The sequence below is a fragment of the Syngnathoides biaculeatus genome, chromosome 4, assembly GCF_019802595.1.
Source record: "Syngnathoides biaculeatus isolate LvHL_M chromosome 4, ASM1980259v1, whole genome shotgun sequence".
NCBI lineage: Eukaryota > Metazoa > Chordata > Actinopteri > Syngnathiformes > Syngnathidae > Syngnathoides > Syngnathoides biaculeatus.
Window position 1 is genome coordinate 23,853,244 of NC_084643.1, and position 72,089 is coordinate 23,925,332.

The window sequence follows — 72,089 nt, forward strand, 5'->3', positions numbered from 1 at the left end:
ATAAGAAGAAAAGAAAGACAAGTTTTGCCAGGAGAGTGTGACTTGATCAGCTTCCTTGTGAATTCTGTGACATGGTGTGCAGAGGCTGCAGTCATTCCCACCAAATCGATCCTGCACAAATACAGCGTGGTCGCCCAAAATAAAGTAATGCAGAGCCAAGATAATGTTATTGGCGGCACACTCCCGTCTTTTGGATTACTTGTTGCCAGGAATACAGACAGACTGTGCCATTTTGAAAGGTTAGTGAAGTCACCAAGGCAGTAAAGTGAGACAAGCTTTCCAAACAAACTAAGGCTCAGTATAAGGAGCACATCATGTAGGTCGACTTCAGGGGTCAGTAACATTTTTTAAACTACTACTGCTGGTACTTCTTTTGTACATGTTATTACGTTGTGTTGCCACCTTGACAGACAGTTATTCAGACGATAAATCCTACTGGCTAGTTTGTCTCGAAGAATGCTGTGATTTGGTAATGTGTTACAATACTGACCTTTGGCCATCCAGCCATCCATCCATTTTCTGAGCCACTTATCCTCACAAGGGTCACAGGAGTGCAGCAGCCTATCCCAGCTGTATTTGGTCAGGCGATGGGGTATACCCTGAACTGGTTGCTAGTCAATCCCAGGGCACATAGAGACAGACAACAGTCACACTCACAATCACACCTAAGGGAAAGTCTCCATTTAACGCATGTTTTTGGGATGTGGGAGGAAACTAGTGTACCCAGATAAACCCACAATGGTGGCTAACTTGTTAACTACCTCAGGTTCAAATCTGGCTCCACCTGTGTGGAGTTCACATGTTCACTCCATGCCTGCATGGGTTTTCTCTGAGTGCTCTGATTTCCTCACACATCCCAGAAACATTCATAGTAGGTTAAAGGAAGACTTTAAATTGTTTGTAGTACAAATGTGAGTGCGAATACTCGTTTATGTGCTCTGCAGTTGGCTGGTCACCAGTTCATGGTGTACCACACCTCTTGGCTGTAGATGGCTAAGATAGGCTCCGGCATGCCCGCGGCCCTAGTGAGGATAACCAGTACAGAAAATGGATGGATGTAATTACTGATCGAATCGGCCAATACCTGGCATTTTTTGTTGATCAGTTCGGCTCAGAGAGAGACATTTACTCTGTGTCGCTGTCAACTACAGTATACCTGAAACTAAATAATAGTTTGTTTTTATATAGCAGAATTTATATGAGTTTTTTCCATGTCTTTTGATGTAGCACTGTAAATATCTCAAAGCCAAGAATGTTTTTTAAAAAAATACCACAAGGCGGCGGAGAGACAACACATAATGCGCGTTTCAGACTACAAGCCAGATTTGCTCTTTCATGATCGTGCTATGTGAGACTACTGCTTCTTGTTTTCCGATACCACGACATCCTATTTTTTTATGATCCATGGGTTTTATCTTGTCAACTCAAAGATTACATGACTACACTTGTTACCGTGGGGATGACAACACAAATGGATCGCACAGGCTGTATTATAAAAAGAAAATGGAGAAAAAAACACGTGTTGGTATTCACCAGTGCTCAGGACAGGAGGGGACTTTGTATAAATAAGGCTTGCTTAAAGTATGCTCACATACTTTTAATGCCATACAGCTTGCAAGCCATCAAAACGGTATGTAGCCTAGCAAGCTAATGCTACCACTTGTGGTTATTTGAAAACAAGCTGCCATTCTGTTGAACCCTGATATTGACCAGAATAGTGAATTCCAACCTTTTTGGAGACAAGGCACATAGTTTACATTTGAAAAATCTCACAAAGGAAAATGTCACAAAATGTAGATACATGATTTGATGAAAACATGCATTCCTTGGAGACTCTAAATTGCCCCTAGGCGTGAATGTGAGTGCGACTGTTGTCTGTCTCCATGTGCCCTGCGATCGGCTGGCAACCAATTCAGGGCCTACCCTGCCTCCTGCCCGATGACAGGTGGGATTGGTTCCAGCACTCCTCTGAACTTCGTGAGGATAAGCGGATCAGAAAATGGGTGGATGGATGGATGGATGGATAATAATAATCCTCTCTACTTCGAGCTTCACCTATTGCGGCTTCAGTGCATCCCCGTTTTTTTTGCACCCGACCCCCCCCAAAAAAAACAGATTGGCATACACTACTTACTATATTATGGGAAGGCTCTTTGATAAAAGACAACATTATCGGTGCACAATGGACCAATGAATCAACAACGGCAACAAAGAAAAAAAGCCATATCCGTTTTTTTGGAGCTGATCGGCTGCGCATCATCAAAGCCCCACCCAACTCTTTCTCCCTTCCTCCCTCCCTCCTTGTTCATATCCGCCATTTTCTACGCTGTTTGACTGTGTGGAAAACTCTCTAGTTCACAATGCCGCCAAAGCACTGTGGTGGTGTTTAAACTGAAAGTCTTGCCCATTCATCCTTGGAAAACAACTCAAGCTCAGTGAGGTTGGATAGAGAGCATTTGTGAACAGCAGTCTTCAGCTCTGCCCACAGATTCTCGATTGGATTCAGGTCTGGACTTTGACTTGGCCATTCTAACACCTGGATGCGTTTATTTGTGAACCATTCCATTGTACATTTGGCTTTATGTTTTGTATCATTGTCCTGTTGGAAGATAAATCTCTGTCCCAGTCTAAGGTCTTTTGCAGGCTCCAACAGATTCTCTTCCAGAATGGTCCAGTATTTGGCTCCATTCATCTTCCCATCAATTTGAACCATCTTCCCTGTCCCTGCTGAAGAAAAGCAGGCCCAAACCATCAGGCTGCCACCACCATGTTTGACAGTAGGGATGATGTGTTCAGGGTGATGAGCTGTGTTACGTTTACGCCAAACATATCATTTTGCATTGTGGCCAAAAAGTTCAATTTTGGTTTCATGTGACCAGAGCACCTTCTTCCACATGTTTGATGTGTCTCCCAGGTGGCTTGTGGCAAACTTTAAACAAGACTTTTTATGGATATCTTTGAGAAATGGTTTTCTTCCTGCCGCTCTTCCATAAAGGCCTGATTTGTGCAGCGTACGACTGATTGTTGTCCTATGGACAGACTCTCCCACCTCAGCTGTACATCTCTGCAGTTCATCCAGAGTGATCATGGGCCTCTTGGCTGCATCTCTGATCAGTCTTCTCCTTGTTCGAGGTGAAAGTTGGGAGGGACAGCCGGGTCTTGGTAGATTTGCAGTGGTCTGATACTCCTTCCATTTCAATATGATTGCTTGCACGGTGCTCCTTGAGATGTTTAAAGCTTGGGAAATCTTCTTGTATCCAAATCCGGCTTTAAACTTCTCCACAAGAGTATCTCGGACCTCTCTGGTGTGTTCCTTGGTCTTCATGATGCTCTCTGCAATTTAAACAGAACCCTGAAACTATCACAGAGCAGGTGCATTTGTACGGAGACTTGATTACACACAGGTGGATTCTATTTATCATCATCATCAGTCAACATTGGATCATTCAGAGATCTTCACTGAACTTCTGGAGTGAGTTTGCTGCACTGAAAGTAAAGGGGCTGAATAATATTGCACGCCCCACTTTTCAGTTTTTTGTGTTAAAAAAGTATAAAATATCCCAAAAATTTCGTACCACTTAACGACAAAAAATGAAAATTTTATATCTTTATGTTTGAAGCCTGAAATGTGGCAAAAGGTTGAAAAGTTCAAGGGGGCTGAATACTTTCACAAGGCACTGTATATACAGAGAGAGATAGAGAGCAAACGTAATAATGTGCATTTGAGGTTTGCTACAGAGTTGATATGTTGTGACAATGTAATGAACCAGAACAAAGGAGGTAAGACAGGCAGTGTAAATATGGACAGTCGCGCGAAATAGTTTTTGATCATCATTTTCTTGCTATGTTTGTTCATTGACCTGGATTTGTTGTGCTTTAAATACATAATTTAAAGGTGAAAAACCATTTGATGCGGAAACAATTATATTTATTTATTTATTTATTTATTTATTTATTTTTGTTGTTGTCTGAATTCAGGTAAATCGTTTTCTTTGAATAAACCACCTGTGTCAGCGGATTACTTATTTTTTTGGAAGTGAAGACAAGGAAGAATGCGTCAAGCTTAGCCCATTCAGGAAACTCTATAAAGTCACACACACACACACACACACACACACACACACACACACACACACACACACACACACACACACACCACACACACACACGCACACACACACACACACACACTCACACGCACACGCACACGCACACACACGCACACGCACACACATATATAAACAGTACAAATAAACTTGTGCTGTTAAAATCAGACAGACTAATACATCCATTCACCTATTTATTGTAAGAGTAACACTATCAAGTGTCAGCAATGGGTTTTTTTTCTCCATTCCATTTTCCAAGTTGCTTATCCTCACAAAGGTTGCGTGAATGCTGGAGTCCACCCCACCTAACTTCAGGTGAATGGCAGACTACACCCTGAAGTGTTCACCAGTCAGTCACAGGGCACAAATCAACACCATCACTGAGCGGGAATCAATCACGCACTGCCTGCACCCAAGTCAGGGTTGTGTACGACAACACCATCAGTGACCCTAGTGAGTGATGTCACGCATGTTGTTTTGTTTTTACACTTACATGTGGAAATTAACCCCAAAATGACTCAATGACACATTGATGACTGCTTAAATCCTTTTTCATTTCAGTAAATAGGGTTCATTCAATATTTTTTAAACTTTTTAATTCACTTAACTAGTTATTGAACGTATGTCATTGTGAAGCAGCTGTTGTTGAGTTGAGAATTTGATGACAGTCACTTGTCTGAATGAAGACAAATTACAGCTTTCTCAACAAAAATATGCTGGAATATGAAAAGGGAGAGGGGCACAGTAATGAAGCCAAATTTATGAATGAGTATTGAAGAGGACATTATGTGTGACCATCTGTGGGTTTTGTATCTGATACCAAAGCAATTATTAGGTGTTCAGTACTGCTGCATTAACAAAACCATTGTCACTGAAGCATGGACCCTAACCTAAAGAACATATTGAAATTAGTGAGATGACACTGAGAGTTTGGATATTCTGTTTTTTCAATATAGCATCTTGAAGAGGCAAATAATCACAACAATGTGTGTTGTTTTCTGTTTATAAAACCTTGGTCCTCAGCTTCAGTGCACTGGAATTACTTTTAAAGTCTATGTGTTGATATATGGCAATAATTAAACTAAAGTAATCATGTTAATATTGTTTTGCAGAGCTAGTCAAAACAAAATAATCTTACATTTTTAGGCGAACTACTACTCTTACAAACAGACACAGTTAGTGGGACACAAACTCTCTGTCAGCTGCTGTTTTTTTTCTCCCCATTAAAAATGCTGTTCAGCGGCTTGGCCTAAAACACAGAATATGATTAACACAACATTGTTTGCCATCGCATAATGTAGCGGTAGTTGTTCTCACCCAGTGCCCAAGCCTTTATGGGGCCCTAAACAGAATTTTATTCAGGCGCTCCTCCCAACATGTTTATATGTTTAATGTCTTCAACCCCATGCAACTGGGGTATTCGCTTATGCCCATGAGATGGCTATGTTATCACCTCACATGACACATTCCATTAGTTTTCTCCTTGTAGATCAGTTGGTCTGGTACGAACAACTGTCCTTAAACTTGGATAAGGACCAATTCAACTGGTACATTATTTTACCAAATAAACTCTGGAAGGTACATCCTAGTTAGAAAATTACCTCGACCGAATCTAACTGACAATGAAACAAATCCAGTTATCAAATTGTTCATTGTTTTTGTCACATATTCTCTTCTTCTCAAAGAGAGGGTAAGGTGATGATGACTGAATCTGAAGCAGTAGCCTTATGGATTTTGCACCAACTGGACAAGATCTAAGGTGGACTTCATTCCCAAAGCGTTGTGAGACAGGATTCTGCTCTGACTTACCAAGCAAGGACCACTTTCCTGAGGCAACTGTGGTGCTTAATCTGTTCAAAGGGACTCTTATACCCATCCATCCATCAAATTTCTTCATAGCTTATCCTCACGAGGGTCACTGGGAGTGCTGGACCCTATCCCAGCTGTCAACGGGCAGGAGGTGGGGTACACCCTGAACTGGTTGCCAGCCAATTGCAGGGCACATCGAGACAAACAGCCACACTCACAATAACACCAAGGGGCAATTTAAAGTGTCCAATTAATGTTGCATGTTTTTGGAATATTGGAGTAAACCTACTCAGGCACAGTGAACACATCCAAACTCCACACAGGCGAGTGCGGGATTGAAACCAGGACCTCAGAACTGTGAGGCCAACACTTTACCAGCTGATCCACTGTGCTGCCGACTCTTATACCACTCCTCTTAAATAACATTGTAAAGCATAATACGATCAGGGACGGAACCAGGAATTTTTCATTCGAGGGGCCAAAATTTTTGTTGGGTGGCCACAAAATGTAATCGTCAATGCAAAGTTTTTGGGTCCTTCAAAACTAATTTGTATACAGTAGTATGCTATCAGTTATTTTATGAAAAAATATGCAAAAAATTTTTACTTTTTATTACTTTATTTGGAAGTGACAAACAGACCTGTCACAAATGAGAAATTCATCCAATTGTGCTGCATTTAGTAACTGAATATCCTACCGTGAATTCCATCGAATAACCAAGTAGCCAAATAAGATAGTTTTAGAGAATCAACGGTAGATATTTTAACTCTTATGTAAGGAACACTGACAAAAAGGTCATTTTGTTATGAATGCACCATTTTATTCAACTGCGGTATCAGATTTGGAATGCTAGGGTGCACCACATAAAATTATTATGTGAATAAGATGTGAAGAAATAAAAAGAAGAAAAATATGGCCTCACGTCAAATGTTTGATCTTGAGCTTTATGCTGAAATTACCGTTGTAAATAAAATGGATTGAAAAAGGAAATAAAAAGCTGATTCTTAAGATCACCGTAGTGACTAAACTAGACTGTAATGAACAGGAAGTCGAGAATCGTGTTAAACTACTTGCATGATTGCTCACAAATCTATTTTTTGCGAATGCAGGAAAGCACCACATTTTTTGTAAGAATGAATGTTGTTGAACGTGTAACTTCCGTAACTGTCACATTTATTGCTGGTTAATGTTGGATTGTATTTTTAAATGAAGTGTGTGAAAGGATGACGTCCTGGTCAATTCCACAATATAGCCCTACAGGGCTATTAAAAACTGAAGATGGCCTCACGGAAACCTGATGGTTTAGGTACATCCATCCATCCATTTTCTTAGCCGCTTATCCTCACAAGGGTTGCGGGGGTGGTGGAATCTATCCCAGCTTCAACTTCCAGGAAGCAGGGTACACCCTGAACTGGTCGCCAGTCAATTGTAGGGCACATGGAGACAAACAAAAGTTGGACTCACAATCAGACCTCGGTGCAATTTAGAGTGTCCAATTAATGTTGCATGTTTTTGGGATCTGGGAGGAAACTGGAGTGGCCTTCGAAACCCCACGCAGGCACTAACCAAATTTTTCTCAATGATACTATACTTTTATCATTTGTAATTTCCTTTAATTGTGACATTTGCATTCAGCACCCCTGTTGTTGTTCATCAGATGAATAGATATGAATGGTACAAAGTTAGAGTAATCACTGCAGGCAGAAAAGTAGACATGATGATGAGGAGATAGAAATGGCACAAAAGACACTTCAGAGCACCTACTTGAGGCAAATTTATGACAGTATTATGAGCTTTCCACTTACGTATTATACCCCCAACCTTGCTCACTAGAATATTCAAAAATGTGGGTTTGCGTCTATTACCAATGCGATCCTTATGTTTTGTAAGAATTAGTTCGTGATGGGCGGCACAGTGGAGTGTCGGGTTAGAGCGTCTGCCTCACACTTCTGAAGACTGTGGTTCAAATCCCAGCCCAGCCTGTGTGGAGTTTGCGTGCGTTCCTCGTGCCTGCGTGGGGTTTCTCTGGGAACCGGTTTCCTTCCACATCCCAAAACATCCATTAATTAGAGATTGTAAATTGCCCTTAGGTGTGATTGTGAGAGTGAATGTTTGTTTGTTTCTATCCGCCTTGCAATTGACCCCTGCATACAGGGCACTTAACCACACCTCCTGAAGTGACGTCACTCCACGTGCGCTGACCTAAGACAAACAGTAAAAATGGCAAATACAATACAATACATTCTGAACTGAGACAGACTCCATGCTTCTGATTTCATTCAAATCAACGATATATTATAGATTCTAAATACAATACATTTTTAACTAAGAGAGACGCCATGCTTCTGATTTCATTCAATCATTCACACGTAGCAATGTTATGCTAGTGAAGAACGTCTCATTCATTTATACGAGACGTGTATTAAAAATCAAATTTAGGGCATATCTTCGTGCAAACACAGTCTGGTTAAGCTTCGGCCGCGACCCAGCAAGAAAGCGACACATTTGTGCAGTCCGATCATCGCTAAATATCGCTCAACAAAGAATAAGTGTGTCAATCGTTCACACGTAGCAGTGTTATGCTAGCGGAGAACGTCTCATTCATTTATACAAGACGTGTATTAAAAATCAAATATAGGGCATACCTTCCTGCAAACATATCTGTTCTGTTGATATTAGATGGATTTAGTTGATGATGCGGTCTTCCACAAAGTTTGATCCATCGAAGGCATTTTTCGGACTGGGTCTTCGGTTTTGGAAAGGGTACGAATCGAACTCCACCAACTAGCCTTTCAGGATACCTGTCGTCACTATTACAAAGTCCGTGACTACACCTCTTAACCATATTTTTTGTTAAATAACCCAAATACGCGATAAAACGCTAACAAAACCTATACTGGACCATGCAATGTTGTCTGAGAAAATGGCGGGAGCAAAAAGGGGGTTTGGCTTATGCAGATCTCTGGCCTCTGATAGGTCAGTGACGCGGATTGCGCAATATCCACGGAGGGGTCAATTGGCTGGCAACGAGTTCAGGGTGTGACCTGCCTCCTGCCTGAAGATCGAGCTTGCGATGGTCTTGAGACAGCTCTTTGGTCTTACCCATCATGAGATGTGGATTGGCTCACTCTGCAATGAAACCTTTTTGTGGGCCATCAATTAGGATCGTACCAGCTGATATTAATTTTCAAGGTGATGGATTGCTGTTTGATTATTGATAGATTCTCGCTGTTGTATTTGCTTTCAATGCTTTGCTTTCAATTAGACTAATTCGGAAGTCAGCCGAGGCCTTTTACTTCCTTCTTATCTTTTTCCAAATTAACTGCATTATGTTTAATATATACCATATACCCTACATGTCCAACAAAGTTTATGGGCACCATACTCAGGCTGTCATTATGAGAATAAAGAGCGGCATTTGTCCACTCTTTGGCCTCTTGAAACGGCGCATTGCAGCACAAACTCCAAACTGTTTTTATACCTTGATGAATGATGTCGATGACCTTCTGCTCAACTTAGTGAGGACATGGAAGGAGTGCAGGTTTGTGTGTGTGCATATGTGCTTGCCTGACTATAGTAAAAGTAGTTGATGGCTGCAGAAAGGGGACAAAGGACGTCCAATTCATTAAACTGAAATAGTAATGAGAGTGATGCAGGATGGCATATGAGGTAGCCTAGATGACTTTGAAGAGGAGTTAAGTATGCTGGAGGATCTCAGAAGGGAGGAGGAATGAGGAGCCACCACTGGGAAATAAATGAGAAACGAAAATGAATGATGTGAAATAAAGATGATGTACTTTCCAAGCTGTCTGCGCTGGTGCAGTAATGTTCCATAAGACGTTCATTAGGCCAGTATACGGATTCTGTGGAACTATTCAATGCTTACTAGTTTTGTCATAAGAAGTTTGTCACTTTTATATGGGAATGGGGATTAAGGGATCTCATCGAGCTGTTTGAAGCAGCAAGCGGCGTCTAGAAACGGAATGCTTCCTCAGCTGCAAGATGAAGCGGCCGCTAACAAATAGAGACATGTCTCGATGAGAGGAAATGACTCTCCAAACAAATCTGCTAACAAATATAGCTCTCCAAACTTTGGAGCAGGCAAGCGGGTGTAAGATGGAACGTAGCTGGGAAGGTAGCGATTCATCTTCAGCGTGTGCTTGGAGAAACATGTCTAAAAGCTCAAAGTGAGCCTGTGAGTGGAGGAGAGGGTACAGATGGGGAATGCTGATTCCAATGAAAGATGACAGTTACAGTGACAAAGCCTTAACTGCAAATAGGGAGAATGGCTAATGAGCAGGAAGGGGAAAATGTGAAAAACTTGTTCTTCACACCTTAGTAGGCTTCCAGCATAGCCAAAGCATGTTAACCGCAGCATGATCTAGGTCCATGGTGACACCCACCCCCTCTGGTCTGCGCTGTGCATCTCTTATATTCTCATGACACCAACTTGTTTTGTTTTATTAATGTTTGACATCCACTGACACTGCAGCAGCTTTGCGTAATCCAACTGACAAGTCACACTACTACGAAATGACCTTAAGTGATTTCTGTGGGAAAGCGATGATTCAACTGGGAGTAAGAGGCTGCAAAGGAAGTGGTGTGAGGGTGGGAGATAGAGAAAAGGGGAGGGGCTTAAGATCAAAAACTGCTTGGTGCCTGAGGTCGTGGTGACTGGCAGAAAGTGGGCCACCAGGGACGGTAGGGAGAAATCAAATCAGGAGTGCAGAACTTTGCCAGTATATTAGGCTAGCTGACAGTAACCTCGCTGTGTCGTTCTAAACAGATACACTTAATCTCAAAGATCCAGTTGCCAACTCTTTTCAGACTTGTGGCAAAGACTGTTGTCGTCATGCGCCCACAGTGTCATGGCATTCAGTCATCAAGGAGGAGGCTCATTAATTTTTAAATAATTTTAATTGACATTTTGCACATTGCTTGAATTGAATTGCGTTGACTTCTGGTTCCACTGAGTCTTTTTAAAGTAAGATGGAGCTACATACTGAACCCTCTTGTTCTCCTGATAGGGTCAAAAGATCAACAAGCATTTTGCACACACATTTGCAATACTCTCATGCGATTTTGTGCAAAAAGTAATTATCTCTGCTAAAAGTGTAAGGAATAGCTGTGTGTTGGTTTGTTTTGTGTTTATTAGTTTGCAATATGAAGGGCTACATAACCAATTTCCATAAACATACAGTGTAAGAAGAGAACACGTTTTAGTTAAATTATTTTCATTCAGCTTTTTTCTCCAACACATTTCAACTGAATCATTTTCATTATTTCATTCAATTTTTAAATTATAGTACTAATAATTTCCATGTAATTTTTGTTCTGTAGTTATGCCGCACTGGTAATTCAAGCTTTACATGTTACAGTGGCTTGCAATATGAAACACACTTTTAATTTGCATTTTTTTGTGTATTTTATTGTTGTAAAACTGTGCTAAACAAATATGCTTTCATCTGAGATGACACGCTGTGGCGACCCCTAACAGGACAAGCCGAAAGGAAAAGAAGAAGAAGATTGTTGGTCACTGTGGTGGGACTTGGAGTACTGTATTGCTTTTTTTTTTTTTTTTTTTTTTTTTTTTTTAGGTGGAAGTTGCTCCTTACGGCCATGCTACCCTGAGAACGCCCGATCTTGTCAGATCTCAGAAGCTAAGCGGGTTTGGCCCTGATTAGTTGGTGGATGGGAATACCAGGTGCTGTAAGCTTCTATCCCCGGCTAGAATGCAGAGGGGTTGTGTCAGGAAGGGCATCTGGCGTAAAACTGTGCCAAACAAACATGCGTTCATCTGAGATGACACGCTGTAATGACCCCTAACGGGACAAGCCAAAGGGAAAAGAAGACGATTAGGTGGAACTTGCTGTTCAAAGTTTGACATCCACTACAATAAGAATAGGCTGATAGCGTGATAAGCCCGCTAAAATTGGCCTATCAACACCATTGGAGCTCTTCCCCTTGACAGTGAATGAAATGCAGTTTCGTCACGACATCGTCTTCTATGCTCCTGCGATGCAGCTTATTTATTTGTGTCCACTGGAGTGAAGATTGTGTTTTTCTCTACATCTTTTGACTCATTTGAGCTATCATCCTGATTTTCTCAGTAGAGGACATCCTGGCCTTTCCAATAATAGCTCTTGTATTTGGGTGGGATCAAAGGAACTTTGCTTCCCTGGTGAGAAAGGGAAACATAAAAACAGAAAAAGTAAGTCAAATATTAAGATATTGTTACTTTAGCAATGATAATCATGCACAGTATTTTCTTGTTTGTGAACATGTTGTGTGCTATAAATTGGAGTCAGAGTTAATTTGAGCTTTTTGCTAGGAAAAATAATGGCTCTTTTACAAATGTGTACTGTAATGGAGCTGAAAGCCATCTAGTTTGTTAGTTCTTTGATAACATTCACATTTCTACACCACAACAGATTTCTTCGATGGGGAATAAACATGCTGACATAAAGTAATTAATGTAATAAATGAATAGTAGTTCATAACTATTTATTTTGATGCTCTTGTAAGAGGCAGAACCTGTAGAGTGAGAACTTTTGTACAGAATACTAGAATGAGATGTGACTCTGTCATGAAAAATGCAAACGATGAGTTTGCTACTGCTGGAGAAGAAAGAATGATTAGAGGATGAGGCAGGACGCTTATCTGATGAGATCATATATGCGAAATGAGCAGGAAAAACGTCATCCTCTTTGGGCACAGACCAGCAAATATGATTCAGTAGCTCAATAGACAGACATTTAAGAGGCAATACTGTACATCATGTTCATCACCCCATTGTTTTATTCCCCATAATAGATTTCATCTTGTGCTAACAAGGTCATCTGTTTGTCAAAATGGCCCAACTGTTGATAAAAAACAAAACCTGATTTGGTACTTTCACAGTAGCTTACATTCATGACAATGTCTTACAAGACTTGGCATCATTCACAAATCAGAGAAACCTACAGATGAAGAGCTGAAGAAACAAGCTCTTCCGTGGCATACACGGTCTGCATTGGCTTTCTGAGAATCAAAGAGGTTTTGTGCCAGCACAGCCATACTAGCAAAAATAAGATGGAAAATGATGAGGAATAGGTAGGTTCTTCAAGCTGAAACTTGAGGACAGAGGAAAAAAAAGAAAAAAATGCATTTTTCTAGACTGTAAGGCTCCTTCTGGTCTAAGTACAGCAAGGCTGGCGAAACCAGGAAATGTCTGCATGAATGCACAAATGAACCCTGAATGTAGCCCTCAGGCTGAAAGATATTTGTTTTTGGTTTTCCAGAATTTGTGATATTAAATTTTGAAGACAAGAAGGTTACATTACCTGGTAAAAGGTTGGGAACTGGGCCAGCAGCAATCCTACAATTGTTAAAACTGTTTTCACAGTAACTGGAACCCCACAAAAACTCATGTCCCAAAGTCATGTTGGTTGCCTGATTACAAACAACTGAAAATAGAAGGGTTGGGAGTCTCAGTGTGGTAATCAGGTGAAGTTCTGAGTTGTCAGTCACAAAACTTATGACAACAAGCCTGTTCTGAAGGTCAGTTCCTGCACATGGGAAAAATTCTGAAGATGTCTGCACAAGATGGTCGAAGAAGGACAAAGTCCCAGTCCAGGTGAGAAGACCCATAATAATTAGGGATTACAATGACATCATCCGTAGTGTGGGCCTTTGTGCCTGCATGCTGAGCTTCTTTTGCATGGCACGGGCAAGCAGAACCATAAAACGGGCCATATGTGTTGTTACTCATTTCTTTGATGTTGCCATCACAAATTCCTGGATCATGCACAAATCTGACAGCAGAGTGTTTAACCAACCATTAAAAATACTGAACAGTTCCTGGACTTCAAACTGCATTTGGCATAGGATCTGCTTAACTACCTTGATCCTGGAAACATTGGCAAGAGAGTAGAACATGAGAAGATGAAGTGAAGTACAAACCTTGCATCAAAAAGAGAATTTCATAATCAGAACGATCGTGAAGAACATACAAAGCCAGGCACACACAACAGAGGGGAGACCACAATCATAGACAGGTCCTGAGACCAAGGTCGCAGAGGCAAAACATACATGTGCTCACTTACAAGATGGTCCTTTGACTTACAAAGAAGAAAAACTGCTTCCTAGGGTACCTTAGCTCAGAACTGAATAAATGAAGAAAAAAAAGAGGACAATTAAGTGGCGGTAACAAATTCAAAGCTCCACTGCCAAGGCATCGTGACTGTGAAAACGACTCGAAAGTGTTACATCTCAAGTCAAATTCAATTCTGTTCGTTTCCCACTCCAGTGATGACAGTCTTGAGAGATATACCAGATATCCCTTCTGTATGATATAAAAGACATTTTGTTCAGCAATTTAACAAAAACACAAGCCAATTGTTCAGTTTTATAAAATAAATAAATAAATCACAGCTTGTTATAGTTTCATTATGTTATGGTAAAATTGTTCTAATGTCCTCTCCAGTTGACATGCTGTAAAATCAAAATAAAAAATATTAAATTCTAAATTATCAGTTGTTATTTTTGGTCCGAGTAGACTGGAAATCACAACCACACCCCCCCCAAAAAATACCTTTTGTTTACTGTTTGAAAAACAAAGGATAGGTAAAGAGACAGACAAATAGTCAGATAGTTAGAAAGACGGATAGATGAGATTCAGAATTGTAGTAGGACACAGAAGCCAAGTTGAGCCAAGGGAATTTGCAATTTTACTTGCGAGTTGAATGAGCATAAACATGACCTACATGTTGCACAGCATAAAAACACATCCCGAGGATATTTCACATTTTGAAATGTCAACTTTGCTGATTCCGCAATGTAAGGCACACCTCGCCCCTTGATTATTATTCGGCAACATAACAGCATGTGCCTTTGATGTTCAGTTTGCTAAAAAACACATTGTCTCTGAAAAAAAAAAACGTACTCGTTCATGAACGCTTGATTGAACAGAACAATGTTAGGAAAAATGGGCCCATGCTGTAATGGAGCCAGCGGTATCCACAGTAGCCAAGGAGAGCGAGGCCGAAGGAGAGGATAGAAAAGGGGCGGGAGATAGTGATAGTATACATTTTTCATTAGGTTTTCCAGGCACTAAGCCACATCAAAGCCTCTCAGAGATAAAGAGGATGGGGGAAGGCAGAGAGAAGTAGACACAGGATGTTCTAATTAACTTCACAGTCACTTCCCTCCCTCCCCCCTCCCTTCTTCCAACTCTTACACACGGTTGTTCTCGGTATACTATACAATATGCATATATACTGCACCACTCAGCATTGTCTGCCCTGTAAATTAACCATGACGCTCAACTACAAAGATAAAATGCAGTTGTAGCTTGCAGAGAGGAGATCAAACGGCGCAGGAATGATGGCGGGCTGGCCTGTCGTGAAAAGAATATCGATGCTGAAGTCCTGTATTGATTGTGCCACGCCTAGATGGGAGCAGGAAGAGGGAAGGGCCAGCCCCTTCCACCCACTGATGTCTCAAGATACCTTCCAATCAAATGGGAAGAAAATGCTTCCCTACCAACTGCATGCAAGATGAGATCTCTTGTTTTTGTAAACTACGCAGTCTCATTCTCCCAATGTGACAGCACAATCTTCTTCCCACTTCCTTCACCCCCGATGACGCGGATTCCCGCTTGGTGTGAGTCAACAGGAAGTTGAAAAGACTCTTTTCATTGGGCAAATTGTGACTTTTAGTTGAGATATGTAGCAATTACGCTCCGGCAGATTCCAGTAAATGTTTGGTGAAGGAAAACACTTCTATTATACAAGTGCTTTTAACTGCTAGAATCGGGGTGCGATGGGGTGAAGAGATTAGGTGCTTCTTCATTTGAAACACAACTCCTTGATATTTCACATAAAAGAGTCATATTCCAGTCATCAAAATGTATTCTAGAATACCACAGAATCACATTTGATTTGGAACTGATAATGAGCAGGTAGAATAGCTCATTTTCCTTTTATGTATGCATGAATTGTACTTCATGAAATACTAACATGCAAAAGCTACCATTGGATGTGCCATAATTTGTCGCTGGTGTCTTTTTCTGATGAAAACCATTTAAATATAGATGGAGTCCATTTAAATTTAAAAAAAAAAAAAAACTGAGAGGTTACGTGGGCCAACAGCGGACAAGTGGTTAGCAAAACTAATGAGAGAACATTGTCAATGACACTGTGAATATTCGTAGTTTGTCTTTTCTAAAGGGAGATCATCCACAGCTCTGCAAACATTAATTGGTATTGTGACCTTGGCCACAGTGAGGAAAACATTTTACACTTGTAGCGGGTTTCCTAATTAGTTTTTTTCCCATTACCTTACAACACCACTTGGGGGATAATTAATAATTTGAGTTGTCTTGTCACACAATCTTGTTGATCCTTATTACAAAGATTCATCTCTAACCAGCATGTAAACAACGACTGCGTCCAGGGAGCAGGTAATCAGATTTACTCTTGTATTTGATAAGTGAAAATTTGTTTAGCTTTACTAAATGTTAAGAGCTCAGTGATGTCCTGCTGGTCATATCAGTTTGAATGATGACAAATGTGTCGACGACATAAGGATCACCATTTGGTCGGCTGACTGAATAAAGTGCATTCACAGCTGAGCTTCCCTTGCGGAAGGCACCCAATTCCCTGAATTGCTCTTCAGGCAGTGCTCATTTGACTCTCTAATGTGTATGTGCACGTTAGCTCAATTTAATGCTTGGGAGCAATCTCACGATGAAGTTGATTGTTTACTTTTCAACATGCTATATCCTCTCGCTGGATTCTGACTACCAAAACCAAATGTCTGTGTCTGCTTTTGTTTTCTTTGACAGATATCCCCCTAATGATGTGCAAAATTCTGATTCAGTAAGAAAAAGATGGGCTTTGTGTATACGTGTGTGTGTGTGTGTGAGTGCTTGAGATGAGTATTGTAATATTGCAGCACTCAATGTCATGTAGCGTCTGCTAAAGCACAATGCAACCTTTGACGAGTCTGTTGCACATGCAAGAAGCGTCCGGATGGCTCTCAGATGAGCCCATTAGCTCATTGCTGCTGTCAACGGCAGCCTGATAAGTACCGAACTAACGGCCTTTGGCCATCAGAGCATTGCATGATCTTGCATTTTTTTTTTTATCTGACAATTTTTTCCCCCCTGCGGTAACGAAACATGTGATGCTGATTTCAAATTGTCTTCTGTCTCCCTGAAACCATATACTGTACTGTAACTCAAAAACATCCCAACAGTGGACTGGCTGTCTGAAAAGCGTAATCATGAGAAGCAATCGGCCAATCCTGGATCAGGAAGAGCACTGATCAGACAAATGTGTCATTCTTACAGACAGATAAAAGGATTCATTTACCATAAACAATTTGCAGCACTTGCAGACAGTCATTCAGTACGCCTAAGGTATCGCATATAATTCACGAGCAAGACAATAAGATAGCAGAAGGATAGAACTTGAGAATATGGGAAGAGAAAGAATAAGTACAGACTTGAGCATCATTAACATGATCTTTTGTTGTCCAAGTTAAGGTTGTTGATTAATTTTGCATCTTAACAGAGGGTGACTTATTTTTTTTTACATTTAAGTGAGAATCCATAATTTTAAAAATCAGATGCATCTGAGACTCCTAATTTGAAACTGTCACACATTATTTGAAACTGAGCACTCTATTTTTGTGTCTGGCCCATATCCAGCACTGCGCTTCGCCTAACTCTGTGTAATTTCGTGGCTTGGCATATGCCGGCCAGTGTGTTTAAAAGCAGGATGTCTGCACTGGTGTGGCCATGTCCACAATTCCCATTAATCCTGTTCAATCAAAGTAGGTCTTTCATTGCCCTTAAAATAGTCTCGCATGGAGCAACCTCTAAATCTGCAGGAGGACACAGTGTTCCATGCATGACTGGAGTATCGAACGTTAGCAGGCACCCCTATTAAATACAGAATGAGGTGATCAAAACCATAGACTACTTGAAGGGGAAATCCAGTTCTTTGCATGAACAGTGTATCCAATAGGTCGTGTAATATGTACCCTATTTTGACAATGTGATGTTAAATCCTCTCTCATTTAACAATGTTTTGAGAACATTTTTATCGACGATTAAGAATTTTCGGAGGCGCTGCCATTTTCGCGAGTCACATCACCTACGTGTGTCAATGTGACGTGTACCGTGCCGCAACAAAGGCTCGGTTACATGGGACACCATTTATACCCATGACCACCTCCCCCCTCCCCGGAAGTTCCGGGCTGGGAGCCGCGGATGGTTCTTCGGAGAGGAATGACGCGGAGCCGAGCTTCAGCGACGGCGGAGGCCTTTAACCGAGCTGGGCTAAAGGCTCCCGCCGCCGACGAAGCTAGGCTAAAGGCTACCGACGCAGGTGAAGCTCGGCCAAAGGCCTCCACCGCCGCTGAAGCTCGGCTCGTGGCCTCGCCGGATGCCGAAGCTTGGCTAAAGGCTTCCGCCGCTGCCGAAGCTTGGCGAAAGGCCTCCGACGCAGCCGAAGCTCGGCTAAAGGCCTCCGCCGCCGAAGCTTGGCGAACGGACTCCATGGACGTCCCTGGACACAAGCCAGCTTCCAGGCGGTGGAGGCCGTTAGCCCCGGACGCCGAAGCTAGGCTAAAGGCCTCCACCGCCGGCGGACCTCACTCGTCAGATTCCGTGTCATTCCGCCTGAAGAACCATCTGAATATTCAACATTAATTACAGCCATAGGTTCAAATCTCTATGGAAGCGTTCTTCCGTCTTCCTGATCAACCGATACTGCTATTTCTTCATCAGATGTGGATAATACGAGAAATTGATGCTGGGCAAAAATGGTGTCCCATGTAATGGAGCCTTTGTTGCGGCATGGTACACGTTACATCCACGCACGTAGGTCATGTGACTCGCGAAAATGGCAGCGCCCCTGAAAATTCATAACTGTCGATAAAAATCTCAAAACACTATTAAATGAGAAAGGATTTAAATATCACATTGTCAAAATAGAGTGCATATTACATGACCTATTGGATACACTGTTCATGGAAAGCACTGGATTTCCCCTTTAAATACATTTGCAGACCACATGTACCTACATCCCCTCTATCGATCATCCACCTCCATTCTCCACTCTTACAGCTGCGTGGCGGCCAATAAGTGGGCTGATTAAAAAAATACAATCATGAGTATAATAATTAAATTCATTAATTATTGACTCAATTAATTGATTTCTACAATGATTCAGAGGGTCCACTGTCCACATATTTATGAATGAAATACAGTAGATCGACCACATGTCCCCAAAACTTGCGTAGGTGTTTGCCCATGGCTTGATCAAATTCACCAAAATACAAATCTAAATCCCTCAAATCCTGACCCACCCTGCCCAAAACTGGTTTGGCAAATGTGCCACTGCCTTCGAGTACATGTTAAGCAGTCTGAAAAAATAGAGCCCTGAGTGTTTAATTGCTTTAAAATTTTACTCATAACAGTGATTATACGTTTTACTATGCACATGAAAAAATCTTAAAATATTATTCAGACATTGCCCATAGGAGGTTTTATAATGTTGACTAACTCTGAAAATTCTTTTATTATTTCCATTATATCTAAAGGGGGCGGCATGGTAGCGCAGCTGGAAAGCATTGGCCTCACAGTTCTGACGTCGCGGAATCAATCCCGGACCTGCCTGTGTGGAGTTTGCATGTCCTCCCCGTGCCTGCGTGGGTTTTCTCCGGGTACTCCGGTTTCCTGCCACATCCCAAAAACATGCAACATTAATTGGACACTCCAAATTGCCCCTAGGTGTTATTATGGGTGCTGCTGCTTGTCTCAATATGCCCTGCGATTGGCTGGAAACCAGTTACTCCGCTTCTCGCCTGCTGACAGCTGGGATCGGCTCCACCACTCTGACAACCCTGGTGAGGATAACCGGCTAAGAAGATGGATGGATGGTTGACATCTGAAAAGAACATTTGTTTAATAACTCCAAGAACTCAGAGCGCAACCATTGTTTATCAGAGGTTACAATTTGCGTCTCAGACTAATACATTATTCAGGCCTTGTAAGGGAATAAAAAGGAGAGTACTTTTCCCTTAAAGGATGCCTAAGTGTTTTTTATTGACTTTACTGCCTGTATTAGATATGTGATGTGGTAATGGCACAATTAGCATCCTTGCCAAGCCTGGATAATAACAGCTCAGGTCGGAGAGTAACATCACCAGGATAGCACACTAAGTATCATGACTGTGAGGATAGTGCTATAATCTATCCCTTTTTAGTTTCTTTCAATACTAGAATATGTACTGTTTGGTAGACTGACGTGCTATTAAAACCCCAGCTTGTGATGGAATTTAAAATCATTCTCAAGAGAAATGCAATTAAATGATTTCAGCAAATAGCAGGAAACTGAAGGAAATTGGAGCCATATCGTTTGCGTCGAAGCTGCTCGGCACAAGTTAGCCTAGCCTAGATTGCTAACAACAAAACGCGTCTGTTTTCTTATATTTACTGAGGAGGAAAACATCAAACGCTAGTATCCCCACGCCCTGCAAAACCTTCATATCATATACACCGAGGATCGTGAGTATTCATAAGAAGTTGGGCGAGTGGAAACGTCAAGTTAAACTTGCTTATCGGCCTAGTTTTCCTTAGCTTAGTTTGCTAAAAACGAGGTGCGTTTGTGATCAATTCGTTGATGTTGAAGAAACATCGAACGTGGACTCAACCTTCAACTATTGGAGTGAAAGCCATTGTGGTTTGAATCTCTCCCATCTCCATATCCTTTAAGTTGCCATAATCCTTTATTTTTTCACTCAGGTAGTATGTGATTTGTGTACCTTATGTGCTAACTGTATTTATGTGATTGCTTTCATTTGACGTTAACTTTAACATGGATTAGGTAGTATGTGAATTGTGTACCTCATGTGCTGACTTTGCTGTTATTTGACTATCTGCAATCAACAATCTTGTACAACCTGTAGGCCGGTCCCAAGCCCAGATAAATGCAGAGGGTTGCGTCAGGAAGGGCATCCGGCGTAAAACTGTGCCAAACATATATGAGCGTTCATCATATGAATTCCATAACGATTAGGTCGTGCCCCGGGGTTCCCATGCCTTTCCCCAGAATCTGCAAGGCATAGGTAGAAATTCAGATAATGTAGGTCAAAGACAAAAAAGAGGAGGAAAGCGGCCTAGATGAATAAGAGGGATGCACAGACCATACAGCTGTGTGTAGGGACTTTGAATGTTGGGATTTTGACAGGAAAAGATCAGAGGTTAGTTCACATGATGATTAGGAGAAAGGTTGATATACTGTATTGTGCATCCAAGAGAGCAAGTGGAAAGAGAGGAAGGCTAGAAGTTTAGCAGCAGGGTTTAAATTATTTGATCATGGAGTTGATGGGAAGAGAAATGGAGTAGGGTTATTTTAAAAGAAGAGCTGGCTAAGAATGTCTTGGAGTTGAATAGAGCATCAGATCGAGTGATGATGATGATGATATTTGAAATTGAGGGTATTATGTATAATGTGGTTAGTGGCTATGCTCCACAGGTAGGATGTGACCTTCAGTTGAAAAAGAAATTCTGGAAGGAACTAGACGCAGTTGTCCTGAGCATCCCAGACAAAGAGAGCGTTGTGATTGGTGCAGATTTCAATGGACATGTTGGCAAACGAAATGGGGGCGATGAAGAAGTGAGTAGGTACGGCAGCAAAGGAACATAGAGGGCAGATGGTGATGGACTTTGCAAAAAGGATGGAATTGGCAGTGAACACTTATTTCCAGAAGAGACAGGACTATAGAGTGACCTACAAGAGCGGAGGTAGAAGCACGCAGGTGGATTATATTTTGTACCGTAATCCGTACCTTGTAATCTGAAGGAGGTTACCGAATGTAAGGTAATGGTGGGGGAGAGTGTGGCCTGACAGCATAGGATAGTGGCGTGTTGGATGACTCTGGAAGCGGGTAGGAAGATTAAGAAGACAAAGGTAGAGCAGAGTGGAAGTTGAGAAAGGAAGAATGTTGTGTGGCCTTTCGTAAAGAGGTGAGACAGGCTCTAGATGGTGAGGAAGAGCTCCCAGAAGACTGGAATACTACTGCCAAGGTATTCCGAGAGGGAGGCAGGAGAGTACTTGGGGTGTCTTTTGGTAGGAAAGGGCAGAAGGAGACTTGCTGTTGGAACCCCAAAATGCAGGAAGTCATCCAAGGAAAGAGATTAGCGAAGAAGAAGTGGGACACGGAGAGGACTGAGGAGAGGTGTAAGGAATACATTGAGATGCGTTGTAGGGCAAAGATAGCGGTGGCGAAGGCTAAACAAGAGGCATTTGACGACATGTATTCCATGTTGGATACAAAAGAAGGAGAAAAGGAACTCTACAGGTTGGCCAGACAGAGGCATAGAGATGGGATAGGATGTGCAGCAAGTAAAGGTGATTAAGGATAGCGATGGAAATATGTTGACTTGTGCCAGTAGTGTGCTAAGTAGATGGAAAGAGTACTTGGAGAAGTTAATGAATGAAGAAAATGGGAGTAGAAGAGGCAAACGTGAATGACCGGGAATCGGAAATGATTAGCTAAGGGGAAGTTAGAAAGGCACTAAATAGAATGAAAAATGGAAAGACAGTTGGTCCCGGTGACATACCGGTGGAGGTATGGAAGTAGTTTGTTGAGGTGGCTGTGGAGTTTTTGACCAACTTATTCAAAAGAATACTAGTGGGAGAGAAGATGCCAGAAGAATGGCGGAAAAGTGTGCTAGTCCCCATTTTTAAGAACAAAGATGATGTTCAGAACTGAGGAAACTACAGAGGAATAAAGTTGATGAGCCACATGATGAAGTTATGAGACAGAGTAGTGGAGGCTAGAATCAGGACAGAAGTAAGTATCTGCGAGCAACAGTATGGTTTCATGCCTAGAAAGAGTACCACAGATGCATTATTTGCCTTGAGAATACTCTTGAAAAAGTACAGAGAATGTCAGAAGGATCTACATTGTATCTTTGTAGTCCTAGAGAAAGCCTATGACAGAGTACCAAGAGAGGAACTGTGGCACTGCATGTGAAAGTCTGGTGTGGCGGAGAAATATGTTAAAATAGTACAGGACATGTATGATGGCAGCAGAACAATGGTGAGGTGTGCCTTAGGTGTGACAGAGGAATTTAAGGTGGAGGTGGGACTGCATCAGGGATCAGCTCTGAGCCCCTTCCTGTTTGCAGTGGTAATGGATAGGCTGACAGATGAGGTTAGACTGGAATCCCTTTGGACCATGATGTTCGCAGATGATATTGTGATGTGCAGTGAAAGCAGGGAGCATGCAGAGGAACAATTAGAAAGATGGAGACATGCACTGGAAAGGAGAGGAATGAATATTAGCCAAAGTAAAACAGAATATATGTGCGTGAATGAGAAAAGTGGAGGGGGAAGAGTGAGGATACAGGGAGAAGCGATAACGAGGGTGGATGACTTCGAATATTTGGGGTTAATAATCCAGAGCAATGGTGAGTGTGGTAAGGAAGTGAAGAAACCGTTACAAGGGGGATGGAACAGTTGGCGGAAAGTGTCTGGTGTTCTATGTGACAGAAGAGTATCCGCCAGGATGAAGGGCAAAATTTATAAAACAGTGGGGAGATCGGCCATGATGTATGGATTAGAGATAGTGGCTCTGAAGAAACAACAGGAAGCAAAAGTGGAGGTAGCAGAAATGAAAATTTTGAGGTTCTCGATTCGTGTGAACAGGCTGGATAGGATTAGAAATGAGCAAAAGAAAAAGAAGAGCACATAAGGAAACTCACTTTCACGCCCGCGGTGGCCAAACTTGTGTCATTCTTTTCATTCTTGAGAAGTTGGCGTCCCCTTTCCCGTCACCCTTTGCCACTTTTTATACTTCTTGTCTCTCCTTCCGTACCAAACTCTAATTTTCTCCCTATAATATTTACAACATTGTTATTCGCACATTTCAAAGCCACGTTGTGCATCCTCACAACCCCCATCCCTCCTGCACCCCCCCATCCTCTCTGCCATCAGATAAGAGGGAGCCGTGAAGAAAAGCCTATCTTGACTTAAAACACATCTATGTCTATTTTTCTCCACCGTGTCCTCACCATCAGGGAGTCAGAGCTCAAGAAATCAACTCTTTGACCCTGCCCCTTCACTTATCTTATTCTCTATCACCCCCGTCTTCTCTTTTGTACCTGTTTGCATCTCTTTTTGACCTAGTTTCCTTCCCCCCTTCATCAACTCTCGCTCACTCCCGAGCTCTGGAAGATTTCAACGGCTGCATCAATTTTTTTCGTGGTGTAAAACCGAAATGGCAAACTTTATTAGTCAGACTCAAGTTCATATAAATTTCTGCTTGGCAATCTGAGTCGAGCTTGATAACGATGCACTTTGGAACAAATGAAAATAGAACCGCGTGTAGCTTCTGTTATTGAAAGCTCATAAACTGATAGGAGACTGTGAAGAGCTATCCCTCCATCCATCCATCTATCCAGCCATCCATCCATCCTCTTAACCACTTATCCTCACAAGGGTTGCCGGGAGTGCTGCAGCCTATCACAGCTGTCAAAGAAACCATTTTTTAATAAAAAAATATATTTTATTCTTTTAAAACCTCTTGTCATCTGTCTTTGTCCCTCGCAGGCATCAGTCAAGTAAGCGTTGCATTTGTTTGCATGTTTTATGATCATTGACATGCAATGATGCAATTGTAGGAAAACTGAGCCAGAAGCAAAGCATGTATTTCTCTTTGTTGTCTTCTCCAATTATAGAGGTTGGGACTTTTGGCAGTTGGGTCTGTCTTTGGCAGTGGGTTTGTGTTATATTATTGGTGTGGATATCCATCTTTCATAAAATCTTTTATCATTTAAAGTGTGTTAAATGTGTGATAGTAGTGCCCAATGGTTTCTTTTTCATTCCACTTGGATTGAAGGCCTGTGGATAGGCAATTGATGATGTGTCCTGTAGATCCTGAGGTCGAGTCTTTATACTGTACTCACAAAGTTATCTGAGATATCTTGGTATCTTGGACAACGCTGCATCTTTTGGTGTCATCTGTTCCTGGGCCCTTCTTTTGCAAGAAGGTTTGTTTGGGTGTGTCCATCCATCATTTGTCAGTTAAGTTGACCACTTGTTACTTGTAGCTGATTGATTGCATAGTGATCAGGAAAAAAAAAGGGGTTTCTTTTTTTCTTTTCACCTTCAAGTGCTCTCTTGGCCAAGTTGCGAAGGAGTTTTTGTTTTTTTTAGAGGGCATGAGGTGTGTTTTATGGTGTTTTAAGGCATGAGCCAACCAACACATCTATAAAATTCAGTCCCTTTCAAAATGTTTTTCACCTTTTTGTTTTATCTTTTGAGTCCAATAAAAATGGAGCATGAAAACTGCTATCAAACACAGTTCTTAAACCATGTACAAAATAAATTGAGTCTGAGTACACCGATAATAAAGAGTGTGACAGCCATACAAACTGTGTGAGGTCTTACATAAAACATATTTAATGTTAAAGGACATTAAGTCTTGCATCCACATCCATATTTTAAATTCTAGACTTTTCCCTCTGTACTAAAGACTTCATATTAAATAATCAAACCTGATTGCTGGTTCATCATTGAAGAGAAATGAAATAAGATAATATACGGCATGTGTTACAGCTATTCAAAGCTATAACAAACCTTGATAAGAAAATCTGAAGTTGACGTGAAAGTCTCATCCATGTTCATGAGCAATACTTGAGGTAAAAACATTTTATTATGAAAGTTAAATTAATTTAATGACCACCCATCAAAAGACTGTGGCAACATCATTCCCAACAAGTATTAAACTAATGGAGCCATTAGAGTGGAAAAAAGCCATATGCTTCTAATACTGTGGCCATCGCCAGAATAATTAGCACTTTCGATTGAGTTAGCAACAAACTTTGGTGGCAACTCATTTTCTAGAAGTGGCATTAAACTCTAACATCTCTCCTTGCACGCTTGCATGTGTGCAGTCTGATTCTCTATGTGGTTTGCAACAAATATCCATCCATCCATCTTCTGAGCCCCGTATCCCCACAAGGGTCACGGAGTGCTGGAGCCTATCCCGGTTATCTTCGGCTAGGAAGCGGGGTACACCCTGAACTGGTTGCCAGCCACTCGCAGGGCACATAGAAACAAACAACTATTCACACTCATCATCACACTTAAGGGCAATTTAAAGTCCCCAATTAATGCATGTTTTGAGATGTGGGAGGAAACCTGAGTGCTTGGAGAAAATCCACACCGGCAGAGGGAGAACATGCAAACGCCACACAGGCGAGGCCAGGATTTGAACCCCAGTCCTCAGAACAGTGAGGCAGACGCTCTAGCCAGTTGCGCCACCTTTCCGCCTGCTACAAACATACAGTAGACCTTAAATATTTTCAAGGGGTCAAGATCAAAATAACTAATTATATATAAATGAATACAGGAATTAATGCAATCTTACTCATTAATAACTCTTCATAGACAGCCTAGTGAAGGGATGTGTAACTTAAATGATGATGAGGGTCACATTTTTTTGGGACCGGGGGTGAAATGGCACTGCAATATCCTTGGTCAGATTTTCTCTTTCCGCAGCTTTTTTCACCTACATCATTAAGCTCCCAGATACGACATGTCCACTTTGAGCTCTGTGCCAATGTCGACACCAAGTTTGGGAATCTCGGGGTCAATACAAGTGTGGGCTTTGGCCATGTTTCCTATACCACATGTAGCGCCTCTCTAGTATAAATTACTTCGACGAGGTAGCCACCTGAGTTCTTTTCTTATTCCAAAGTACTAAACTAATAAATTAACTCAATGTTAATTACTCTAAATGTCTATTACAATTTTACTCTTTACTTGTGCATTTAATTCTCCATCAAAAGTCTCTGTAATAATATTCCCCCTTATGAGTTAATATTATCCTAATTTAAATAATCAAGCTACCAAATGAAGTCACCACTATTTTAACTGTCTTGCAGACAGTCAAATAATCAACCTGGTTATGGAACAAAAAGTGTGAACATTTGATTACAAAATAAAGCATGGAAAAATCAAACATGTATACACAACAGTCAAATAAACAAAGTCAATTTAACGGGTACACAATGCACACATGCTCAGGACCCAAACAAATACGAATATAGCCGACAAGCAAACAAAATCCAAACGCCAATGTCACTGCGGTGCTTCCCAAGGCAGGAGTGAAGAAATGTGAAGGTGGTTTTCCCTCTGTCCAGAGTCCTCACGGTCCTCGTCCCTTTTCCTTCCTTGAAGTCCAAACACAGCTTCGCTAGCCACGTTAGCTCGACGGTAGCGCCCTTGCCCTCTCCTTCGTGGTCCAATACACAGGCCTGGCTAGCTAGCGTTAGCTGCTTGCTAGCGCCCAAGCCAAGTCCCATGCATGCACTTAGCTAACTCCACTAGATTACGGCGTGATTTGAGTAGTGCACTCAAACGACACACTATCCCAGTTGAACTTTCAACAGTCCTTGCCGAACACGTCGATCAACTTTTTAGAAATGTCCTTTTGTTGCCCTCCAACAACTGCTGTCTCTTGCACTTCTAGCCTTTTTTTCTCTCTCTCTTTTCCCCTCATCTCCTCAACACGTCACTTCCTGTCCTTCTTAAACAATGGTTTCAACAATAAAATGACAAACAAAAGTATTTCTTTTTCACAAATGAATCAAACACATTTAAATACAAATCCCTCCAAAAGAAAATAGTCAGCACACACAGTTTAACAGATATTCTACTACATTGCATAAAGAAAACCAATAATCTAATTGTGACTCTATTATATTGAAATTTTACCTGTGCCAACTTTTAACCGGGTTACACACATATTCTGGGCCGGAACCTCTCCTATTTGATTGTGGGTGTAAGGTAGGGTACACCCTGGAAGTGACTAGGCGCCAGCGAATCGCAGGTCCAAAACTGAACATATGATATCCAACATTGTTGCAGTCTGACACCTCCCAGGGGCGCATCTTGCTTTCATTCCACCAATCTGACCCTAATGACGCTTTTTACACCAGTGCCAGAGGCCCGTGGTAGCATTTTCATTGTTCTAAACAGCAGCATGAGAAACTGCATTCGTATATTCTTTGATGTACGAGTGTAGTGTTGGGATCAGACATCAGTACTAAAATCTACATGGTACATTTACACTGTGTATTCAGCATCAGGAGAGCACTTCAACAGAGACTTCATAAGAAAGGACTGTGTAAAACATTCATCTTCCACCAACATAGCAATTTCTGTACAGGATGTTGTAAGTGAGGGCAGCGCGGGTGTGACACTAACAGTGACAACAGAGTATCTCCCTCAAACTCTTATTCTTTCCCAAGGAGGGGTCTCCAACAACAGGCCTTTGTGTGGCGTTGTAAAAAGATTGATCTCTTTGAATGCTCCGCACATGTTTGCCTCCTATCCCCCAAGGCTCTCATTGTCTTCTGTTTGTTTAACATGATGGAATATGCTAATCAGGCACGCGCCACTTAGATAAAACTCGAACATACTAAGTGACTGACTAAAACTGTAAACCCTTTGACTGTTTCCTTAATAAACAAAATTATGATTCCAAAAATGAAATAAACTACAACCCCTATATCAATCATGAGAAACTGCTTCTGTTCTGAGTGCTTGGATGTTTTGTTTTGTTTTTATTTTATTTAGGGAATCAAACACCAGGGACATGTTTCATGTTGACTAACCATTTAGAAGTGTATTTCTCTATTTCACTGAAAATAAAGCATCAGGGAGTGAGGCCTGTGAGGATCAAGCGGGTACAGCTTGTGGCACTTTTGGAACAGGTCTATTACACATAAATTCTTCTGTAAAACGTTCACAAAAGTGGAAAATATGCACACAGGCACGCACAAATGCGCGCATACGCATGCACGCACACACACGCGCACACACAAATATAATGCGCTACCCACCCACACATCTCGCATGCAGTCATATGCTTTCATGTTCCTCTTTGCTCAAACTTTTGATTGATCCCAACAAGCAACGGTGGGGTGCTTGTTCACACCCAAGCAGCAGGTTAATATTTCGCAGCGTGCCTTCATGATGTAAATCAGTGCAACGCATATGAGGCCTCATCAGGCACGATCATAAACAACCCAAAACACTGTGACATGAAGCAACAATAATATGCTCAACATACACTGCTGGTTTTGCATTTTTCCTGTGCCCTTGCAGTAGTGGTACCAGGCAAGGGTACAGGAGAAGCCCAAAGATGTAGGGCAGCTCCTCCAGGGTGGCACATCTGTATGCGTCATGGACAGAAAGTTTGCTGTGTATCTCAGCATGGTGTCAAGAGCGAGGAGGAGTCACACCAGGAGAGGTGAGGGAGGCTGAAGGAGCCAGCTGTGGGACTACTGCCCGTTTCTTCTTGCAAGGAGCCATATTCTTTGAAAAAGATTCCAAATGGGGCTTGTGCTCACAGGCCGGCAACGTTCATGGGATGCGTGATTAATTGTTGCGTTTTTTTGTTTGGGAAAAATGTACTTCACTGCTCCTTCAGCAAATTCATTTACTCAAAATGCTGAATGCACACATTGTGTAACGAGTGTTTTCATTTTACTTGAGAATCAGGCAATATAATATAGTCATTCAATGTCTGCAACACTCATCCTCACTAGGGTTATGGGCATACTGGAGCCCATCATATCTTACTCTAGACGAGAGGCGGGGTACACCTTCAACTGGTCGCCAGCCAATCGCAGGGCATATGTAAACAAACAACCATTCACACTCACATTCACACTTATAGAGTTTTCAAAACACCTTCCATGGATGTTTTGGGGATGTGAGAGGAAACTTAAATACCCAGAGAAAACCCACACATCCACCGGAGGAACATGCAAACTCCACACAAACAGGAACAAGCAATTGACTTGATCTGAAACCGCAGTCTGCAGAACTGCGAGGTAGATGTACTAACCAATTATTCCTGCCAATACCTGGGATAGTGCCCACCGTGCCTGCGATCTTAGTGAGAATAAGTGGCACAGAAAATGGATGGAGGAAAGTTGATACAAAAAAAGTTTGCCTATGAATGCGCATGCGCAAGTCTGGTATGGCAGAGAAATATTTTACAATAGTACAGGACATGTATGAGGGCAGCAGGACAGTGGTGAGATGTGCCATTGGTGTGTCAGAAGAATTTAAGGTTGAGGTAGGACTGCGTCAGGGATCCTTGCTGATCCCCTTCCTGTTTGCAGTAGTAATGGATAGGCTGACAGACAAGATTAGACTGGATTCTCCTTGGACCATAATGTTCGCAAATGATATTGTGATCTGCAGTGAAAGCAGGGAACAGCCGGAGCAACAATTAGAGAGATGGAGGTACGCACTGGAAAGGAGAGGAATGAAGATTAGCCGAATTAAAACAGAGAGAGAGTATATTGGCAGAAGGGTGCTGAAGCAGAAGGGTGCTGAGGATGGAGCTGCCAGGCAAAAGAGCGAGAGGAAGACCAAAGAAAAGTTTGATGGATGTTGTGAGGGAGGACATGAGGACAGTGCATGTTAAAGAGGAAGACGCACGAGACAGGCTTGGATGGAAAAAGATGACATGCTGTGGCGACCCCTAATGGGACAAGCCGAAAGAAAAAGAAGAAGTTTGTTCATCTAAAAATTTCCCATATCTATTTACCAAATGCATTACTGAGTACATTTCTGTGTGCATTGCTGGGTACTACTCAGGAAATGCATAAAAAGCATCAACAAAAGTAAGACTTACTACACATGTTGGGAAAGCGGGACAAGCCGAAAGGAAATGAAGAAGAAGATATATATCCATTTTCTTAGCTGCTTATCCTCACAAGGCTTGCGGGAGTGCTGGAGCCTGTCCCAGCTGTCAACGGGCACACCCAAACTGGTTGCCAGCCAATTGCAGGGCACATAGAGACAAACAGCCACACTCACAATTACACCTAGGGGCAATTTACTGTCCAATTAATGAGTGTATATATATTTAAAACGACAACCCACAACACTTTTAACATCCTAAATCAACCAGTCTCAACTGCCATGTAATGGTCATTCAATAAGAGCTCTTCCTTTTGCAGTAAACCAGCGGTACACATTGTAATTCTGCTCCCGATGACATGACACGGGGCACCCTGCCTTTATTATTCCACCAATGGAACAAAGTGGTGAAATTACCATCTTCTCCTTTTTTTTTAAACCCAAAAATAAGATAAACATGCCACAAAGCTGGTGTTTGGAAAGAATGAGAGTGACGATGATGGAAAGTAAGAGTTAAGGGGGGGGGGGTGAAGAGATGACTGAGGAACTAAAGAAAAAAAAAAAGAAATGTGGGGAAAAAGAGGAGAAGGAATATTTGACACTGGCATCACGCTCCAGCTCGACAGTCCGACAGCAGGGTGTCAGAGCAAGCGAGTTGGGTAAGAGGAGTTCAATTTCCCCTAAGGCAAGCAGAAAGTACTTTTAAGATGTGTGCGTGGCAAAGGGAAAACAGAATGACATAAATACATGAGCAAACTGCAGAACATTGAGTTTCCAATTAACTAAATTAAAAAAAAAAGGATTCTCCAGGATGAGGCAGGATAAACTCAGGACTAATATTGTCTATTGAGGGCGATTGGTCTCATATCTATTGCTGATTATCTCAAGAAAATAATGGAGTCGAGCTCACTTCCCTATTATGACACTACAAAGGCATAACATAGCTTGAATGTTTTTTTGCAGTGTAAATTATTGAAAGTGGTATAAATAAATCTTCTGGATGGGGAGGGATTCTGCAAGATGTGGTTCAGCGTTTTTACCCACTAAACCATATTTAATGACAGAAAAAGAATCCTGTAAAAAAATAATAATAAAAATGATGTCCTAAGTTCAAAGTAACTTCAATCATGGTACATTTTTCTGCTTGATGAATAATTGAGTAACAGCCTGAACAGCCTTGAGTTCTAGCATTTTTTGTGACGCCTTTTGCATGAATAAAACACAATTTGGCCTGAAGAGATGTCTGCGTTGCAGGGATACTGTAGTAATATGGAAATTACTTCCTCCCTGTATGTTCATCTACTCAATGTTCAGTGTTCTATGCTCTCGCATATCAAATTGGATGCCTTGCTCTCTGTATTATACCTCTATCTAAATGCATACTTTTCATTCTTTACCTATTTCTTTATCTTACCTCCTTATTTTCTTTTTTAACCCGTAACTCAAATGAGGAAAAGGAAAATAATGCAACCCACTCACGGAACCTTGTGCTTCATTTCGGAGTTGAGGATCGAGAAAAACCTCCAAAGTCCTGCAAAGGGACCAATAAATCAAGGCTACAGTTTGCAAAGAATAACTAGGTAGTCGGCAGTTTTTTTTTTTCTTGTTGGTTTGAAATCTAAACCGACCAAAATTTGCATTATATATATAATCTATAGCGTTTTTGTATTGGATTCAGTTTGATTAATGTAATCCTTCCCATTTGTTTTTCAAACTACTGGAAAATGAAAATCTCAGGTGTTTAACGATAAATGCTTACATTAAAATATCTACTTAAGTAAATCTGACTTTTGACCAGGATGCGAGGAAAATCAAAATATTATTCTATTGTAGAATGTGTTTGTGAATGTTTTCTGGAGTCCAGATAAAGATACATGAGATAATAAATGAAATAAAATGGGCAAACATGTTCAATTTGCAAAACTATCTTCACTTTAAATTCTCGGCCTGTCTTGCAGTCCGACTTTGTCTATCTGCTGTGGGTAGCCCGACTATTTTACCGTTCTCATTTCATTAACATAATAATATAACATGAGGAAAAAAAGAAGACAACTCAAGTCTGCTATATAGACTGTACTACTAATATGGTGCTCTAAAGAATAAATAAGCGTGATGCATACATGCCTGAAGAGTGTTGTCTGACCACACCAATTTTTGGGGTAGGTTTTATGAAGAGGTCACTTATGGTGACACCTGACTTGGGATCAATTCATGCAGAGATGGTGTCGATATGTGCCCTGCAACTGACTGGTGACAAGTTCAGGGTGTAGTCTGACTTTCGCCCCATGTTAGTTGGGATAGGCTCCGGCACTCCCACGACCCTTGTGAGGATAAGCGGCTCAGAAAAGGGACATGGACATGTGTTTAGGGAGAGTAGCAACTATTTCCGGACTCAAATAAATGTCAATTGACTGTTTTAAATACTGGTTAATAAATCATATTTTTAAAAAGGCTCCCTGCAAAAGGATGCTTTTCTCATCCACGGGAAAAGTGCCGCAAACATTGGACAAGGGGTAGACCCAAATGCAGGACTCCCAGGCAGTGACATGATTTTGAGGTTGGTTTTATCCCAGGCAGAGTTTATGCACAGGTAGGCAGAGCAACAGAAATACAAAGGCAAAGGCATAACAACACATGACTAACCCTAACCCTAAAGTCCAAAAACATGAAAACGAGGTTCGATAACTACCAAGAAAAAAACAAGGATTAACTAGACTTGGCTGTGGTGGCACAGGAACACTGGCCATGACAAGGTAAATACACAACAAGAAGCTTGTATACTCCTGCAGTCTCATGGAACGAATTGGCAAAGAGCGATACATGGCATGTTTAGAGACAATGAGGCGTCCCTGTTTCTGGACTATGGTGATCTGCTTTACATTAAAAAACAACTGATAAATGCCATAAACAATGGATTACTGCACTTTGCACTTGCTTACTTGCCAATGCTCATTGCACTCTAAATCTGTATTTTCTATCAAGGCTGTCATACAGGTTATATACAAAGTTGCTCTTCATATCACTGTGACTATATGTTTAGAAATCAAAGCCAGTGCGTTCTTCACTCACAATGTACGTGACAGAAGATCCAAATCCCAAGAGTAAGGACAGAACTAGGCGGTGGAGGGAAATTCTTTCAAGTACTATGCAGCCTATCATCCTGCTGTACTTTTTCACAGTAAAAAAATGTAAATCTGAACTGATAATTCTTGGTGAATTAAAGTTGATTTTTCTGTTGATTGGTTGAATTGCTAACTTTTTAGTTGCACTTCCTGGCATTATTGTAATGTTTCTCAGGATAAAAATCAGCAGCCTAGCATTATGCCACTCTCGGGAGGCAAGATGGTGAAGCATCAATTTGGTAGTTTCAAGTGTTTAATTTCACAATACTGTGGATTAAAAGTGACAAAAGTGGGTGTCAAGTACAATTAAGTGAGGTCCTTTTTGAACATAGACACAGACACTTAAAGGTCAACTGACTCATATAGCATAATTTTTAGTATGTTTTTAATTTTAAAAAAAAATATGTCAGCCGGAATGGAGTCATCTGTTTTTTCACCACGTGTCAGGATGTTATCGCCGCCATGAAAATCCTCTTGAGACATTTGTGTTGGAGAAAAACCAGGAAGTGATGTTTTTTGTAGTAGCATGGTCGAGTGTTTATATTCGTGTATACCTATTGTACCAGCGAAAAATTACTTGTTTTTTCATCGTGTTAGCCAAGCTCGTTGTATTGCTGGATTTTGCTTGAAGACACTTTTCGGAAAGACCCGCTTCGTTGTGAAAAATGGATTGCACAGGTGCAAAGGACGAGAGCTTTGTGGGTTCTAAATGACAGCTAAGTGTGTATAGACCAATCAAAAAAAAATAATAGTTGGGAGGGACGACCGGGGCAGGCATGTGGTCGCCCACGCCAGGGTCGGTGTGTGGTCGCTGCCGCCGGGGCCGGCATGAGCCCCGACACGGAGGTGGATCGAGTCAGGAGGTGGTTTGGCTCCATGCAGGAGGAGAATGGAGGTCTCCCCCTCACCGGCTACTGGTGTCTGGGCACCCGGCATGGGTGCTCCTGAGTACGCCACATACTGTCATACATACTGTTGGGGTGTCTGTTGTTAGTTAGAAGTGATCCGCATATCATGTAAATATGGCTCGAAATGGTAGGGTAATATTGCCACGGTCACTTCAGTCGATAGTGAGATGTTCTCTTCTTCGAAAAGAGCTTCCGTGTCAGAAGGGGCGTCACAAAAATCCGAAAACCTCTCCTGTTCCTCTCCCATAGCCGGTGCCACTACGTGTTTTCTATGGCGACTGTCCCAGTGTGACATCTTCAAATGATGTTGCAGGCAATATGGCCGCCACTAGGATGTTGAGTGAGGTTTCCGCAACTTTGCGCATTAATGACACGCTCTCCACGCATTTTTTTTTTTTTGCGTATAGACATTGAAGTGAATAATATTATATGTAGTTTTCATAACAATATCTATTTTAAAATGCATATATGGCCGTCGGTTGACCTTTAAACAGATCTTAAATTATAATTAGATACACAAAAACATTAGCCATAAAAGTTATGCATGTGCAAACTTTATTTCTCATGTAAAAGAAATGTGGAAGCTAATCTACTTAGCAGGGGCAGACAGGATTGCATCAGCTAAATGCGGTTAACTGCTGTGGATTTCATAATGTCTTCTGGAAGGAGCACATCGTTGCCTCTGGGTTCACTCGTCCCATCTCCACATCCACCACTTTTCAAGATATCGCCCCAAAACAGAACATTTGTTCAGCCATTAACATTCTGCTGTCAAGCCACTTTCCAAACTTCCGATTGGTGTTTAATTTGTAATAATAACAGGCCCATGTGGGGACTGACCAACCGCAATGAATTGTGAATTGACCATATTTGGACATGAGATTTCCGTCTCACAGTGACAATTTGCAAAATAAGTATGACCTCGACTTATCAGTGAAATCAGTGAAAATTAAGCGATACCAGGCCATTAAGAACAATTATTTATTCCATGAATTGTGAACAGAAATTTGTGTGGCAGGGAGCCTCGGAACGAGCTGCAGATAGTGAAGAGTTCTTTAAAAAAGAGCCCAAGTGCTTACTTTAAGCTATCTTTTGCCATTCACATTTGGAGAGAATTACTCTTGTTATATTTGATCAAAATATAACCTACAGAAGTCAGCTAGCTTAATCCTAATACAGTGAAGAAAATAAGTATTTGAACACCTTGCTATATTGCAAGTTCTCCCACTTAGAAATCATGGAGGGGTCTAAAATTTTCATCGTAGGTGCATGTCCACTGTGAAAGAGATAATCTAAAAAGGAAAATCCAGAAATCACAACATATGATTTTTCAACGATTTATTTGTGTGATACACCTGCAAATGATTATTTCAACACCTGAGAAAACCAATGTTAATATTTGGTACTGTAGCCTTTGTTTGCAATTACAAAGCTCCAACATTTTCTGTAGTTGTTCACCAGGTTTGCACACACTGCAGGAGGGATTTTGGCCCACTGCTCCACACAGATCTCCTCTAGATCAGACAGGTTTCTGGGCTGTCGCTGAGAAACACGGAGTTTCAGCTCCCTCCAAAGATTTTCTATTTGGTTTATGTCTGGAGACTGGCTAGGCCACGCCAGAACCTTGATATGCTTCTTACGAAGCCACTCCTTGGTTTTCCTGGCTGTGTGCTTCGGGTCATTGCACATGTTGAGACCAGCCACGATCCATCTTCATTGCTCTGACTGAGGGAAAGAGGGTGTTCCCCAAAATCTCACAATACATGGCCGTGGTCATCCTCTCCTTAATACAGTGCAGTCGTCCAGTCCCATGTGCACAAAAACACCCCCAAGCTTCACAGTAGGGATGGTGTTCTTGGTATAGAACACATCATTAGTCTTCCTCCAAACACGGTTAGTAGAATTATGACCAAAAAGTTCAATTTTGATCTCATCTGACCACAAACCTTTCTCCCATAACCCCTCTGTATCATCCAAATGGTCATTGCCAAACTTAAGACAGGCCATGACGTGCAGGTTTAAGCAGGGGAACCTTCCGTGCCATGCATGATTTCAAACCATGACGTCTTAGTGTATTACCAACAGTCACCTTGGAAACAGTGGTGCTTCAGATCATTGACCAAGTCCCGTCGTGTAGTTCTGGGCTGATTCCTCACCTTTCTAAGGATCATTGAGACCCCACGAGTTGATATCTTAAATCGGACTCCACTCCGAATGAGATCGACCGTCAAGTTGAGCTTCTTCCATTTTTCCTTTTTTCACCAAGCTGCTTGGCAAATTCTCTGTAGCCCTTTCCAGCCGTGTGGAGTTGTACAATTTTGTCTCTGGTGTCTTTGGACAGCACTTTGGTCTTGGCCATGTTCCAAGTTTGAGTCTTACTGATTATATGGGGTGGACAGGTGTCTTTATGCAGCTAACGACCTCACACAGGTGCATCCGATTCAGGATAACACATGGAGTGGAGGTGGACTTTTAAAGCGTACTAACAGGTCTTTGAGGGTCAGAATTCTAGCTGGTAGACAGGTGTTCAAATACTTATTTGCAGCTATATCACATAAGTAAATCGTTAAAAAAACCATACATTGTGATTTCGAGATTTTTCTTTTTAGATGACCTCTCTCACAGTGGACATGCACCTACGATGAAAATTTCAGACCTCTCTATTATTTCTAAGTGGGAGAACTTACAATATAGCAGGGTGTTCAAATACTTATTTTCTTCACTCCAAGTAATACAAAACACCCCAGTTGAGGTAAGGAAATAGCATCAATGTTGCAGTAGTTACAATCCTTCCAAGAATGGAATTTTGAACGATAGATAGATAGATAGATAGATAGATAGATAGATAGATAGATAGATAGATAGATAGATAGATAGATAGATAGATAGATAGATAGATAGATAGATAGATAGATAGATAGATAGATAGATAGATAGATAGATAGATAGATAGATAGTTTTAGTAGATTGCTTTGTATATAGTTCTTACGGCATCTTTGGCATATGTGGCATGTTTTGGCATCAAGGTATCAAAGTATCTTTGCATGTCAGCTTGTTGACGTGCTAATAAAGGCCTCTGAAAAAGAGCAACTTGTCCGGAGTGACTGAACTGTAGTTACATAAAGAGTAAGTAAATGTAGGACCTGAATGGATATTTTATGTTATAGTACATTACATTGCTGATATCATTGATTTCAGTGGGGTTTACAATAGTATGCACTGTATAATTGTACACAACTTTCATGCTCCTGGCTACCTGCCCAGGCTGGGGGTGGCCAGTCAATTAGTCGGAGCACACCTGCACCTTGTCCCGGCTGATTACTTTCAGTATATATAGGACCCGGGGGACAACTAGTCCTCCGCCAGATCGTTGCCTTTGATGCCTCCTTCCCGCACTCCCGTTTGCCTGACTTCTGTCTTCTGTGTACCGACCCACGCCTGTCCCCTGACCACCCTTGTAAGCCTGCCGTTACTATTACCTCTGCTTGTTTGGACTGTCTGCCTGATCCCTGAACTTGGACCGAATAAAAGTTTCCTCTGTACTGCCTGCTTGTCTCTGTAGTCGTGCATTTGGGTCCGCCCTCGAACCCCGTTTGTGACAACAACAGTAGGAGGAAGAGTTTTTATTTGTTGCTGTTGTTGCTAGGTTTTGCCTAAATTAGTTAAGCAATTTCAGAAAGTGTACGCTCCCTGTTCTGCCTCGACAGTATGTTTTTACCGGCTCTGTCGGGATCATGAACAATTTTTCTTCTGCATACTGCTGTATATTAAGTGTTGTAAAGTAAACAGTAGGTTACAGTAACACACATATAGTATCCAGATGTAATGTACTTGGTTGTATTTAGAGAATATTTTGATTCAACAGTCTGAAATGGAACCACTGCAAGCCTCTCCTTATAAAGTTTTTTTTTTATTTAATAAAGAGAATGGAGCACACATTCTCAATACTCTCATTATGTTTGTATCACATGCATAATTTCGGCCAGAGTATATTTTCAATTCCCTGTGCTTCCAAATAATTTGGTTTGATCTAATTGAAGCACTTCAAATATTCTGAAGATGTTAAATTTTGAGTGGAATTAAGATATGGCTAAATGCTGGACTGCTTGTTCAGTCAGGCAGTTTCAGATGAGCCCTTTTAAGGTCTCATGGTTAGACCCTTAGGAGTTACTTAAATATTGCGATCAGCCCAGCATGCAGAATGAAGTACCTTCTGAAACAGCATAGACCGAACATGATTTATTACATTTTATTCCTTTTTGTTTTGGTCACTTGTATTTATTCCAATCAAAAAATGTTTAGAACGCTGTGCACGTAAGTCCTTTCCAAACAATCACTTCCACAAAAAATTCTAATCACAACATAAAGGACAAACGATGTTGATTTCTCATCAAAAATGTATCCATCCACCCATTCAGAGTCAAAATCATCTTTATTTTGCCAAGTACTGCATCTCAAAAACAGAAGCAATAGTTGAAACTATTCTATTATGAGATACAGTACATGTTGAATATGATAACAAACAGACAATTGTTAGAGAATACTTTGAGACATAAAGTCATTGTGATAACAGTCACAGAGCAATAAAGGTTTCTAGTAATTAGGCAATGAAGGTACACTTCATAATGTAACAACAAGCTCAAGACAAAAAAAAATTGGCAGCGAGTTGCAGTTCAATTGCAAGAGAGCTGTTTAAGAAGCAAGTTGCAAGTGGGAAAAAACTGTTGGAATGTCTTGTTTTAGTTTGGATTGTTCAGTTGTGCCTACCTGAGGGAAGGAGCTGAAAGAGCTGATGACCAGGATGCGAAGGGTCTGAGAGGATTTTGCCTGCTTTTCTTAGTTTGGGTAGCGTATAGAACCTCGAAGGTGGGTAAGACGGTACCAACAATCCTTTCAGTGGTTTTGAATGTCCTTTGCAGTTGGAGTTTGTCCTTTTTTGTGACAGCACCAAACCAGACTGTGATGGAGGTACACAGTACTGATTTGATAACCGGTGTAGAACTGCCTCAACAGCTCTTGTGGCAGGCCATGCTTCCTAAGACGCTGCAGGAAATTCATCCTCTGTTGGGCTTTCCTGAGGATGGAATTGATGTCCTTCTGCCACTTCAGGTCCTGAGAGACTGTAATTCCCAGGGACTTAAAGGTTGACACGAGACAGTTGGACAGTGGGTGAGGCAGCTGTGGTGAAGAATGCCTCCGAATGCCCATAATCATCTCTTGAGTGCATTTATCTCCAGGTTGTGTCAGCAACACCACAGGCCCAGCCTCGCTACTTCCTGTCGATACGCAGACTTGTCACCGTCTTTGATGAGGCTGATGACTGTGGTGTCATCTGCAAACTTCAGGTGTTTGACAGCCAGGTGCCTTGAGGTGCAGTCATTTCTGTTAGAGAGAGGAGAGTACACAATCTTGTGGTGGCCTGATGCTGATGGTACACGTGAATGAGCTTAAGTCCCCCATCCTCACCTGCTATGTCCCTGTGATTAGGAAGTTTTAAATCTACTGGCAGATGGCAGGCAAGATGCTAAACTGGAGAAGCTTGGAGGAGAGGAGTTCTTAATAATCATGTTGAATGCAGAGGTGAATTCCACGAACAGGATCATTCCGTTGGTCCCCGTTTTTTTGCGCGAAGTTAGCTGGGATTGGCGCCGGCACTCCTGTGACCCTTGTAAGCATAAGTTGCTTGGAAAATGGATGGATGGACAGTTCCTAGAATCTCCAACAGTAGAATTTAAGAAGCACTAACAACTATTAACTAGTTTTGGTCTTAATTTTAGTGTGTATATAGTCTGGATGAATATATGTTGTACATGCGGACGGCTGTGAGTCAGTAGGTCAGGCGGGTCATCCAGGGACCAAAGGGTAGCTGGTTCAAATCCTGGGTCGAACTATCTGCATGTCAAAGTGTACTTGGGCAAGACTTTGAACCATAATTTGCTGCAAGTGGGCATGGCAGCAGTTACCTATTGGTGTATGAATGGGTGAATGTGAGGCTTTGTAAAGCACTTTGGGCTGTGTGACAGTGTAGATAAAGTGCTATACAAGTGCAGTCCATTTACCATTTCACACATTTAAAAACAGTCTCAAATTTTAAAAGAAAACTAAAAATGTTTATGTATATAGCTTCCCTCCAGTCATGCTGGTTTAACTTTAATTTGCTTGCCATTGTAATTCATATAATGAATATATTATAATATGACTATCAATATTATGGAGCTGTTTAAGGCTGTTTTAACATTTGACACCAATATTTCTCAAACCACTTGCTCGAAGCACATGAGTGTGTGTGAGTGTGGTTCTACTCAACATTTTCCTCCATTTAAGTACTTTTCCGCCCCACTGTTGCCAAGTGCTTGCTCATGTGGGGATTTGTTGGGCTGTTCTAAATATGTAAGGCGCATAGTCCAAGATTTGTTCCATTTTAAAAAAAGCACATACATAATTGCTGGTTTTATTTGGCCTTATAAAAATAAAATTGTATTGACTGATTCCTGCAACACACAAACAAACTGCCTGTTCAGTCAAACCCAAACTCCTCCATTGATCTTGTACAATACACATTGAGCTTTTCATATTCTTAGTAAATACAGCACAAACATTCATCCCCCTATTACACTTACTTGCAGCAAAAAAGGAGTGAAATCACCAGGCATGACGCCATCTTGAGGGTTCTCGCTTTAGGCTGGTGTAGTTTACGGAAATGCGCTGGGCAAAGGGATTAGATGAAAGTCTACAGTTGAAAGTAATAGCATGTCAGAATGCTAAGAGGAAATGCCTAATGGTCTACTTGAATATTTTATGTCTTATTACTGGTCCTTTCTGTTTTCTGCTGAGGACAAGTATGGAAAGAGGCTCCATATTTAATGAGGATAAGTGTTACCACATTAATGAGCAGGGCTACAAGATATGCGGGGTTATGGTTGCTTGTGTTCCTGTGCATCTTTCTTCTAAACTGTGCAAATAATGCCAGCCTACTATGCCTGTCATCGTTTTATGGTCCAAAGACCGCAAGCAATGGTAATGCAAACGATAGCGAGTTCTCTATCTGTGATGATAGTCAACACATACATAAACTGAATCATGGGGAACACAATTGTTCTTTTTAATATACATTTATGAAGCTTTCATCGCATAACAGCTCCAAACTGTTGCATAGCACAAAAAAAAACTAGTACATCTAAACACGACAGGTGGCATTTGTCTCTAGAAAATTAGAGTTTTGTCTTGTGGTACAGCAAGTTAGAACACAGAACATAATTATAACTTAACATAACATAACATAACATAACATAAAACGTCAACTTGTCTTGAGGAAATTTCTCGTCTCACTCACAAGTGTACTAAGTGCAAAATGTGGACTCGTTTAATTGAACACAAAAGAGATATGCTTGCAGGAACTTATGGCATATTCTCTTTTATGAATGGCAACAGATGGACAGGTTTATTGTACCTTCTGCCATTAAATAAAAGAGCATTTAATTGTTCCGCCTATCACTATCCGTCACTGGCATGGATGATATTTCAACCAAAAACAAACTCTATGTTTTCCCCTTCAATCCAACTGCCCTTGGTGTACATAATTACAAATTCATCTTGACTCATTAGATTTTAGTACTTTGGATTTGAAATATATTTTTATGACACCAAGCCTGGAACTTTTCTTACTCACCACTTGTTTACTTCAAATTAACAAATGATAATATTCTCACAAAGAAATTAAATGCTGTATTTTGTGGACTAAAAGCTACTACTTGTTTTCCCCACCTCTGAACCCTGCGGGCTATGTAACGATGTGGCTAAAATGTTGTTTTGTTTTTTTTTCACTAGAAGGTTTCAGTTTAAACGTACAACAACAACTTGTTCGAAGGTAATACTTAAAAAAAATCATTGTTTACTATATTGCACTCGGGTTTGGGTATTTGCAGATCCCTCTAGTGTGTAGAAGAAGAAGACGATGACCCTACCTCAAAAGTGGAAAAGAAGAAGAAGAAGGTAAAGCTACCTTCAGCGTAGAATAGAGCTCGTGCATGTGACGTCACCATTTTCCCGGCCCCATATTCCCGGTATAAAAAAGAGCTGCTCGACAGTGTGGGGGACATTGAACTGAAGCAGAATATACACAATGCCGAAGAGTTGTGGAGCTGTTGGTTGTTACAACAGACGAGACAGATATTCAAAGAGACCATTCGATGGAATACCAGCTGAAAAGACTGATGAGAAGATTGATGGATTTTGGCAATTAAACGTGATGGATGGTGCCCAACCAAATGTGTATCGACTGTGTAGCGATAACTTCACTTCAGGTAGGAATTATTCTTCTCAATCTCAAATTCGTAGACGTATTTGTAATGCCAAGTTGGCTCATTTGAGAACACTGCGTTTAAAAAAAAACGAAAAAAAAACCCCAAAAAACGACAGGAAGCCGTCTCCAATGTACACGAAGTGTGTTGCAGCCACATCTTAATCTTCAGTAACCCTCTTCCCGACAGACCTTTTTTTTTAAATATGCATTGTTCTCAAATGAGTCCAATGCATATTTAAAAAAAGAAAATAAACCGTCGGTCACACAGAGGTTTACCGAAGTTGAACGTGTGGCCGCAACACACTTCGTGTACGGAAGAGCTGATTCGCTGTCTTTTTTTCCCAATCATAGTTAACGAATGCAAGTTTGTGTAAAACCAGGGGTCATTTATCTAAATATTTTTATTTGCATTGAAAAAATCTGAGTGGCTCCATCACTATGTGGGATTTATTCTTGATTGAGAACAGATCCAGCAACGAAGTATTTGTATGCATCCAAACTTTTCTGTGCTTTCAAACTCTTCCATGTAAATCTCGATGACTTTCTCACCAGATAAATGTGCAGATCCAGTTGTCCAAGACAAGTGGAAGCTGGTTAATAATCCAGTTTCTTATCGGCGAAAACATTGACTTTGGCATTAAATATGAGTTCTCTATGCCAAGTGTCTCTCATTTTTCTACGTAGCTTGGTTTATTTTCACCTTCTAAATGTTTAACGTTATCGGCCTAAACTCTTGGCATCGTGCTATAAGACGTATTTTCATGCCATTTCCAACAGACTTAGCATTGAAAAATGGTTCGTTTGACCGACACTTCCGGCCAGTGACATGATTTGATCATGGAGGTGCACGAGCTCTATAAGAGGGTGTGAGTTAAAGTAGGCTGATTTTTTTTTTTTTTTAAACTGGAAAAAATGACTACTTGTTTCAGACAGTATGGGGTCCCATTTCACGGATACTGTAAAAACAGCCATCAAGAGATCAAACTCAATTCCAGCTGTGATTCCTGAAGGTACGACAAGGTTTTTGCAGCCACTGTATATCAGCGTGAATGGAGCTTTTAAAACGACACTCCAAGGTGAGTGGTAGGCTTGGATGAGCAGTAGCGAGATATATTTAACAAAAACTGTCCGCATGTCAAAAACATCCTTTTCTGAGGTCTTCCAGTGAATCTTAAAAGTGTTGAGCAGTGTGAAATAATCTACAATCACCACAATGGATTTCGAAAGGCTGATCTGCTACGTGAGGAGAACAGCATAACTTCAGCGGTAACTGTGTCACAACACCGATACTTTAGTGGTTGCAGTGGACAGGAAGAGGAAAAATAAAAACAATGACTTTTCTGTTATGTTTGAGTCATATTACTGCTTATTTAAGTCACCGTTTGGAAACATGGTATCAAAATAAACATTTACAAAGTCTTTCTGTGAAAATATCTAATTTTGCAACGTGTATATGAACTGCTGTGGGTCATGCATCTTGTCTCAGCCACTTGTTTCTCTCCAAATAAAAAGAAAATACAAAATAAATTTGCCACTAAATGTGGTTAATGCACACTGAAAATGATTTCATGCCACAGTCATGAGCCATTTATCTCTAAAATGTGGATCTTTTTTTCTGTGTAGAAATGCATTGTTTCGAAGGGAGATTTTCAGAGGAAAGAGGAGATAAGAGGCGAGGAGAGGAGGATATCCTGTTCACTGTGTGTGACCTTTGGCATAGGATATCCTACTTAACATCCCAGGCGGACACTCCCCACTGCCAAGGTCATGTCTCTTCCACTGCTGTTCCTCCATGCCAAGGCTTACTATTGACAAAGTGCAAAATCAGACTCCCGTACCACCTGCGTCACAGGGTCTCATTGTCCTTGCCCTTTAGAACCTTCTCATGGGAGGTTTGTGCTTTTGTATTTAACTCCCAATACCGTCCATTTAGGCTCCCCCTCCTGGCAAACAGTTCGAGTGATCATGCAATGACAAAGACAACACATAGTAACAATAATTTTTAAAAACAGTTATCTTTGATCTTGTCTTACTATACTATTCAAAGAAAGAAAACTATGACTTTTTTATGGTAGTCATCAATATAATACAAATCTAATTTATTGTTTGAATAAATGCATTTTAATTAATAAAACGTGTTACCAGCAGTGTCTTTCAATTTTGGTCAAAGAATAAACAATTGAACTATGACCAATAATTACTACAGTGTAACAATTTAATATTATGACCACTTTTTTTACATTTTCAATCATTACTACACTCTCCTCTAAACTTTTGGGAAGAGAAAAGCAATTTCTTTTGTTATAAACTGAACACCTCTCATATCAAAAGATTAAAATGAGGCAAGAGACGGAAATTTTTGTGACTTCCAGTTGTTTGAAGCCGTATTTCCTGAGCCCAAAACTACTGGAACATGCAACTGACTGGTGTTTTATAATGAGTAGCAACGTTGTACGTGCCAGCCCAACTCCATGCCGGTCCCAAGCCTAATTAAATGGAAGGGTTGGAGGCATCAAGGGCATCTGCCCATAAAACTCTGCCAAAGCATCATCCAATACCCTGAATTGGAATAAAAGTGGAAAGAAGAACGTTCAAACAATATGCCTTCCCCGAATCGCTTAGTCTCACTAATTTCGTGGTCGTGCTCGAGCCTATCCCAGCTGACTTTGGACAAGAGGTACATGAAAAGTTCATTGGGCTTTCACACTTACATTAACACCTACAGTCAATTTGAAGTATTCTATTAACCTATGATGCATGCTTTTTTAATGTGAGACAAAACTGGAATATCCAGACAAAACCTGAGCACGCACAGAAAGAACATGAAAACTTCACACAGGAAGACTGAAACCTCATGACTGTGAGGAACATGTAGTTCACTGTGCTTCCAGATAAAAAAAATATTTGCGCTGGTTTTCTATTTGATGTTTCATAGCCGTTTTGTGTATACCACTATATTTACCAAATGGACCAAGGAAAAAGATTGAAGTTGATGACAAAAATATTTGAGCGCTGTAAATAAACACTGTAAACAACTTCATGATACCAGTAACAACTTTGAAAGGGCAAAGTGACAGTATTGCAAATCCCAAGTCTTTTGAAAACAGAACAACAAAAATATACTAAAAGAGACATAGCATTCATCCATCCATCTTCTGATCTGCTTATCCTCACAAGGGTTGCAGGAGAGCAGGAGCCTATCTTTGCTATCATCGGGTACCAGGCGGTGTACACCCTGAACTGGTTGCCAGCCAATCGCAGGGCACATGGAACCAGACAAGTCACAGACAATCACAATCAATCAAGAGTCTTCAATTAATGCATGATTTTGGGATGTTGGAGGAAACTGGAGTGCCTGGAGAAAACCCACAGAAGCACGGGGAGAACATGCAAACTGCACACAGGTGGGTGCGGGATTTGAAACCCGGTCCTAAGAACTGTGAGGCCTACACTCTACAGCTGCGCCACCGTGTCGCCCCCCCCCCCCCCCCCCAATACCATTCATTACCAAGAGAACTAAGAAGGCCAAGTTGGAATTTGCCAAAAAACACAGAGACAAGTCTCAAATATTTGAGTTAAATGTACATTGCGTGCGGCACAGTGGATCACTTGGTAAAATGTTGGCCTCACAGTTCTGAGGACCCGGGTTTGATCCTGGGCCTGCCTGTGTGAAGTTTGCATGTTCTCCTGTGCCTGCATGGGTTTTCTCTAGGCACTCCGGTTTTCTCCCACAGCTGAAAAACATGCAACATTAATTGGACACTCTAAATTGCTCTTAGGTGTGATTGTGAGTGCCATGTGCCCTGCAATTGGCTGGCAAGCAGTTCAGGGTGTAAGCCGCCTCCTGCCCGTTGACAGCTTGGATAGGTGCCAGCATTCCCGCAAAAATGGATGGATGGATGGATGTACATGGCGTATAAGAAAAGGATACATTTTTTTGCCAAAGTGATCAATAGGAAAAATCTTTGAGAAAGAGAGGACTGCTCATGTTTCCAAAAATAAAAACCCATCTTGTGCGTGAGTTTAATCAGTTTGCCATAAATACTGTAAGAGCAGGAAGAAAAGTCACATGGTGCCTGGAGTGTCGGATTTGTTTTAAGAGGCATTATTGTGTGTGTGGGTTTGAATTAACAACAGCTGCCACCCTCATTGACAAGTTGTAAGCCAAGAGATGGTTTACTATAAGGGAACAAATATCACCACCTGCTTTCAAGCAGGGAGCCATCATTTCCAAGAGTCAGACTCCAAAGAAAATACAAACCTTCCATACATACAAAATAGAAACCATTAAATCCTTTTATTTTTTTTTACAAGAAATTAATGCAATACCACAAAATTTTGTCTGCGCTTTTTTTTTTTACATGACATTCAACAACAACAAAAACACCCTCCCTTTTTGTCAGGTTCTCTCTCTCTCTCTCTCGTTCTCTCTTTCTTGTAGATTGCAGAGGCTTTTTTGCTCATTCTGCTTGCTTTATGTCTGTTTAGGTTTTTTTTTCCTGCTGAGAAGCGCATTTCTCTTAAAAAAAAAGAAACAGTGACTCCTGTATATATATTTTTAAACCTATAGACTCTGTTGTAGATGCAGTCATTTGTTGCCATATTCCCATATTTTATGATACTCTCACTATTACGTGACTCTGACCTTCTAATTAGTATGAAGCTTGCTATTACCAACAATACCAGCAATCAAGATATCTCCCTTTTTCACTGAGGAGTATCACGGACTGACTGCAGATGATGACAATCGTGGAAATAAAAAGCTGCCATCTTGCAGTGCATGTGGATAAAAATGCATAGTTGGGGAATGAAACCACTCTACCTTTTTCCTCCTTTATCTTTCATTTTTTCCTGTTAGGGGTCGCCATAGCGTGTCATCTTTTCCCATGAAATCCTATCTCCTGCATCTTGCATCCATGCAGTGCCACAGTTCCTCTCTTGGTACTCTGTCAATGGCTTTTTCTAGATCCACAAAGACACAATGTAGCTCCTTCTAACCTTCTCTGTACTTTTCCACGAGCATCCTCAAGGCAAATAATGCATCTGTGGTACTCTTTCTTGGCATGAAACCATACTGTTGCTCACAGATATTTTTGTCCTGAGTCTAACCTCATCTACCCGTTCCCATACCTTCATTGTGTGGCTCAACAACTTTATTCCTCTATAGTTCCCACAGCTCTGCAAATCCCCTTTCTTCTTAAAAATTGGAACTAGCACACTTCTCCTCCATTCTTCAGGCATCTTCTCACCCACTAGTATTCTATTGAACAAGTTGGTCAAAAACTCCACAGCCACTTCTCCAAATTCCATACCTCAACAGGTATGTCATCAGGACCAACTGCCTTTCCATTTTTCATCTTCTTAATCCTCTAATTTTCCCCTTACTTCCTGGTTCTTCACACTTGCCTCTCTATTGCTTCTTCTCTCTCATTTTCTTGATTCATCAACTTTTCCATCTCAATACTTAATCACCCTTACCTGGTGCACATCCTTACCATTTTAATCCATCTGTCTGGCCAACCTGTAGAAATCCTTTTCTCCTTCTTTCGTGTCCTACCTGGTGTACATGTCGTCATATGTCACTTGTTTAGCCTTCGCCACCTGTAACTTTGTCCTATCTCACATCTCAATGTATTTCTTTCGCCTCTCTTCAGTCCTTTCCATGTCCCACTTCTTCTAATTTCTTTCCTTTGCTTGACTTCCTGTATTTCAGGGTTCCACCATCAAGTGTCCTCCTTTCCTTTCCTACAAGAAGAAACACCAAGTACTCTCCTACGCGTCTTGCTGATCACCTTGGTTGTCGTTGTCCAGTCTTCCGGGAGCTCCTCCTGTCCATCGGGAGCCTGTCTCACCTCTTTCCAGAAGGCTGCACAACATTCTTCCTTTCTCACCTTCCACCACATGGTTTTCTGCTCTACTTTTGTCTTAATCTTCCTCCCCAAAGTTCTTTTTCTGGATCCCATACTTGACCATAACTTCATCAGCGCTGTTTCCTTCACCAACATGTCCATTGCAATCTGCACCAATCACAACTCTCTCTGTGTCTGTCATGTTCAGAACAACTTCATCTAGTTCCTTCTAGAATTTTCTTTCAACTCCAGGTCACATCATACCTGTGGGGCGTAGCCGCTCATCACATTATACATAACACCGTCAATTTCAAGTTTCGAGAGCCTGATCACTCGATCTGATACGCTTTTCACCTGCAAGATATTCTTAGCCAACTCTTCCTTTAAAAATAATCCTACTTCTCTTCCTAATCCTATTTCTCTTCCCATCTATTCAGTGGTAAAATAATTTAACCCCTCCTCCTAAATTTCTAGCCTTACTCCCTTTCCACCTGCCCTCTTGGATGCACAATACAGTATAACAACCATTCTCCTAATCATCATGTCAACCAACTCCTGAGCTTTTAGGGTCATAGTCCCGACATTCAAATAGTCCCCATAGTCAGTTGTAGGGTCTGTGCATTCCTCTTGTTCTGCTGACAAATCTGCTTTCCCCCTCTTCTTTGTCATTGACCCATAGTAGCTGAATTTCCACCAATTTGGACTTGGTGTGAGTCCATATGCAGACTTGTTGCCGTCTTTGATGATGCAGATGACCGTGGTGTCATCTGGGGACTTCAGGAGTTTGACAGTCGGATGCCACGAGGTGCAGTTGTTTGTGTAGAGCGAGAAGAGCAGAAGGGAGAGGACATAACCTTGGGGTGCCCCAGTGCTGATAGTGCGTGTGGATGAGGTGGTGTCCCCCAGCCTCAGCTGCTGTGTCCTGCCCATCAAGAAGTCGTAGATCCACCGGAAAATGGCATGCGACATGCTGAGCTGGAGAGTGTTTGGAGGAGAGGAGTTCAGGGATGATTGTGTTAAATGCAGAGCTGAAGTCCACGAAAAGGATCCTCGCATAGGTACCCTTGCTGTCAAGATGTTCAAAGATGAAGTGCAGACCGATGTTGACAGCATCATCCACACACCTGTTAGCTCGATTAGCAAACTGTAGTGAGTACAGTTGGGGACCTGGGACGCTCAAGAGGTGGTCCAGCACAAGGCGTTCAAAGAACTTCTTGACCACTGATGTCAAGGCAACAGGCCTGTAGTCATTAAGACCAGAGTCTGGTGCTTTTTGGAGGACCGATATAATGATGGAGTGTTTGAAGCAGGTTGGTACTTCACACAGTTGTAGAGAGTTGAAGACAGAAACAAGTTGGTCTGTGCAGACTTTGAGGCAGGATGGGGACACAAGGTCTGGGCCTGGCGCTTTCTTGATCTTTTGTTGTCTGAATGGCAATCTATCTATATGCCACTGCTAATACAGTTCAAAATTTGTTACAGCTCCAAAAATGAGGGGAAATATAAGTTGAAGTTGAAAAATAATAAGTAATTCTATAGGACAAGAGGATATCTTCTATGATGTAGAACATTTTCTCTTGTAATGAATTTCATTACTAGGAATCTCAACTTCTTACATCAAATATACACATATTTTATAAGAGTTGGTGGATGGTGATGCATGATGTGATTACTGCATGATCTCAATGTGCAGTGTAGTACCGGAACATGTTAAAGGTCTACAAAGTACTTCATATTTTGTATGCCTGTGAACTGAACTTAGTCCATACCAGCCTGATGAATATTATTGAGAACGAGCGAGTATTTTGTTTGTAATAGCCCATCAGCAACATCCTGGAAAAAAAAAGAACTTGTCATTTTGTGGAATGGTAAATTTAGTTCAAAATTTCGCATTTAGAATTAGTAAACTTTTGGAATAATGAACTGAACTTTGAACTTGTTTGCGTAGAAAATAAACTGTCCCATCACTGTTATCAGGCATAAAAACTAAGCATTTGTGCAACTTTTGAAGCACAGTTTTTTTTAACATTTGCACTGCACTCCAACTCTGTACGACCTTGTGGGTCATTTGATTTTGTAGGTTCTACTGGAAGAAAGAAACACGGTATTTGATGTCGTTATGGCAGTTGGATGAGATGATAAAAAAGCCACACAATCCCATCATCAGTTTTCCCATTATCATTATCGTTATCCCAAGGATATATTTGATGGTCTCAGCCAAGATGTGTTTGTAATCTACACTTGTAATCATATTTCAGGTTATCTATTTTTTTTTTTTTTTGAACATCAGTGTTTCATTAAGAGAAAGCGAGAGCTGTGTGACCCACAGCTATTGTTGTCTTGGCTTAGCAAAGGTGTTTAGAGAAACCATCACAATGGAACTTTTCACCTGTGTCTGTCTGGCAGCAGATTTAAGCCGGGATAGCAGATTTATCTGCAAATTTGGGTTCTGCTGCGAGGCATTCATTCTTTGTTGGAAGTTGGAAATTTAATCCTCTTAGATATGCAATGTGGCCTCAAAACAGATAATAAATATGCATGAGTAAACAATACACATTGCCGTGTCCATTTACAACATTCTCTTGGATTTGCATGCAAATAAATGTTATTATAAGTAAATAGCTATGACCAAATACGCCGGGACAAAGAGGACTGAGCCTATGAGCCATTGATACAAGCATGTGTGCTTGTGCAATAATGGACTGAATGAAATTTTGGGTTGGCAGTCACTGACTGAAGCCACTGCACACCTGCTTATGCAAAACAAACATTCCAACTGTTGCAGCTTCACAATAGAAGTCTGCAAATGTTAAAACAAAAGCTGGTATTTTTATCCTTGATCACAATGTTTGTCAGAAATGAAGTTGATTAAAACACGTCTCAATAAAAATGCATCCACAAAACGATTGGTATTTGGCGCACTGTGAAATACTGCAGACGGATAATAGCAAAAGAATGAGCAGCAACAATGAGCTGTTAGATTAAGTGCTCCAGGCGACAGACTGCAACTTTAATGTGTCAGCGAGGTAACTAGCTTCGCTCAGCGTGCCCCGCTGCTTGCCGACTTGCCATGTGTGCAGTATGAATTCAAATCAGCGTTGCTACCAGAACAATAGAAAATTGGCCAATTGTTGTTTAAATGAGTGCAGTTAGACATTCCTGTACATTCGACAGCTATTTACCACACACCTTACTTATTAACACTTTAAGAACTTTGCAATGTTTTTTGCAGTAATTAACTACCGTTTTCACTGGGGGTGTAACAATTTATTTTGGGAGCTATTTGATTTGTATCGCATGATTCGTGATTTCCAATTTGATTTAAGGACGGTATTGTTTTGTCTGGAGCATTATTATCATAAATGTTTCAATGTTTGAAACTTAATTCTGTAACTTTTTAGCCAAAAATTTAATCAGTGTGACTGAAATAAATACTGGGCTAGTGGACAGTGCAGTGTCTAAACTCCTTTTGTTCCTTGTAAAGCTATCAGTTACAACTAATGATGGATATGATAAACAATAACGAGCCATTATATCAAGTAATGACAATTTATTCTTAACACCGCGTATCCTATTTTAGGGTCGTGGGATCCTACACCAGCCGACTTTGGTCAAAAGGCGGGCAACACCCTGAAGTGGTCTCTACTCAGTCGCGGGTCACATATAGTCACGGACAATCATTTTCACCTAACCTGGTGAAAATATGTCACCAATTAATGTTCACCCTTGCTTGCTTCTGTCTTCCGGAAGATTACAGCCTTTCACATTACACCCACGACTTGTTTATTGCATGCCTGTTGCAGTGACGAAAATAAGTATTTGAAGACCCTGCTATTTTGGAAGTTCTCCCACTTAGAAATCAAGAAGGGGTCTGAAATTTTCATCATTGGTGCATGTCCACTTTGAGAGAGATAATCTAAAAATAAAAATCCAGAAATCCCAATTTATGATTTTTTTTAACGATTGATTTGTGTGGTACAGCTGCAAATAAGTATTTGAACACCTGTCTATCAACTAGTATTCTGATCCTCTAAGACAGGGGTGTCCAAACTTTTTGCAAAGAGGGCCAGATTTGGTAAGGTGAAAATGTGTGGGGGCCGACTATTTAGCCTGACATTCTTTGAACCATTAACATTAAATACAAATTAACTTTTTGGGATTTTTTTTTATTTAATTACAAATGGCATACTTTTACTTTTACATTTTTTTTTACATTTAGGTTTTTACCGAAATCACAAACCACAAAAAATTAAGAAAACTATAAAGGATATCTAAGTTCATGTGAAACATTACATATTATTCAGTATTATATGCTCACTGTAGGAAAAGTGCTGAAAACAAAACAATGATCACTGCATATTCAAACTGTGATTTTGACCATCACAAAAAAATTAATTAACTGAGATTTAAGAATTTATTCAACTAAGAGGACTTAACAAAGGTCTTGCCTGCATTAATGTGAAGGGTGATACTGGGATCTTGACTGCAGTATGTAGTCCATGTCTGGCTCAAGAGCAGTGGTTTTGATGCGCAAGACGTCACGCAGGTGAGAGTCACTCAGTCTCGTCCTCATGCGGCTCTTGTTAATGTTCATAACGGAGAATGTCTTCTCGCACATGTATGTGGAGCCAAACAAGCTCAGCATTTTCTTAGCAAATGTCCGAATTGCTTGGAACCTGCCTTCATCCAGCTGGCGGTAGAAGTTGACAAGAGGGAGCTGTTGGTGCCGACTGCGATGCTCGGCGTCACACAGCAGCTCAATGAGCTCCAGTTGCAGGTGGTCTGGAGCGTCATCAGGGTCCACGGAGAAAGGAGAGGAAAAAAGCGTGATCTCCTTTTCAATAGCTGCAAAGTCCCGAAAGCGCTGCTGAAACTCCTCAACCAGAGATGAGATGTCTGCTGCATACTTTGTCATTTGCGCACTGATATTGATCTGTGGGAAACTGGTCACAATTTCCTGCAGCGACGGGAAATGTGCGGTATTGGGCTGCGCCTGTGACAGGTGTCTTTGGAAAAGTAGCAGCTTGGTCCGAAAGGCTTTGATGTGTGAATACAGTTGGCTTACCACTGCATTTTGCCCTTGAAGGCTTGTGTTCAGCGCATTCAGATGTCGCGTTATGTCAACTAAAAATCCCAAATCAGCCAGCCAAACAGGATCATTTAATTGTAGCATGGGTTGTCCCTGCTTTGCAATCAGCGTTGCCACTTCGTAGCTTGCCTTTGTGGCATTTTCATTTGACTCACGGACTCTTGTGAAAAAGCTTTGCTGTGCCGTTAAAACAGCTTCCAGTTGCTTCACTTTTTCACCGCGTTTGTTCCCAGTTAGCTTGTCGTAGCTAGCATGTTTCGTCTGGTAGTGCCTCTTGATGTTGAATTCCTTGAAAACAGCCACAGTCTCTTGGCAAATTAGGCAGACACAGTTGTTTCGTATTTCAGTGAAAAAATACTCAAATTTCCACTTGTCCTGGAAGCGGCGGCCCTCGCGGTCAACTTTCCTTTTTTTGTTTACAGACGCCATGTTAGAAATGCTGAAACGATCACGCAAGGTCAAGGGTCACGGCGGCCAGAGTGCGGCCACAGGGCTACTGCCATCTTCTGGTGAAATGAAAAATATGAAAAATAGCTTTTTGTACACATGTATTTTATACTGTGGTCAACAGTGCTGGCGGGCCGCATATTATTGATTTCATGATAGAGGCCGCGGGCCGGTAAAAATTTGTCCACGGGCCGCAATTGGCCCGGAGGCCGGACTTTGGACATGTCTGCTCTAAGACCTGTTAGCCTGCCTGTAAAACTCCCCCTTAAAGACACCTGTCCACCCCATACAATCAGTAAGACTCAAATTTGTAACATGGCCAAGACCAAAGAGCAGTCCAAAGACACCAGAGACAAAATTGTACAACTCCACATGCCTGGAAAAGGCTCCGGAGAAATTGCCAAGCAGCTTGGTGAAAAAAGGTCCACTGTTGGAGCAATCATTAGAAAATGGAAGTAGCTAAACATGACGGTCATTCTCAATCGAAGTGGAGCCCCGTGCAAGATATCACCTCGTGGGGTCTCAGTGATCCTTAGAAAGGTGAGGAATCAGCCCAGGACTACACAAGAGGATTTGGTCAATGATCTGAAAAGAGCTGGGACCACCGTTTCCAAGGTGATTGTTGGTAATACACTAAGACGTCATGGTTTGAAATCAAGCATGGCATGGAAGGTTTCCCTGCTTAAACCATCACATGTCAAGGCCTGTCTTAAGTTTGCCAATAACCATTTGGATGATACAGAGGAGTCATGGGAGAAAGTTTTGTAGTCAGATGAGACCAAAATGGAACTTTTTAGTCATAATTCCACTAACCATGTTTGGAAGAAGACGAATGATGAGTTCCATCCCAAGAACACCATCTCTACTCTGAAGCATGGGCCTGGTAGCATTATGCTTTGAGAGTGTTTTTCTGCACATGCGACTGGACGACTGCACTGTATTAAGGAGAGGATGACCCTGGCCATGTTTTGTGAGATTTTGGGGAACAACCTCTTTCCCTTAGTCTGAGCATTGAAGATGGGTCGTGACTGGGTCTTTCAACATGACAATGACTCGAAGCACACAGCCAGGAAAATCAAGGAGTGGCTCCGTAAGAAGCATATCAAGGTTCTGGTGTGGCCTAAGCAGTCTGCAGACTTAAAGCCAATAGAAAATCTTTGGAGGGAGCTGAAACTCTGTGTTTCTCAGCGACAGCCCAGAAACCTGTCTGATCTCGAGGAGATCTGTGTGGAGGAGTGGGCCAAAATCCCTCCTGCAGTGTGTGCAAACCTGGTGAACAACTACAGGAAATGTTTGACCTCTGTAATTGCAAACAAAGGCTACTGTACTTATTTGCACATGTATCACAAATGAATCGTTAAAAAATCATATATTGTGATTTCTGGATTTTTCTCTTTAGATTATCTCTCTCACAGTGGACATGCACCTACAATGAACATTTAAGACCCCGCCACGATTTCTAAGTTGGAGACCTTGCAATATAGCAGGGTGTTCATATACTTATTTTCTTCACTGTATGCTCAGTGTTGGGCACATTACTTTGAAAAAGTATTTAGTTGTAGTTACTTCCCCCAAAAAGTAACTGAGTTACTAATTGAGTTACTCTACTATAAAATTAACTAGTTACCAGCAAAAGTAACTAGTGTGTTACATCCCCCAACCCCACAAACACAAGCCAGATGGATAGAGCAGGACAGCAAAAAACAGGTACCTGCACAGAGGTTTGAATTTATTGCAACTCATGTTTACATTGAAGTAAAAATGTTCATGTTTTTGTTAAATCCAACTCTTAACATGCGTGGATTCCTCTCTCCAAACATCCACCCACCCAACCCAGTAATCTCAACATTTCAGCCCTTAAACCAGTGGTTGTATCATAGGAGAAGCAGTTTCTTGAGGTCAGAGTCTGTTCCTCTTTGGTGTGAAGACCAGCTTCCCCACACTTGACAAGCACATTTTTACCTTTCACCTCAACGAGGTTAAAGTAGTGTCTGAATCTCCATTTGCCAAATGCTGTCTGAGTCCTCCTCACTCACCATCTCTCGCTATGCACCACCCACCTAATTTCTCTGATTGGCTGAAGACGTGATCTTACTGTGGAGCTCATGCACATGACGTCACAGTTTGCACGACGCCATACTGACGGTCAAACCTAGCTGCTCTGGAATGCGGGAGTCATTGAACCGGAGCAGATTTTTCAAATTGCCCGAGACCTATTGTGCTGTTGGTTGTCACAATAGATGACACAGTTCTTCAAAGATATCATTCTATAGAATACCACCCGAAAAGACTAGAAAAGATCGATGGGTTGCCGGTCAAACAAAGCTGCTCAGGAGTCTCTGAACCAGAGCACATTTTTCCCAATGCCCGAGAGCTATTGTGCTGTTGGTTGTCACAATAGATGAGACAGTTCTTCAAAGAGGTCATTCTATGGAATACCATCTGAAAAGACGACACAAGATTGATGGATTTCAGCAATTAAATGTGATGAATGGTGCCCAACCAAATACACACGCCTGTGTAGTGATCATTTCATTTCAGGTAGGAATTATTCTTCTAATCTTGAATTATCAGGAAGTATTTATCATGCCAAGTTGACTCATTTGAGAACAATAAATAAACCGTCTGTCACAGAGAGGTTTACGGAGGTAAGCGTGTGGCAGCAATACGCTTCTGTGTACGGTGGAGACAACTCCCTGTCCTAATTTTTTGTCCAATCATAGTTAAGGAATGCGAGTTTGTGTAAAACCAGGGGTCATTTATTTAAATATTGGTATTTGTATTGAAAACATCTGAGTGGGTCCATCACTATGTGGGATTTATTCTTGATTGAGAACAGATCCACCAATGAAGTATTTGTATGCGTCCGGACTTTTCTACGCTTTCAAACTTCGACAACTTACTCAGATCCATGTGTATATCCAGTTGTCCAAGACAAGCAGAAGCAAATTAACAATCCAATTTCTTATCTGCGAAAACTTCGACTTCAGCATTAAATATGGGTCAAAAAATAAGTGGGTTTGTAATGCCATTTATTTAAACACCGTGATGCCCATCACTGGTTATGCTTTCTCCGAATTGTTTTTTTTCCTTTTAATTACTATTAAATTTAAATGTGTCCATCTTCTGGTTTAAGATATGCAGGAAATTCTCTGGCGTCTATAAATAAAACAAAACAAAAAAAAACAAAACAAACAAAACCAAGAACAGTTGCATTGATTTAACATTTATCGATACCCCTCGTTAAGTTTAGCGGGCTGTCCAGTGGCGTGATGGTCCATCATATTTTCTGTACTATGCATGTTCATCTCCCATAATCCAGTGCGTAGTGCACACAGAATCATGGGAGAGCTCGTTGTTAGCAAGTTAAGGTAAGGTAGGCTGGGCCGAGAAGCAAGATTAAAGGTCAAGTGTCATCCCTATAAAGATTCTAAAATAGATATTGTAATGAAAAATACATATAACATTATTCACTTCAATGTCCATACGAAAAAATAAATATGCGCAGTTCATCCATGGACAAAGTTGTTGAAGTGTCATTCAACGACATCCAAGTGGTCGCCATATTGGCTGCCTCTCATGACTGTGACGTCATCCCGGACATTCGCCATTGAAAACATGCGGTGGATCGGACTATGGCAGACGAACACGCCCCTTCTGACACTAAAGCTCTTTTCGAAGAAGAGAACATCACACAACCGAGTGAAGTTACCGGGGAAATATTACCCTATTGTTTCGGGCCATATTCACATGATATGCAATTACGGCCAAACCTCCGCCGCCGTCCACGAGCCCAACGTGGCAGCCTTCGCCAAAGCGGTGACCGGCGGATGCAGTGCCTTGGCCGGGGTGGCTCATTTTCGGCGCCGAGGTGGCTTATCACAAAGCCGAGCCAGCCTGCTTTACAGCGTTGTTGTCGCATGCAGCTGAGTGCGCCATTATCGGGAGTGTTATTTATAGCAGCTGCCGTCCGCGAGCCGACGCAGCAGCCTTCGCAGGCGAGCCCGATGCAGTCCGACGCGCACATCGACACATTTAGCACGCCTGTCATACATACGCGGATCTTTTGTTACATTATGAGAGACCAATTACGTGGTCCGACCCAAACTATTATTTTTTTTAGTAGCTGTATACACACTTAACCCTGTTATTTGGAACCCACGAAGCCCTCGTCCTTTACACCTGTGCAATCCATTTTTCACAACGAACCGGCTCTGTTACACATTTTGTTGTTAGCGATCTAGGCTAGGCTAACTTAGGCCAAGCCAATGATACAACTCCAATTTCTTCCAGTTTCCTGTTATATGCTGAATGCATTTAATTCCCTTCCTCTTGAGACTGATTGGATTTTAAATTCCATCACAAGCTGGGGTTTTAATAGCACGCCAGTCTACAAAGCAGTACATATTCAAGTATTGAAAGAAACTAAAAAGGCATAGATTATAGCACTATCCTCACAATCATGATGCTTCGTGTGCTTTCCTGGTGATGTTACTCTCCAACCTCAGCTGTTATTATCCAGGCTTGGCAATGACGCTAATTGTGCCATTACCATCACATATCTAATACAGGGAGTAAAGTCAATACAAAAAAAAATTGTTAGCGAGCTAGGCTAGGTTAAGCCAGGCTGAGCAGCTTCAACGCGAATAATACGGCTCCAATTTGGGTACTAAGATTACATAGACGATGACTTTAGTCCACTGAAGTCGTCACTGTTAGTAATTTACTGTAATGCAAATTTTCATCTTAGAACAGTGACCTGATTTGTCTACAATGTGCAATTACCTAGTTTTTGTAGCGGCTCACAGGTACGCAGCCACATAGCACAAGAAGGCACCGTTAATTATTGCCTTATTTATTTTTTTAGGTTGTTTGTATTAAGAATGCACAGTTTTTTGGTACAAATAATCATTGTAATTTATAGATTTGTGATAATATTCTGCATGAAATGAAGCATTGTCTTCCAACGTCTTGAATGATCTCAACTTTTTGATTTGAAATAAAGCAATGATGGCAATTTACATTTGAAAATGCTTATAAATTATACATACCCACGACCCTGGTGAGGATAAGCTGCTCAGAAAATGGTTGAATCGATAAACTGTGCATAAAATGTACAGAATAAAAAGTCACAACTGTTGTTTATTCACCTGTTTTAAATCACACTATCAGAGAGCAAACACAATACACATTATTGTTTCATTTGTTGTTGTCGTTGTTGTTTGAAGTTTACAGTGATGTGCTTTGGTTAACTAGAATGGGAAACTGTCTATATAATGTGGAATATGAGTGTAAGATTATGTTGTTTTATTCCACTAAAGTAAAGAAACTAGTGACGGTCTGTATGCACTTTGTAGCGACACCCAATCTTAGATGGGATTCTGTCGGCTAGCTTTTATTTGTACCACTATTGAATGAATATGTGCTTTACCATAAAGTGCCTGAGTATTGAGAATGAGCTCAGGAGGCAATGCTTTGTTGGAATCAGAAAGTTACACATCCTCTAGATGAATCCCAGGAAGCTGCTTTTGACAAAGAACAAAACACAGAGTCATGGATGGTACGGGATGGGAGGAGGGGCTGTAATTACAGAGGGGGAAAGGAAGAACAGTCAAGAAATCATGGCCGAATGAAGATGAAGTCCCCCCAGTGGATGGAGGATGTTGAGATAATGGTCAGGGAATTGGAATAGAGAAGAAAATACACTGCAAATAATTTTGAGGGTTATAATGAAAAATTATTAGAAGACTGTGGTGCTTGGAGCAATGAGGATCATCAAGAGGATTCAGAAGTAGCTGGTCATGATATGTATTATGTGCAGTCGATCACAAAGCATGTCAACGTGGCCCTGCAGTAATGCCTTCTATACGAAGCTTATTTTTCATTTTGAGCAACAACATATGATAGAAACGCATAAACATCTATAGTTGACATCTCTGGTTAGAATCCGTTGATAGGTTTGTAAACAATGTTTGCACCATATTTCAGTTTTAGTTCATCCATCCATGAATTTTCAGAAAGGGGATCATGAATGAGCTCGATACTATTCCAGCTGACTTGGAGTGAGAGGCAAGATGGGAGTTTTCATGCCGTCAAGAGAAAATGTTTTCATGAGACATCTACACAAAACAAGGCAGCAATTTTTGAACATGTATGAAGTTGCTATAGGCCAGGGGTGCCCAGACCTTTTCACCCCAAGATCTCCTTTTCAACCAGTCAACCACTCGCAGGCTACCAACAAGGGGTGGGGGGGTGGGATGGTGGGGTGGGGATGGTGTCTAGTGTGTTATGTGACTGAAGAGTCTCTGCTAGGATGAAGGGCAAAGTTTATAAAACAGTGGTGAGACCGGCCATGATGTACGGATAAGAGATAGTGGCTCTGAAGAGACAACAGGAAGCAGAACTTGAGGTAGCAGAAATGAAGATGTTGAGGTTTTCTCTAGGAGTGAGCAGGTTGGAGAGGATTAAAAATGAGCTAATTAGAGGGACAGCCAAAGTTGGATGTTTTGGAGACAAAGTTCGAGAGGGCAGACTTCAATGGTTTGGACATGTTCAGAGGCGAGAGAGTGAGTATGTTGGTAGAAGGGTGCAGAGGATGGAGCTGCCAGGCAAAAGAGAGAGAGGAAGACCAAAGAGGTTCATGGATGTTGTGAGCGAAGACATGAGGTTACTTGGGGGTAGAGAGGAGGATGCTGGAGATAGGCTAAGAACGAAAAAGTGAAATGCTGTGGCGACACCTAATGGGAAACGCTGAAAGGAAAAGAAGAAGAATTGTGCCATTGGATGTAGCAACAAGTCATCACTCACTCAATGAATCACATTGCAAAATGCCACAAACTGAATAACTGGATGTTATACTTTCAGTTTGTGTAGGATTTTAATTTATTTTTTGCACGCAACGTAGAACATCTGTGCGAAGAGACATCCGCATTGCTCAATTGTGCATGCGCGCATTTTACAGGGAACATTGGCTGACATCTTTTTTTTTTTTTTTTGGCACGCTGTTCCACGATCGACCAAAATTGCCTCACGATCGATGCATTGAGCACCCTTGCTGTAGGCCAATGACGTGTCAGTCAATCTATCTGGTCACAGGTCATACAATATGTAGTTTCCTCATTGTTGTGATTTTCGAGGTTTACTAATGGTCACTACCCGTCCTGGAAGCCGACACCTTAATGTGGTGGAGAGGTTTGTGTCCCAATGTTCCTAGGAGAAAAGTTGTCTGGGGTGTGAACATCATTTCCAATAACACACCTTCTGATGAGGAAACAGAGTCTGGGTCCTCTGAGGCAGGCTCTCCGATTTGTGGTGTTGATGTGACCAAGGTAGTTAAAATGCAGGGCCTCAGGGGTCGATAATATTCGCCAGGAGTTCCTCAAGGCTCTGGAACAGGGGGGCTGTCCTGGTTGACATACCTGTACAACATCGTGTGAACATCAGGGACAGTGCCTCTGGATTGACAAACTGGGGTGTTGGTCTCCGATTTTTAAGAAGGGGTAAAAGAGGGTGTGTTCTAACTTTTTGGGCATCACACCCTTCAGCCTCCCCAATCAGGTTGATTAAGACATGGTGGAAAGGAGTGTCCATCGGGATGTCGAATCTCAGATTCAGGAAAAGAAGTGTGGTTTTCTTCCTTGCTGTGGAATAATAAACCAGCTTTACACTCTTGGTAGGGTCCTTGTGGGTGCATTGGAGTTTGTCCAACCAGTCCAGTATTTTGTTGACTTGTAGAAGGAGTTCGACTGTGTTCCTTTGTGAATTCTCGGGGATCAGGCAGACAGTCAAGTAGAGCAGCGGTAACTAAGACATCAGGCGTAGAGAGCAGGTCCGCGGGCAAGCAGGGGTCGCTACATGGGAGATTGATCAGAGATAGCAGGAGTATCAAAGACATCAAGCTTACGGGGTCAGTCGGAAGACAGGTAGAGGACGGTACACCAGGTTTCACAATCAAGAATACGGGAGTGCAGGAACGGGGCATGGGTGGCGATGATCTGGCAAAGCCAGACCGTCCACTGGGTCCTATATATACAGGGGTTAGTCACTGCCAATCAGTGCAGCTGAACGGGGACCCACACACCCAGGGCTGGACCGTGGACCATGACAGTACCCCCCCTCCCTCTACGGTGCGGATTCCTGACATGCCTAAACAAAAAACACACACACACACAAATTAACATGTCCAGGGGCGGGTAGAAGAGGGTCCGGGGGATGGAACACCCCCCCCCCACAACTCTAGTCTGTCTGGTGGCCATAACCCTAACCACCAAAAGCAAGGCGTCCGGCTGGACAGGTCAGGAGGACAACCCGTACGCCAAGCACCAGGGTCCCTCCAGGGTGATTCGAGTGGAGGTCCTCGAGGAGGAACCCAACGGCGAAGCAGGAACCAGACAAAAGCATGCAACTGTTCCGAACGAAGGCCTCCCAGGACCGTGGTCCCGGGGATCAGTCGCCGCCGAGGCTCGGTCGGGAGGCAGCTGTGGATTGGTCACCAACGAGGCTCGATTATGAGATGGCCAGGGAGCGGTCGCCGCTGAGCCTTCATCGTGAGGTGGCCAGGGAGCGGTCGCCGCTGATGCTTCATCGTGAGGCGGCCAGGGGGCGGTCGCTGCTGGGGCTTCATCGTGAGGCGGCCAGGGGGAAGTCGCCGCTGAGGCTTCATCATGAGGCGGCCGGGATTCAGTCCCTGCCGAGGCTAGGTCATGAAGTGGTTGGGAATCATCAGGAGTGACGAGGACGACGGAGAGAATGACCAAAGCCATGACCGCCACGATCACAATCACAGCAATCCCGTTTCCCTTCCAGTTCCGGGGTGGCCCATTTTAACTCCCCAGTTCCTGTCGCCATCGAGACAGGGGCGTGGGATGGCCGCGGACCAGTCGCCCCCGGTACTGGGTACTGGAAGAGGACTGTGGTGCTGTCACCGTCTGCTGGACAGGAACGTGAGGATACCCACCACCCATCACCACCTCCTGGACAGCAACGTGAGGCGGCTGGGGAGCCATCGCCACTTCCTGGACAGTAACGTGAGGCGGCTGCGTAGCCATCGCCACCTCCTGGACAGCAACCTGAGGCGGGAGTGGAGCCATCACCACCTCCTGGACAGGAACGTGGGATTTGGAGAGTGGCTCCTGAAACAGTACAGTACAACAAAGAAACACTGAAGGAAGGACGGGACAAGATAGAACAGGACAAGGACAGGAAAAGATGCATGCAAGGCAATGGTCGTGAACCCACCATTACAACTGAAATGTAGTGGATCTGACTAATTGATTCATAGAAGTCTATAGAACGAGAATATACAGTTGAAGCCAGAAGTTTACTTACTCTGTGCAAAAACACACACTTAATTTTATGTCTCACTGGGTTCAAATCAAAGTCAAAATCAAACTTAACCACTCCAGGATCACCAAAAATGACAGATAATTTCTTAGACAAGTTTATATTATCTTCTTTGAGGTCAAAACTTTACATCCAAAAAATGTACTCTGTCCTGAAGAACTTGGGGAATCCCAGATAAAGAGGTCATGACTTTGGAAGCTCCTGATAGATTAACTGACAACATGGGGGTGCTACAGCCTATCCCAGCTGTCATTGGGCAGGAGGCAGGATACACACTGAACAGGTTGCCAGCCAATCAATCAAGGGAGCCTTGAGACAGACAACAGTCGTACACATAATCACGATCACACCGAACAGACCTTCCCTTTTTGCGGGATGTTTTGTGTTTTTGGCTGTTTGAACAGACCATCACGTGTATGATCTCTGCCTGGAATTAAACCACCCTTGAAAACGAGGTCCTTGCCTCAGAGTCCTGCATTTGGATCCTACCCCATGTCTCCTGCTCGTGACAATGTTTTAAATTTTTGATTGACCCACCAGCATACTTGGAGATAAAAATGCTTTGCAAATTGCTCACAGACTTGCAAGTTGAACTAATCTTGCAATTGTGTTGTCATGCAGAATTACTCCAGGCCATGTTTAATTTGTGACTTGACCAGTGAAAAAAAAAAGTCTCAAAAGTAACCAACCTGTAAGAATTTGTTGACCTCTACAATATACAGTAACAGTATGCAACAGTTGCAAGTTCTATTTTAATACTAAAGGGATAAGGATAATTTTTACAATTCATTGAGACCATTCCAGTTTTTTTTTTTTAACAATTGACCTTTCCTTTAAAATAACCGAAACATCCCAGGCATATGTAAAATTGGAGAAGTAGTAGTTCAATTGTTATTCTGTTTGACCACAACGTCAGTCACTTTCCGCCTCAGCCAAAATGAACTCCAATTATCCAACAATCTTTCACACCCTATATATGCTGATAGTTCTGGTACAGTCCACAGAGTCCACCATGTCATCTATTGTTGGCACTTGAGGCGAAAGCCCTACTAATGGACGCATTTGAGAGGTGCTTCCAATATCTGAAAGTATTTGTAGTCTACAACTACAACTTACAGTATTAATTTCTATGGACATCCATGTTTTCTTTATTACCCTGATTCGACTATATATAACAGTCTGGCCCTGTTGTGAAGATCCCACCAGAAGTGTAAGGTTTTTAATGATGGTGACCGACAAAAGGTAACATGGGTGTCAAATCTCCTTTTCTGGGTTGCTCACAGTTTGTCAAGTGCCGCAGTTGTTCATGTATCCTTGTTTGAAACTGCTCATTTTATAACTTCCATATTTTCAAAAAAAAAAAAAATCCTAGTTGAATGACAGGCCAACTCACTCTCAGCTGTACTTACAGCTAAGTACACTGACAAATGTGTAATTATCCTCACTGTGACGTTTTCACTAATGCCTGTAAAAAGGCTTTTAAGTTTGCTTCCTCTCACCTTGCCTCCACTCAAGTGAGTGTCCAAGTGACCAATGAGCAGGAATGGCCTCCTCCTGTGTGCTGCTTAGAATAAGTAAACATAGGAAACAGCCAGTCCCAGATCCCTGTAATTAGGTCACTATTACACACACAAGCACACATTGTGATGCTGACTTCATCAGCCCGTGAATTTGTTCTGTAAGAACTGCAGCTGTTACGACAGGATGTCTGGAGAGAGAACGGCAGACTGAGGCCTTCAGTTTGATGCGGTGTAGGAGTATGGGCTGGGCAGAGAACAATGGACCTCTTTCACCCACTCTTCTTGTGCTCCAGTCAAGAACATACCTTGTAAAAGTAACTTGGTAATGTCTTTTGTTTAATTCTAGGCTTTGTTGTACTTGATCATTTAAGTTACACCTACATTAGGACAACTTGCACAGTGCAATGAGACCAAGGCTGTTGGAAACGTTGTCTTTTCAAAATAATGGTTAGTTTTTACTGAAACACAGAGGTTATAAGAGGTTTTTTTGTTTTATGTTTTTATTTGCAGCTGTAATCCATCATACAGTGAGATGTTTTGTTTCTGTAATCTCATTTGCAGTAGGTCAGGAGAGAGTGCAAAATGTCAAAATTTTGTCATTGGTGTGTTTCTCGATTATTTAAATAATGTGGCATGTGATCCACCTGTTGGTTGTGAATATATTTCTGTAGTTCCATTTCTGGTTTTGTTTTCCAACAATCCAGTGGAGTGCACATGTACATTTCAGCGTTTGCGAATTTTCCTAGAGTGTCTGCAGATTTTTTTTTTAAACTTACCTCTGTTACTCACATAAAAATTCACATATTCAATGTTTTGTGCTCAGGCAATAAGTTTTGCCGAGCCAATAACTATGTTGAAAACTATGAGATGAGGCGCTCCACTAAGACAAACGTTGTCTGTTGCTGCCATCTTAGAGCTTTACAGAGCTGGTGCATGTGATGTCATCATTTTTACGACGCCATATTGCCGGTCAAAAAGAGCTGCTCAACAATGTGGGGGACATTGAACCAGAGCAGAATATTCACAATACCCGGGAATTGTTGTACTGTTCATTGTTACAACAGACGACACAAATATTCAAAGAGGTCATTCTATAGAATACCAGCTGAAAATAAAGAAAGAAAGAAGGTGCCCAACCAAATACACACGACTGTGTAGCGATCACTTAATTTCAGGTAGAAATTATTCTTCTCAATCTCAAATTCTCAAGAAGTATTTCTAAGGCCAAATTGGCTCATTTGAGAACAATGGGTTTAAAAAAATACGACAGGGAGTTGTCCCTAACGTACACAGAAGAGTGTTGCGGCCACATATTAAACTTCGGTAAACCTCTTCCCGACAGACTTTTTAAAAAAAAATATGCATTGTTCTCAAATGAGTCCAATGCGTATTTAAAAAAAGAAAATATACTGTCTGTTGCAGAGAGGTTTACGTAGGTTAACGTTTGGCCAAAACATGCTTCCGTGTACGGAGGAGACTCCCTGTCCTAAATTTTTTTTCCTAATAGTTAATGAAAGCGAGTTTGTGTAAAACCAGGGGTCATTTATTTAAATATAGGTATTTGTATTGAAAAAAATCTGAGTGGCTCCATCACTATGAGGGATTTATTCTTGATTGAGAACAGATCCAGCAACGAAGTATTTGTATGTGTCCAGACTTTTCTATGCTTTCAAACTCTTCTGTGTAAATCTCGACGACTTACTCACCAGATAAATGTGTATATCCAGTTGTCCAAGACAAGCGGAAGCGGGTTAACGGTCCACTTTCTTATCGGCGAAAATATCGACTTCAGCATTAAATATGGGTCCTCTATGCCAAGTGTCTCTAATTTTTCCACGTACCTTTGTTTATTACCACCTTGTAAATGTTTAACAGTATCAGACAGAACTCTGGGCGTCGTCCTATAAGACGAATTTTCATTTTGTGTCAACTGACTTAGCATTGAACAATGCTTTGCTTGACCGGCAATATGGCCTTTCACATGATTTCGGTGACGTAGGTACACGAGCTCTACTGACAATTCTAAATCCTTTTAGGGGACGTACCATTCATTATTTGCTTTGCATTTCATTGCTTGGACCCTGTTCACGAAAAAAATCAGTGTTACTAATGTAGAATTTTTTTCAGGTAGTCAGGGCAGAAGGCCCTGTTCTACAGCAGCCAATCATTGGGCAGGGGCGTGTCTCCTGCAGCCTGTAATATTGCAGCTGGGCAAGTCCTGCCAGGAATGAGTCAGTACTAATGTATCCAAATTGACACATTGGTCGCAAATGCTGATATTTTACAATTTTGCAAGAATTCTCAAATTACAGCTATTCACCCCAAAAATAAAAATAATGAACTATTCCTAAGAGCAGCTCCTCAAGGTTGCGTGACATCACGGATGAAATCATATGCTAAGTAGTGTGATAGAGTGTGAATCAGACCTTACCATTTGCATTTTCCAATGGGGGGTTGATGGCTCCAACAAGAACAAGTGGAAATAAAACAAATAAAATCAATACCTCAAATCAACTCTGAAATTTTATAACTGCCGGTATATATGTTTTTGTATTCCACCATGCATCAACATTTATTGAGTTCTTGCTGTAGAGACAGTAGATCACCTTTCCACAAAGTATTATGGCAACAAGTGGTCTAATTTGATCAAGTAATGAAAACAAACAATGGATCTCAGCTTCACACCTTCAAAGTTAGTTGAGGTAATAAACTGAATTAAAACGAAGAGTAATTTACCTCTACTCCATAACCTTTTGTGAAATTTTTTTAAAATTAATATGGACATTTGATGAATTTGGATGGTTGTGTGCCTCACTCAGTATACTTAGGGATCATTATATTGTAATTTCTTATAAATGATCAATATCTTTTTTTTTTTTAACCCAAAGTTCTTTAAAATTGCTGAAACAGGAGCACCAAAAAGTCGATCTCGTCAATCTCTTTTCCCATACCAATCACTCACCACAGGGCTAATTTAAGAAAAGTACAGTTGTTTTCATATCATCTAAATTAAGTTTGCCATTACCATACACGGTAGTCATCTCTATATTTTAATGTAATTAAATTAAAAATCTCACACGTAAAATATTATATGACATCATCATCAAGGATCAACACGATAAACTCCCTTTAAACACACAATCATTGTCTGTGGCCAACACTATACTGAGAGCATGAGATGGAAAGAGATAAGTAGAAAAATGATTGGCCCCATGTGCTCCAACAACACAATCCTATGTTTTTATTCCCAGTTACTACAAGCCTGTTTCCCACCTATCAACACAGAAACCTAAACAATAACATAGTATGTGGGCAAAGCCAGACCACCTCTGTGGGACCAAGGCATGGCAGCAATTATTCAGGTCTCAATACAAATGACTGTGTCAGAAACTGAGAAAGGGAGGTGCAAAAAAAATAGATAACAGTAGGAGAGAAGAGAGAAATATGGATAGAGGAGGAAAGAATGGAGTTATTGATCAGTGACAAAACTGTTGCCTCTAAGAGATAATGATTGAGCAGTCGATGGAAATGAAAGGATAAAAAAAGACAAAAAACAGTGGGGATAAACGGAACAGTTTAAATGGAGGAGAATTCAAGTCAAGCTAGTCTGAGCGTGGGAGTGAAAGAGAGGGTGTCAGCGTAATTGATGTAGTGACAGTCGGGGCATTTATTTTAATGGCGTTGTTTCGCAGTGCCTCATCACGGGCAGACTTTCATCTTTCATGTTGAACAAGTTGCCTCTTATATTAGCAGACAAGTAATGGTAAAAGTGGATTGCAAAGTGATTCGTGCATTTTTTTTTTAAATCAAGAATTATTGTTTTTTTTTAAACCATAAATAAATTTGTGTGTGTGAGCCTGTTCAAATCTGAAGAACGGAGGCCTGCTATTTTTGGGGCGTGTGAGTGTTTGTGTATTTGTCCTCGACAGGATGGATTATTTCCGAGTTCTTTTCCTGACTGGTCCTATTTTAATACTTCAGCAAGCCTGGACAGGAAACCCCCTTTGTTTTAGGACCGCCCTCTTCACACACATAACACAATTTACCTCACTGTGCCCGCACAGACTTTCCATACCACATGCTGACAGACCACAACCTTTCTGTAGTTTCACACATCTGGGCAGCTGCTGTATGACCAGCAACTGTATGTGTGTGTGTGTTTGAAAGAAAGACTGATGAGTCAGGACCACACAGAGACAGCAGGGTGGTACACCTCATTGGGGTTACCATAACTATATTATTCTATCCAACTCAGTGTGGTCTTTTGTCAATGACACATCTGCTTTCATTACAGTCTTGTCATGCACACCCACGCACACGCACACGCACATGCACGCAAACACACACATCAGGAAAATCCTGCTCAGCTGTCCAAGGACAACTTGTGAGCAACAACCTTTGCTTCTCCCTGTTTCATTAATGGAGTGTGGCTTTGTTGGGCACTGTAAGGGCTACTGTACAAAATGGCCCGAATAGAGACCCACGTGCGCACATGGCTGCATGCACACACCACCATGTCCAGCCTGAATCGGTCCTACAATGTATAAAATAGTGAACAACCATTGCAAAAACCTCCAGAACACATAGAGTGGCTATAAAATGGCATTTGAACCCCTGTTCAAATGCCATTACTGTGACCCACAAGCTGTACAACTCAATTGCATTTTTTCAAAATCTTTTCGAAAAGGGAAATAAGAATAAACAGCTGAAATTATGTTGTTGCACAAGTCTGCAAACCTTCATTAAAGAGGGATTCGGCTGTGCTCAGAATTAACATTGAAACTCATGTAAAATGGAAGTCAGCTCACACCTGCCTCCATTTAAAGTGCCCCTGTTTTACCCCAGACAAGCTTTAGCTGCACCAGTAGCCGTTTCTGTTTTTGTTGTCTAACACGGACTGCTAGTTTTTTTCTTTTTTTGAAACAACAACAAAACAATACAAAATAAACTAGATTACACAGCAACAAAATTATAATAATTAAAAATATGATTTTGTGTGTTTGTGTGTCCACTTTGGCTGTCAGATGAAGCCAGAACAGTTTCGTCGTGTCACAGTGAAGTTTTTGAGCTTCCTCTGTGATATCTTCACATTTTAACTAAAGTTCAATTGAAGAGGAGAATTTTGAGCACTCACTGTACACAGAATGAGAAAAGTAATTCATTGCATATCTACAGCAAAGAAACAAATATTGATGTTTCATGAGACTGTAGCGCTACACCCTGTGAAGGAAGAACAGGACAAGGACAGGAGATAAACTATACGAACGCCAGGTCCATTTCACTCTGTCCTTCCACCCAGGTTCCAAGAACGGCAAGCCGGACGCCCTCTCACGGCTCCACGAGGGGGAGCTCACGGAGTCAGGAGCAGCTCCTATCCTGCCAGAGGCGTGCTTCACCTGGGCGGTCCAGTCGCAGGTGAAGGAGGCCCTGGGAGAGACGCTGCCGCCCGCAGATTGTCCGTCTGATCGCCTGTTCGTCGTTCCATCACTTCAGGGAGATGTCATCAATTGGGCCCATTCGAACAAGACGGTCTGCCACCCAGGTATGGCAAAAACTCATTCTGTGGTCCAACACAGATTCTGGTGGGCCAACCTCAGTAAAGACGTTAAGGAATTCGTCGATGCCTGCCCGGTGTGTGTGGCCAATAAGAAGTCCCGTTTACGACAGGTGGGTGAGTTGCGGCCTCTGTCCATCCCTTTCCGCCCATGGTCACACATCGCGTTGGACTTCGTCACCGGGCTACCGCCCTCTCAGGGAAACACAGTTGTGCTGTCTGTAGTAGACCGATTCTCGAAGATGGTTCACTTTGTGCCACTTCCGAAGATCCCGTCGGCCAAGCAGACAGCCCAGCTGGTGTTGTACGAGGTTGTCCGCTACCACGGGTTCCCCCGGGATATCGTCTCGGACAGAGGTCCGCAATTCAGTGCCCGCTTCTGGAAGGAATTCTGCACCCTCATCGGCGCTTCGCCTACTCTAACTTCGGGCCATCATCCGGAGTCTAACGGCCAAACAGAGAGGGTAAATCAGGAATTTGAGACAGGACTTCAATGCTTAGCTTCTTGGGACCAGAGCACGTGGAGTCAGCACCTCAAATGGGTTGAGTACGCCCACAACTCCCTACCCTCCGCCTCAACAGGTATGGCTCCACTTCACGCTGTGCACGGCTATCCTCCCTCTCTGTTTCCCTCCTTGGCCACAGACTCCGCAGTGCCGTCGGCCCTGGCAGTGGTACGGCGCTGCAAACGGACCTGGGAGGCAGCCCGGAGGACGCTGCTGCGCATGGGCAACATTGACAAGTCCGCAGCGGACTGCAAGAGGAGAGCCGCGTCAGAACTCAGGGTGGGGCAGCGAGTGTGGCTCTCCACAAGGATCTCCCGCTGCGGATGGAATCCCGCAAACTTGCTCCCAGGTTCGTTGGTCCGTTCCCAATCACCAAAATCATTAACCCGGTCGCCGTATCACTCAGACTACGCAGGTCGATGAGGGTGCACCCTATGTTCCACGTCGGCAGACTACGCCTCGTCCTTCGCCGCTGGCCCCTCCGGACAGAACACCCCCCCGCCCCCGTCATGGGGAAGGGCGGGCCGGTGTACATAGTGCGTCGGTTGCTGTCTTCCCGCTTCAGAGGAAGGGGGTTCCAGTACTTGGTGGATTGGGAGGGATACAGACCGGAGGAGCGCTCTTGGATCCCCTCGCGCTTCATTGAGGACCCCTCCATCATCGAGGACTTCTACTTGGCCCATCCAGACGCTCCTGGTGAGGGGAGGGGGTATTGTCATGCCCCTGGCATCCTCCTCATGCTGGGCGTGGTCATCCAATTAGTCGGCACACACCTGCACCCCTTTTCGGCTGATTACACCCGGTACTTAT

General features: G+C 41.9%; 1 long non-coding RNA gene across 1 annotated transcript; it reads right to left on the reverse strand.

Moving 5' to 3' along the window:
* Positions 1 to 39,323: 39,323 nt before the first annotated feature.
* On the reverse strand, positions 39,324 to 42,623 carry LOC133499543 (uncharacterized). Its single transcript, XR_009794687.1, has 4 exons — positions 42,566 to 42,623; positions 41,291 to 41,400; positions 40,137 to 40,335; positions 39,324 to 40,052 (listed from the first exon to the last, which is right to left on the reverse strand). It is a non-coding gene; the product is annotated as an uncharacterized LOC133499543 (long non-coding RNA).
* Positions 42,624 to 72,089: the final 29,466 nt, after the last annotated feature.